The 72,089-nt window shown below is 42.5% G+C and overlaps 1 protein-coding gene across 5 annotated transcripts; it reads left to right on the top strand.

The window, feature by feature from the left end:
* Positions 1 to 16,895: 16,895 nt before the first annotated feature.
* Positions 16,896 to 66,125, top strand: Lsm14a (LSM14A mRNA processing body assembly factor). Of its 5 annotated transcripts, none has more exons than XM_041653518.1 (11): positions 16,896 to 17,163; positions 33,320 to 33,483; positions 36,772 to 36,901; positions 47,800 to 47,922; positions 52,150 to 52,326; positions 52,596 to 52,661; positions 58,088 to 58,270; positions 58,377 to 58,545; positions 60,262 to 60,493; positions 62,611 to 62,667; positions 64,820 to 66,125. In XM_041653518.1, exons 1-10 carry the CDS (start codon positions 17,043 to 17,045, stop codon positions 62,632 to 62,634), a joined length of 1,389 nt encoding a protein of 462 aa, XP_041509452.1. In that variant the 5' UTR covers positions 16,896 to 17,042; the 3' UTR covers positions 62,635 to 62,667; positions 64,820 to 66,125. The 5 variants fall into 5 exon arrangements, with proteins under 5 accessions (XP_041509452.1, XP_041509450.1, XP_041509453.1 ...); XM_041653516.1 differs by having other exon boundaries at positions 58,374 to 58,545; XM_041653519.1 differs by lacking the exon at positions 52,150 to 52,326 and having other exon boundaries at positions 58,374 to 58,545.
* The last annotated feature ends 5,964 nt before the right edge of the window (positions 66,126 to 72,089 follow it).

The following is a 72,089-nucleotide window of genomic DNA, read 5'->3' as shown; positions in this document are numbered from 1 at the left end:
TGTCTGGGGAGACAGCAGAAACTATGGGAGGCAAAGCCTTGCTGGGAGTAGCTGGTCGCTAGAGGTGTGCCTTTGACACACTTTGACAGTTCCATCAATTTCCTGTCTCTTCTCTTTCCCTGTGGTTCCTGTTTGCTGTGAAACAAGGCTTCTGCTGTTACCTCCGGCCCAGCACCAGCAGAGCCAAGAATTGTGAAGAACTCTCTGAAACCATGTGCCAAAATAAGTCGTTTCCCCTCTGTCTCCATCAGAGAGACAGGAAATATGGCTATAGTCAGACTCAGGTTTAGCCCTGTACTGAGCCTTCTCTGCACCGCAAGCCCTCTGGAGCCTGCCTGTCCCCATTTGACCTGTCAAATCAGAGCTCTGCAGACCTTCTCAAAGGTTTCTGTTGCAGCTGTTCCAGGTGCCACTGCAGCAGGAACGCAGAACAGGTACGATGAGGATGTGGTTTCCAGCACCCACATTGTTTGACTCCTCGTCACCTGTTACTCCAGTTCCAGAGGATCTAACAACCTCTTCTGCCCTTCAAGGGCCCTGCACACATGTGGTCCACATACAGAGAAGCAGGCACATGCACACACACAAAAACAAAAGTAAATACTTTTTAATGTAAAAATAGCGTTGTTGATACGGTTCATAGGATAAAGGCCCCTGGATTTGCACTGGGATTCACAGAGTGGAAGGAAGGAGAGAACCTACTCCCACCGCTTTGCCCTCCAGGAGCTCTCTGCAGCGTGAGCACACCCACACATGTGCCCAAACAATAATATAATTAAATTAAAATGTAAAAAAAAAATAAAAACGAAATGAAAACCTCATGCAGAGATTTAATCCCTACTGTGAATTAGTAAGAAGAGGTCATCCCTGAGGCCGAGCGTGGTGGAGCATGCCATGGTGGTGCACACCTTTGATCCTAGCATTCAAGTGACAGAGGGACCTGGTCTCCTGGAATTCAAGGCCCTACTGGCCTTGTCAAAACAAACCAAACAGCCGAGTCAGCGCCAGTGGGGCTTTTAAACAGTGGTTCGACGGGGAAGGCTCAGCTTCCCTGAGCACATTAGCGCATGTGTGGATTACAGGCTCAGGGGCCCCTGGCAGCAGTGGATCTGCTAGGAAAGCCACCCTGGCTCAGACTCAGGCCAGCTCCTGCTCTCCACGTGACACCCTCGGCCCTGCCCCTGCCCAGCAGGAAGGCCTTCCCCACGCGTAAGCGCAGGTCAATGCTGTGTTCTCAGACTTATCACACTCCAGGAACGGGAGGGCCTTTAGTCTCTTGGATCACCCAGAACCTGACTACGGCAACAGAACTAGACTGAGACCGCCTAGCATTTCCCAAGGATATGTCCGTTTTCTTCCTGTGGGGCTTTGCTGCTCTCTTCCCTCCTGGTCACAAACATACTTGGGTCTGAAAGCAGAAGGAGGACAGAGCCCCGCTTCCCGAGCTGGCTTCTCGGTGAGCTCAAACAGCTTGTGACAAATTACCAGTATAGTGTTCGTTAACACTGTATGGGTGCTGGAAATTGAACCCCAGTTCTCTGGAAAAATCGACCAGTTTTCAACCCCTAAGCCATCTCTCCAACCCCTATTTGTTTGATTTTTGTTTGTCTGGGTGGGCTTCTTTTTTTAAAAAGCAGGGTATCATTATATTGTTTAGAAGCGTCTCAAACCCACAATCCTCCCAAGTTCCATATCCAGCCTACAGAACTCTGCTCTGTCCCATACCCGACCACTAAAATCTTACAAACAGAATCCCATGCCTAAAGTATCCAATCATTTCTAGACTGTGTGGGCCTCCCCCTTGTCTTTTATCCTAAGAGACACAATGTTACCACTGGAAGACATCTATCTCCAGGATTGAATGTCACCAAGAGATGGCTGCTTTAAGGAGACAGTGTGGATCTGGACACAATAGCTGGAGTGTTCGTGACTGTGGGAAGAAGATAATACTCGGCTGTCTCTCTTGACTCACTGAGCTGAAGGATCTGGGAAGTCTACCTTGGAACCTGGCTTTCCAGGTCAGTCTGAAGTAGAGTTAACACAAGCGAAAGGGATATGACATTTTATTTATCAACTGATTGCTTGGGGTCTATTTTTATGTGTATGGGTACTCTGCTTACATGTATGCCTATACATCTTGTGTGTGCCTCGTGTCCTAGGAGACCAGAAGAGGGCACCGGAACTCCTGGAACTGGAGTTACAGACAGACAGTTGTGAGTTGCTAGGTGGGTGCTGGGAACCAAAACTGGATCCTCTGGAAGAGCAGCCCATGCTTTTAACTGCTGAACGGTCGCCTCTCTAGCCCTTGTATTATTTTCTTTAAACAGACAGACAGAGTGTGAGGTCTGTACCTCTGCGAGAGAACACGGGGACAGCCTGTATCAGACTGAACACTGAGAAGAGATGCCATCTTGCGGTACTTGTTCACACAGATGTTCAGTGACAAAAGGACCCACAAACTGCCTCCTACCTGCAATGCCCCAGAAGGGTCAGAAGTAATGCCTGGCGATATCTTCTCTTCCCTTCCCCTTGTTTGCAGCCACTCAGCTTGGGACCAAGCCCCAGCCTTAGTGCTGAGCCTCTGAGAACACAGAAAAGTCACCAGACTCTTAGTAGTCCCCCAGTCTTCTCACAGTCTCGCTCTAGGACATCCTTTCCTCATAAGCTGTCTGGACAGGGGTTTGGGGGCTAGAGAGACAGGTCAGGGTCATATTCATTCAGAGACCTCGAATTCAATGCCTTGCACCCATGGCAGGTGGTTCACACTGTCTGTAATTCCAACTCCAGGGGATCCCATGACCTCTTCTGGCTTCCTAGGGTATAGTGGTTCTTTCTCTAGACAGCCAGCTCCTGAATAATGACACAGAAATTTATTATTAATTTTGAAATCTTGACCTTAGCTTAGGCTTGTTCCCAGCTAGCTCTCCAACATAAATTACCCACTTCTTTTCATCTGCGCTCTGCCATATGGCTCATTACCTTTCCTTCATACTGGGTATTGTTGGCAATTTTCCCCCGCCTGATTCCTGTCTCTCCCAGGAAGTCCCACCTATTCTCTCCTGCCTAGCTATTGGCTATTCAGTTCTTTAGTAAACCAATCAGAAGGTGCCTTAGGTGGGTGAGGTTAAACAGAGACACACCTTCACTGTATACAAAAAGGTTATTCTAACACTAGGGAACTATACTCATATATACAATTCCCCAAAACACACACATGCATGCATGTACATATGAGAGAGGGAAGAAAGAGGGGGGATATTGTGTCTCTTGATATTTGAATAACAATTTCCCTTGCAAGAGAATTAAGATCTTCGGGGGTTTCTTGGTGTCTCTCATTCATAGCACACAGCCACCATCACTACCCAACCAACACAATTATCACTGTATATGTCATTCAACCCACACAGAACTTTAAAGTACGGTCCCAGAACATACCTGGAACGTAGCTGGAGGATGCTGTAGTGGGTTACCGTCACACCAGTATATGCTTCATTACTACCCGTTCTGAGATTCCAGCAAACCAAATAACATCACTAGGGTACCAGCATTTTTTTTTAACTTTTTAAAAAGATTTATTTTATGTTTAATTGTGTGTGTGTGTGTGTGTGTGTGTGTAGGTTTGTGTGGGACTAATGTTCACATGCATGCAGTTGCTCACAAAGGCCAAAAGAGGGCGCCAGACCTCCTGGAGCCACCAGGCGGTTCTGAGCCCTCACACCGTGCTGGTAGCTGAACTCCGCAAGAGAGCAGAAGGCTCTCAACTTCTGAGTCATCTCTCCAACCCAAAATTTGCCTTTTTCTTCTTTAATATCTATTTTTTTTCTGTGCATGCGTGTTTTGCCTGCATATATGCATGTGTGCCATGTGCGTGTCAGCTGCCTTTGGAAGTCAGAAGAGGGCATCAGATCCCCTGGGATTAGAGTTACAGATGGTGTGACTTGAACCTGGGTCCTCTGAAAGAGCTGCCAGTGCTCCTAACCACTTAAGCAGCTCTCCCACCCCCAAATCTGGCATTTCTGATACTTTGAATCACCTAAGATAAACTTGATGAAAGTGTTTTGCTAAAGTATATTGATCACTCCATCGTTCTATTTGGTAATAATTATGTCTATTAGTATAGTTTACTATTTGTAAATAACTCAAGTCACTATCAGAACACATAGTAAAGATGTTTTTTGAAACATGGCCTCAAAATAGAATAGCCCAAGCTGTGTTTAAATTTGCAATCCTCCTGCATCAGTCTCTGAGTGCTAAAATCTAGAATCACAAACACAGATTACCACATGCAGAAAATGCAGCTAATGATTGAGATATGACGTAGAGAAAAATGTGGGTTTTGGCACTCAAAAGGTGTACACCTTGGAATCAGTTAGTGATTGCTCTTCTAACTAGAGACCGTCACATAAAGAGTGGAGGGAGCTGGAGGGATGACTCAGCCTTGAAGAACACCTATGTCTTTGGCAGAAGACCCAGGTTTGGCTCTCAGCACCAACGTGACAACTCACAACCACTAGTAACTCCAGTTCCAGGAATTTGCAACCTAGGTAATGTGAAGACCACGAAGTAAAACGCTTGTAAAACATAGTAAAGGAATGTGGTCAACGAGACCTCGATCTTCCAGTGTGCAGGCTTTCCTTTAGGCCAGGATTTCTCCTGCTGGTTGACACTGATTTCCTCTGACAAGTCACGATGGCTAACTTTGGGTATGGCCCTGACTGTAAGAGGGATGCTCAGATGCTAACAAGACATTATTCTGGGCATTTTGGTAAGATGGGGCTGGAAGGAAATTAACACTGGACCAGTAGACTGAATAACAGGGGGGAGCAGAGGCAGGTGGATATCTGAGTTTGAGGCCAGCCTGGTCTATAGAGTGAGTTCCAGGACAGCCATAGCTATACTGAAAAACCCTGTTTTAAAACCAATAAGAACAAAAGTGTAAGCAACCGTTATCTAACCCACTGGAGGCCCACATAGACAATCAAGTGCTAGAGTGTGCAAGTCAGGCATCTCAGAGAGGTCTGTGTGGTGAAGGTCAGCTCCCCAAGGGGTCATTTCTTAGAATTAGTGGAGTCTGTAGGAGGTAAGGCCTAGTGGGGAGGATATTAGGTCATTGGGGGCATGTCTTTCAAGAGAATGGTGGTACTGGGCAGTGGTGGCACATGCTTTTAATCCCAGCACTTGGGAGGCAATGGCAGGTGGTTCTCTGAGTTCGAGGCCAGCCTGGTTGACAGAGCAAGTTCCAGGACAGCCAGGACTACACAAAGTAACTCTGTCTAGAAACAAATAAAACAAGAAGATGGTGGAACTCTGGCCCCATCTCCTTTCTCTCTTTCCCTTCTTGGCCATGAAGTAACTGGTACTGTTCCACCACCTTGTACTTGATAAGCTGCCTTGGCAGAGGCCCAAAGCAAAGGGCCAGTCACCGGTGAGATCTCTGAACTCATGAGCTAAATCAAATATTTTTATAAGTTGATTTTTTTCAGGTATTTTGTGACATTTGTGTTGTTTTGGAGTTTTTTTTAATCAATGAATAGTAATTGTATAAAAGAATGAATTTGGTTATGACATTTTCTTACATATTTACATGGAAGTACACATTTTGGTTTTGCTTTGATACAGGGTCTCATTCTCTACCTAGGCTAACCTTGAATTCAAGAGCCTTCTCCCTCAGCCTCCTCAAGGGATGCACTCAAGAGACTTAAGAGGTGTAAAAAAAAAGAAAGAAAGAAAAAAAGCACATCTGGGAAAGTCAAAACTTTGAAGAGTTTTGTTTGTTTGTTTTTTCAAGACAGGTTTCTCTGTAGTTTTGAAGCCTGTCCTGGAACTAGCTCTTGTAGACCAGGCTGGCCTCGAACTCACAGAGATCTGCCTGCCTCTGCCTCCTGAGTGCTGGGATTAAAGGCAAGTGCCACCACAGCCCGACTCTGGCTGAAGATTCTTAAAGGTCCCTGCCCAGCTTTAGAAAAGGAACAAGCCGCTGCTGAGGGCGGGACTGACAGCTGAGCCACAGAGAAGGGACACCATCGAACTGTGAGTTGTTGGTAGGCAACTCGTGCTGGGTGGGCTTTTCAGAGATGTGGTTGCTTTTCTGAGTCATCCATGCTCCTGTCGCTAACCCGAATAACAACTCATAGGTTCACCAACTTGGACTTTGGTGTAACCGTTAGTATGTTGTGACTTCCACTTTTTGGAAGTAAATAGGGGTGTGTGTGTGTATATGTGTGTGTGTGTGTGTGTGTGTTGTGTCTCCCTAGGAAAAAGTCCCTTTCACAAGCACATTATATTCTCTTTCCCTTCTCTCCCCCTCCTCCTGTTCTTCTTCTCCACTACCCCACCACACCCCCCTGCCAATCAGGGTAAGGCATCCATTTTCTCCAGTCTTCAGATACCAGAGCTCCTGGTTCTCCGAACAGACCTGTCCTAATTAGATTTGACTGAAAACTTGAGTAGGTTAGTCATCTCAAAGAAAAGGTTCTACAGAGGGGAACTGCCTAGATCGGAATTGGCATGTCTATAGGGGGCTGATGATCAACAGATACAGGGGGCCCAGCCCACTGTAGGCAACACCATCCCTAGGAAAGTGGTCCTGTGCAAAAAGGTGGCTAACCAAGCATGAGCCTGAGAACAAGTTAACAGGCAGCATCTCTCCCAGTTCTTTCCAGGTTCCTGCCCTGACTTCTCTCAGTGGCAGATTGTAATCTGAAATGCAAGCCAAATGTGGTGATTTGAAAGAAAGTGCCCCGCAAAGGGAGTGGCACTATTAGGAGGTAGAGCCTTGTCGGAGGAAGTGCGTCACTGTGGGGGTGGGCTTTGAGGTCTCTTTTACTCAAGCTTCCCTCAGTGTGACAGTCAGTCAACTTCCTGTTGCCTGCAAGATGCAGGACTCTCAGCTACTCTAGCCCATGTCTGCCTGCAGGCCGTCATGCTCCCCTTCATGATGATAATGGACTGAACCTCTGAAACTGCAAGCGCGTCACCTCAATTAAATGTCAAGTAAATGTTTTTTCTTTACAAGACTTGCTGTGGTCATGGTGTCTCTTCACAGCAATAGTAGCCCTCACTAAGACAGCAAATAAACTCTTCTCCTCCACATCACTTCCAGTCAGAGTGTCTTAGCACAGAAGCTAGAACCACTCCCACACTTCCCTGCCCCAGGCCTGCAGCTTCAGGATAAATTAGACCACATGCTTTGCTGGCTCCCCAGCTTTGCAGACAGCAGATGGCGGGAATCCTTGGGCTCTATAATCGCATGAGCCAATTCCTACCTTCTTATAAGTCTATATATATCCTACTGATGTGTTTCTCTGGGGCGCTATCACTAATGCACAAATGTGCTCTGGCCTTCCCTGTCTGGGTAGCAGTGGTGCATTAGAGCAGAACTCGCTCTGGGGATTGTGCCTTCGGAGCGAGGAGCTCCTTAAACTCTGAGTATTCTTGTTTTGTCCACACTCACCCCGCCCTCTTCCTGCCCTAGTCCCTTGCTAACAAAGCATGCAGACACAGAAGCAAATACAAATCCTTTCTTTCCAGAAATGTGCCTTGGTTTCTGACATTTCATAACAAAGGGGTTGGCCATCCACATTCCTCTGCATTGACTGATCTGTCCCTAGATGCAGAAATTGTTGTGTTCTAAAGCGCTGCCAGCCTGTAACCCCTGTTTCCCTTGCTATCACTCCCATACAACAGCCTTGTGGGAGCCTAACATGTCCCCCTTGAAATTTTTCAGGGGTTCTTTCTTTCCCCACCCTGCACCAAAAAAACCTGAATGATCAGATAAGGTGTACATGACTGTAATTCTAAAGCTTGGAGGGCTGAGGCAGGGGGATCTCAAGTTCCAAGACAACCTGAACTATATACTGAAATCTGCTCTTATAAAAAATAAGGATAGGAGGCTGGGCATGGTGGTGCATGCCTTTAGTTCCCCCACTCGGGAGACAGAGGCAGGTGGATTTCGCCCAGCCTGTTCTACAGAGTGAGCTCCAGGGAAGCCAGGACTACATAGATAAAATTTAGCTAAAATAAAAAAAATCAAACAAAAATAAAACAAAAAAAAAACCTCAAAACATAAAAACAAGAACAGAAGGCTGAAGAGATGAACTGACAATCAAGAACACTCTCCTCAGGTCAAGAGAACCTGAGGTTCAGTCCCTTGCACAACACTGGGGGGCTCAGAACCTCCTGTAACTGTGGATCCAGGGGACCCAGTGACCTCTTGGGCCCTCTGCAGACGTACACACAAGTGGCACCCATAAACACAGACACACACACACACACACATTAGAAAAAATGATGACTTTAAAGAGAAACCTAATGTCCCGACAAATTTGTCATTTAGAGTTTACTAGTGAAGCTCTCCGGTGAATAAAGCACACTGCAAATACAGAGCCCCCAAATGAGCTACTCAGGGTCTCGGAGAAAAGTTTTCAACATCAAAGACTTAGTCTATGAAAAGCAAACCAAAGATACGACCAGACGGCATCTTCTTGCTTACATAACTATCATTCCAGCCATGCCTCACTTAGGACAGGCACCACCTTCCCATGCATATAACCTAGACCTACTGTCAGTACCGCCAAGCCCTCTCTTAGGACAGGCACCACCTTCCCACACATACAGCCTGGACCTACTGTCGGTACAGCCAAGCCCTCTCTTAGGACAGGCACCACCTTCCCACACATACAGCCTGGACCTACTGTCAGTACCACCAAGACCTCACTCAGGACAGGCACCACCTTCCCATGCATACGGCCTGGACCTCTGGGTTGCACAAAGCAAATAAAAGCAACTGGAGAATGGCAAAGAATTTCACACTATGGCCTTGGAAACACATCTTCAATTACCAGTGGAAATTAATAGAAAGATTGTCCACGTGGCACATACTCTAATCCCAGCTACTCAGGTGTCTGGGGCAGAAGGTTCAAACTTGAGGCCAGCCTGGGTGACATAGTAAGTTGTAAAAAAAAAAAAAAAGACTGAAGAGATTACTCAGCAGCTACCAGCATTTGCTTTGCTTTGCTTTGGCTATCCTGGAACTCAGAGATCCACCTGCTTCTGCCTCCCAAGTGCTGGGATTAAAGGTGTGTCCACACCACCCAGCTTTGCCTTTCTTAAAGAGAACTGGGGTTTGGTTCCCAGCACCCACCTCAGGCAGTTCACCATGTCCTGTGATTCCAGCTCCAGAAGATCCAGTACCCTCTCTGTGCACATGTGCAGTTGCACACCCAAAACACACATGCACATGAATAAAACTGTCTTGGAAGCAAAGGAAGCATAGTATGTACGTTATCTAGACCATGATAAACGGAGGCAGCACAGAGTTAAGCACACTTTGCCTCCGTGGGAACGCAGCTGAGGAGAAGCTGGGAATGATTGCAGTGTGTGATGATTGCTTCTGCATGATGCGATGGCTTAATTTCATGTGTGTATTAGTGGGGGGAAATGGAAAAAAAATTTCAAAGAAAAAATGACCGTGAGTTTCTTTTTCCTCGTGTAGTATTGTTTCATTCTGGAATCTTCCAATTAAGCTTTTGGCTAAACACATAAATATAATAATGATAATTATTCAGGAATTGAGAGGTTTGTGAAAACACTGTGTGCCATTAGAGTAATCAAGCTAAGCTCTCACACATCTTGGCTTTTCAGGATAATTATACCACACTGGAGGCCCAGACGGGATGAATGAGAAAGCCATGGGTGTCTGCCACATAGGAACAAGAGAACACCACACAGAATTACTCAACTGGCAATTGAAATTTGCAGTTAATGTAGCACACAAGAAGAAAGGAATTGGAATGCTTGGAGTTGGGGGCAAAACATTTATTTTAAAAAAACCAAAGATAGAAGAAATATCCCATGCAACTTGCTTTCACCCCTTGAGTTAAGACACAGTCTTTAAAGTTGGAACTAGTTCCTTTTACACAGTCTGGTTTTTATTAAGATTTAAAAAGTTTTAGATGTATGTGCATGAGTGTTTCGCCTACATGCATGTCTGTTTGGCACATGCATGCCCAGTGGCTCTGAGGTCAGAAGAGGGCATCAGATCCCCGGAAACTGGAGTTACAGAATGTTGTTAGCCATGACATGGGTGCTGTGAACCGAGGCTGGATCCTCTGCAAAAGCCAGTGTGCTTAGCTGCTGAGCCGCCATTTCAGCTCCTGCTCACCCACATTTCAGTTTTCATTTTAGGTAGTCTCACTGTGGAACCCAGACTAGCAAAGGCCTCAAGTTTCCTGTCTCCAGAGGAGGATTACGGGCATGCATCACCATCTGCTGTCACCCCTGCTCAGTTCAACCCCCAACCCAACTGTTGTAGTACCTACTTCCTCTGGGAAGAGAGGGGGCTTAGAAGATTCCCAAAGCTAACCAAACATGAACTGAGGAAGATCAGAAAGTAAGATTCACGAGGCCTTTCCCAAGGTTCCACCAACAGCCAGTAATTGCTGAGGGGAGAGTGTTCTGAGGAGCGGCCTGCAGGTAGATGCATCCAGAGAGGCAGCTTTTGGGATTGGTTTGTTTCACTGACGTTGCTAACTGTGGTCCTGTGGGTAAGCCAAATGAACACGTGCTCCTCAGCTAGACTCGGGTGCAGCCATTTGCTCATCGGCTAGACTCGGGTGCAGCCATTTCCTCATCGGCTAGACTCGGATGTAGTCATTTGCTCATCGGCTAGACTCAGGTGCAGTCATTTCTTAATCGGCTAGACTTGGGTGCAGTCATTTCTTAATCGGCTAGACTCGGGTGCAGTCATTTCTTAATCGGCTAGACTCGGGTGCAGTCCCTTCTTCTGTCTGTGGATAACCCCTCCCTGATATGAACTGAGTTTGTTCATCTCCCCCAGGAAAAGTCACACAACTGCTTGCATCCTAGTTGACTAGAGAGAAAAAGCCTTGCCCTCTCTGGGAAAACTATTGACTCCAGTCACTTCAGTTCTGGCTCTAGCATAAGATGTAAAGGGAGGACTGGCAGTGGCAGGGCACGCTTTTATCCCAGCACTAGGGAGGCAGAGGCAGACAGATCTCTGTGAGTTCAAGGTCAGCCTGGTCTACAGAGTGAGTTCTAGGACAGCCAGGGCTACACAGAGAAACTCTGTCTCAAAAAACAAACAAACAAAAGATATAAAGAAAATGCAATCTATACGATCGCAATATGAGAATTAACAATGGCTTTATATGTATTTATTATGTGACAATAAATTATAGTATTAGACAACAAAGGAAAAAGAAGCAGGTTTTTAGGAGTTAAAAATTGACTTCTTTTTTGTTTGTTTGTTTGGTTTGGGTTGTTTTTGGTTTCTTGTTGTGTTTTATTGTTGATTTTTTTTTTTTATTTTCTTGAGACAGCAGTGTCTCACTTTGTAGCCCAGGCCTGGAACTCACAATTCTTCTGCCTCAGCCCTCCCAAGTGCTGGAACTACAGTTGTGTAATACCATGCCTAGTTAAATTTAAACAACCTAAGTGCACATTCTAAAACTGAAAAAGACTACTTATCAAGATGACTAGTTGGTTAAGAGCAGGACAAGAGGGGCTGGAGAGATGGCTCAGCAGTTAAGAGCACTGGTTGTTCTTCCAGAGAACCTGGGTTTGATTTCCACAACAGTCTGTAACTCCAGTGCCAGGGGATTTAACACTCTCTTCTGGCCTCTGTAATGATACACACTTGTTCTGCAGGCAAAACACCCATATTTTAAAAGTAACAAAAAACATTTTTTTTAAGAGATCACTACAAGAAAGAATAATTGAGGGGCTGGAGAGATGGCTCAGAGGTTAAGAGCATTGCCTCCTCTTCCAAAGGTCCTGAGTTCAATTCCCAGCAACCACATGGTGGCTCATCCGTAATGGGGTCTGGTGCCCTCTTCTGGCCTGCAGGCATACACACAGACAGAATATTGTATACATAATAAATAAATAAATAAGAATAATTGAAATCTGGGGTACTTACTTAGTATGCACATCTAAGGCTCCAGGTTCAACTCCTAGCACCACACACACACACACACACACACACACTTAAAGAGAGAAATATATGCTGTGTGGACACCCACACCTTTAATCCCAGTGCTCAGGAGGCACAGGCAGGTAGATATCTTTGAGTTCAAGACCAGCCTGGTCTACACAACAAATTCTAGGGCAGCCAGAACTACATAGACCTTGCATCAAGACAACAACAATAACAAAAGAATTTGTGAGCTTCCTAGTTAGGGTCACTATTGGTGTGATAAAACACCATGACCAAAACGACAACTTGGGAAGGAAAGAGTTTATTTCACTTATACTTCTAGGTAACAGGGAAGTCAGGGTAGGAACCTAGAGACAGGAATTGATGCAGAGACCATGGAGTCAGCACAGCACAGGGGAAGAGGAAGAGGAAGAAGAAGGAGGAGGAGGAGGAGGAGGAGGAAGGAGGAAGGAAGGAGGAGGAAGAAGAGGAAGAGGAAGAAGAAGGAGGAGGAGGTGGAGGAGGAGGAGGAAGGAAGGAAGGAGGAGGAAGAAGAAGAGGAAGAAGAAGGAGGAGGAGGTGGAGGAGGAGGAGGAAGGAAGGAAGGAGGAGGAAGAAGAAGAGGAAGAAGAAGGAGGAGGAGGAGGAAGGAGGAGGAGGAGGAGGAGGAGGAGGAGGAGGAGGAGGAGGAGGTGGTGGTGGAGCCAGAGCAGGTGTGAAGAGATTCCAAGTCAGGACCAGAACTAAATTTGAATAAAAACACAAAAGTAGGGTTGGGGAGATGACTTGGTAAACTGCTTGCCACAAAAGCAGGAGGACCTGAGTTAAATTTCCAGGACCCACACAAAAAAGAAAATAAGCCGGTTGGTAGTGATGCACACCTTTAATACCAGCACTTGGCACGCAGAGAACTCTGTGAGTTCAAGGCCAGCCTGGTCTACAGAGTGAGTTCCAGGACAGGCTCCAAATCTACACAGAAAAACCCTGTCTCGAAAAAAACCAAAAAAAGAAAAAAAAAAAAAAAAGAAAGTGGTGTAAATCCCTATAATTCCAGTACTAGAGAGGTGGATACAGAAACAGATATATGGAATTTGCTGGCTAGTAAGTTAAGTTAAACCAGGAAGTTCAAGGTTGTAGTGAAAGACCCTGTCTCAAAAAATAAGGTAGAAAAAAAAAAAGGTAGAGAGCAACTTCAAAAGTTTGACCCCTGATCAACTTTGGCCTCTGGTCTCCACATACATGCGCACGTGGTCACACCCAAGCATATGTAACTTCAAACACAAGTGTACACACACATGAAAAACACAAAGCTTAAGTATATGTGTCTTAGGGTTTCTATTGCTATGAAGAGACACCATGACAATGGCAACTCTTATAAGGAAACATTTAATTGGGGTGGCTCATCTACAGTTTCTGGGTTTCAGTCCATTATCATCATGACGGAGGATGGTGACACTCAGGCAGACATGGTGCTGGAGCAGCTGACAGTCCTATATCTTGCAAGCAACAGGAAGTCAACTGACTGTCACACTGAGTGAAGCTTGAGGAAAAGCCCTCAAAACCAACCCCCACATTGACATACTTCCTCCAAAAAGGCCACTTCCTAATAGTGCCACTTCCTTTGGGGACCATTTTCTTTCAAACCACCACAATATGTTATTACAACATAATAAATAAAGAGTACGGAGCACCTAACATTGCCATAGGAAAGCAGTTATATCCCTGTTCGTCATAAGCAAAGCTGACTTCACAAAATGATCAGAAAGACTATACATAATGATGAATTAATTATGAACTGTAAAACATAAAGTAGAATTAACAAGATTGATTGCTAAGTACCTAGATCTCTGTTCTCAAGACTGGGTATTATATTGGCCCATTTTTCCTCTTATGTTTTTGGTTTTGGTTTTAAGATGGGGTCACATGAGCTGGGCAGTGGTGGATCTCTGTGAGTTCGAAGTCAACCTGGTCTACAAGAGCTAGTTCCAGGACAGCCTCCAAAGCTAAAGAGAAACCTGTCCTGAAAAAAAAAAAAAAAAACAAACAAACAAGCAAAACAAAACAAAACAAAAAAATGATAGGGTCACATGTAGCACAGCTAGGGTTCAAACTCTATGCGTGGCTGAAGCTGGCCTTGAACTCTTGATCTGCCTGCCTTAGCCTCTAAACACTTGGGGTTACAGGCATGTGCCACCATAACCCATCATTTCTGTTGCTATAAACAAAATACCTGAATCCATTTACTTAAGTACCTTAAAGCAAATGGAGAGGCTGGTGGGGGAACACTGCAAACCTTTAATCCCAGCACTTGGGAGGCAGAGGCAGCTGGATCTCTGTGAGTTCGAGACCAGCCTGGTCTACAAGAGCTAGTTCCAGGACAGTTAGGACTATTACACATAGAAACCCCGTCTCAAGAAAAAAAAAAAAAAGCAAATGGAGATTTGTTAAGCTCACTTTTGAAGATTTGTTCATCTGATTGTGAGAGATGCCACCTCCACAAACGAGTCACACATGATGGCGTCATAGTTGAGAGCATATAGTACATTAAGGAGGAAGCAACAATATGGGGAGACAGGAAGCCAGACAGCAGGTAAAGAGAAGTCAGCTTTGCTCTTTCTGTAACATCTTCCTCTTCAAAGAACTTCTCAGGACCAGCACTCATCCATTCATCCAAGCCTACAATAACTCAATGACTTGCTACTAAGCCCCACCTCCCAGCTCTTGGGAGGCATAGGTGGGGAGACCTCTGTGAGTTCAAGGCCAGCCTAGTCTACACTTCTAGGATACCAGGTTAGAGAGTGAGAGCCAGTCTCAACAACAACTTCCGCTGTTTGTCAGCTGGCAAGAGGCTTCAGTGGGTAGGAGCTGTCTGCTTCCAAGCTTCATGGCCTCAGATTGATTTCCAGAATCCACACGGTGAACTGATTTCTTCCAGCAAATTGTCCTCTTGCCTTGGGTGCTATGACACGTGTGTATCCACATAAACACATGCATGCACACTACCATTTCTCAATATTGCCCCAGGGAGGACTAAATCTTACAGGAATTATTGGGAGATACATTCAAATCATAACAAACAGCATTAGGACATGATGACCTTAGGAACCATGGATAAAGGCAGTTTATTTTGGGAGGAAGCACCATGGAAGAAAAAAACCAATGGAGGTGGCAGAAGTCATGGGGTGGTGTGTGTGTGTGTGTGTGTGTGTGTGATGTATACTAGAAGCCAGGAGAATTGGAAGGGAGATTTGAGTACTGGATATTGTCAGTTTGTAAAACCTGACAATGGAAAGAATGTGCTCACTGTAGACGCATGAGAAGGCAGCTTCGGTCTGAGGCCTAGAATGGGAAGGAAAGTCAAACATGAGTTTTGCATACCCTGGCACTGACTTTGTAGTGAAGCAGGGACCTTGAAGCTATTGTGCACCAATCACATCACAGCTCATTAACCTCTCCTGCTACCCCCACTTGAACACCCAGATAATCACCATGCATTCACTCAGCTCACCAGACATCCTGCTTGCTGCCTGAGCTCTGTAGTCACCCCAGTTGTTCATTCTTGCAGCAAAAATCTACAGAGTAGATGTCCTTTGCCAGTTGCTACACTTGGCTCTGGTGATGCAAGCGGTGACCAAGAACATCCCTTCCTCAAAATATTTGCATTTTAGTGAAGGAGGTAGACACACACCTATGATTAGACGTAGTAGGAGGGGGGCGGGGACAAGCCAAGTAGAGGGGTGTAAAGTGAGGGCTGATTGTATTGTAAACAAATCATCTCAGGGAGGCTTTGAGCAGAGTGTAATGAACTGTGAAAACTCTGGGTAAAGAAGGTATGCTTGGAACAGTACTGAGTTGTGTAACAAGAAGCTAAATCCACGTCCTATACAGTCTGTTTTTCGTTTTGTGTAACATGTAATCTGTGGAGAGTATTGGAACGGAGAGATGTCATCTGACTTGATTTGAACGAGAGTCCATCATCTCTTGCTACCTGAACATGATGCCCCGGCTACTGTGCTAGAAAAACCTACTAGGAATAAGGGAAGTAGATTATTCTTAGGAGACTACTGCAAATAATTTTGGCCAGAGTAATGGAGGCTCTTGTAGAGTTGTATGGAGATGATCCAAACGGAACAGACAGGATTTACAGTTAGGATAGACGTGGCGGTGAAGGAGAAGTCAATCCAGGGTTAAGGTCTTCGTGGCTAAGTAAACCGTTCCAGTGCCTGGTTACCTCAGAGAACAACTCTAGAGGGACGAGTTTGGAGTAAAATCGAGCACAGCTACAGCTTTGGACACCGTCTTAAGATGTCAATTTGGCATCCGAACGGAGAGACAGACGATCGTAGTTCAGAAACTGGAGTTGACATAAGAAATCAAAGCTGTAGAGAGAACAACTGGACCTGATAGTGTCCAGTGGCATCTTGAAAACTAGGAACCCGGATCAAGCCATATGAAAAGAGTTGGACCCGGCAGGAAGGAGAAACAAGTTTTCGGGACACAGTCCCAGCGCTTCCTGGAGCAGCAGCGTTGGGGGTGTGACAATCGGTAGGCGATGCTGCTGCTCTGGCACGACAACGAGAGCTCCGTGACTCGCGGATGACAGGCAGCTGGCCATGAGCTAGCAGGCGACCGCTTACAAAGGCACCGGGCTCGTGACAAAGTACTGGCCGCCTAGAAATGGCGGAGGCCGCAGTCAGCGTCACCAGGCGGGATGAGAGCTCGCCACGCGGCGTCTGGGTGCCATGAAAAAAATTTCCGTCTCTCCGAAACTCCACCGGAGCGAAAGCCGGTGAGCAGCTTCCTCTACCGGACCCGCAGCCACCGCGGAGAAAGCCACGGACGGTCCGGTACTCGCCGAGTCTCGCGAGAGAGCACGCGGCCTCGCCCTCCCAGCGTGCCCCGCGCCGCCGCCGCTGCCGCCGCCGCCGCGCCTCGGTTTGAGGGCGGGAGGCTGGGGGAGGGTAGCGGAGCCGGCGCAGCCGCCATGTTGGCTCTGAGGCGGCTGCTGTGAAGTGCCGATTGAGTGAGCGGGCGGGCGTGCGGAGCGGCGGCGGCGAGCGCAGCGCGGGATCTCCTGAGTGCGAGCGGGAGCGACGGCGGCGACGCCATGAGCGGGGGCACTCCTTATATCGGCAGCAAGATCAGCCTCATCTCCAAGGCGGAGATCCGCTACGAGGGCATCCTCTACACCATCGACACCGAGAACTCCACGGTAGCCCTCGCCAAAGGTACGGCGGGGCAGGCCTCGGGCTTGGGGAGCGCGGGCCGGGCGCCCCGGCGGCCCTCGCGCTCTTCTTCCTCAGGGGAGGCCGCTCCCTCGCTCCCGGTCCCCCCAGCGACTAGGGCCCGGGGCGCGGCCTCTCTCGGTTCCCGGGCCGCTTCCTTCCCCGGAGCTCCGCGCCTTCCATCCGGGGAACTCCGGGAACGAGTGCGCGGCGCCCGGGGCGGGGCGGGGCGTTCCTGAAGTCCCGGGAACCCGCCGGAGAACACACCCAGGTTCGTGGCTTCCGAGACCGAAATTCGGTCGTTCCGTCTTCTGACCCGCGGAACAAAGCCGGAGGAGTCCAAGAATCTGTCCGCCTACCTTGAGTTGAATGCGGATGTGTGGGTTCCTCGGCACCCATGTTTCTCAGCGTTCTTCGTCTCGGTTGCTTGCGACGGTGCTCGAGTGAAGTCCCGAGCTGGGTGCTCAAAAGTTTGGGTTTGCGCCGCGGACGTGTGCTCGCGATGGGCCATTGGCACGGTCGAGCCGATCGCATCCGGTTTCTTTCCTCCGTGATTGTTACCTGTTAAATCAAAATTCTGGTGCAACCATCTCTTTAGGGTGCACGTTAAAACGCTGGCTTGCTGCCCCCCACGGCCCTCTTTTCTGGAACCCTGGTAGAAAGGCAAGTTCACGTTTGATGATCCAGGACTCTTTGCACGATTCAGATCGAGTATTTCGGGGCGCTGACCGGCTCCGCTGGACGTGTTCCACGGGTAAAGGGTGTTGAGTTAAAGAAGGGGGACCATCCCTACCCCATAGCCTTTAACGTCCGGACGGTCTGTGGGTTTTGTTTCCGTTCACACGTGCTGGGCCTTTGCCAGGAAAGCAAAAAGAAAATAAACTTGAGCTTCAGATCTTAGAGGAAGCCCTACAACGGCTTGTTAAATACTCGGGAGGAGTATTTTCCCCCACACCTGATGGAATTTTAAGACCCGCCTACTACGCTAGGAAAAGAGGTCTGGGGATAGGAATGGGAGAGTCGTTCCACAGTACCAAACAAGTTTTAATGACCCGTTTTTAGATGTTTTGGTGGACCCTTTTAACAGTATTTGTTTTGGGACAAATAGACGTAGGCAAGGAAATTTTTTATGTTGGTGAACCAAACCTGATAGGGATTAGGGGTTCCGGCTGATGGGCAGAGCTCTCGCCTAGAAAGTGGGAGGTCTGAATCTCATCTCCAATACCAGAAGAGCAACGCTTTAAAAAGGTACACTATAAAACAGTAGGGCGGTGTTTTCCACAGTTGCATCGTGGTGATACTTGTGTAATTTTTAGCAATTTACTTTTATAACACCCTTGAATCTGACACTTCAAAAGTTAAGAAGCCTGCTTTTTAAAAAAGCAGAAGGAAGCCCGGGACTGTGCCACTTGCCTATAGCCCCAGCTATTCCAAAGGCTTCTTGAACTAAGGAACTTGGGGCCTGCTTAAGCAATACAGGTGGGTCATCTTAGAAAGCAGATAAATACAGGTATCTCAGTTGATAAGCGTGCTTGCTTATTGTACTTGAGATCCTGGGTTCAATCCCCAGTGAGAAAACTGGGTGTGGGTGGTGCATGCCAGTAATTCCTCTAGGGAGTTGGAGGTAGGAGGTCAGGCATTCAAGATCTGCCTGGTATACATGAAAGCCTCTCAGAAAAGACAAAAACTGAAAGGAGTACCACATATCTTCCTCTCTGCCTTGTGGAGTACTGTACCACATCGCCTGCTTTCATCTTTGTAAACGCTCACTGTACTTCAGGATGTATGACTGTCTTTAGTAGTTATTAAAGACTTCACCAATGGTGTGAAACTGGGCATGGTGGCACAGGCCTTTGTCCCAGCATTCAAAGGGTAATGGCAGGTGGATTTGAATTCCAGGCCAACCAAACTACTTAGTGAGACCCTGCTTCAAAAACAGCAAGAAAGGCTTGCCCGTGATATTTCTTAATTTAGTTTTGCTTGCCTTTTTTAAAATCTGCTTCTTACTAGTGGAGCTTTTGATTCATAGGGTTAGTTTTACTGATTTTTATTAAAGTGTGGGAAAAGCTCTCTGAAGTTCTTGGTGCTCTCACCAAGTAATCTAGACACTGGTTGAGAACAGTATTTCTCATTAAAGTGGTTTTATAGAGGTTTGGGGGTTTATTTGATAGTCTCATGTAGCTTGGGCTGGCTTCAAACTGGATATACAGTCAAAGATGACTTTGAAGTATTGATGTGCCAGCTTCCACTTTGAACTCTAGTCCTCTAGCCACCACCTAGGTGCTGGAATTATAAGGCATAGTAACTTTCTGAAAACGCTTTTAGTTATATGTGTGTGGTCTGTGTAGTGATAAGCACATGCAAGTATAGGTACCAACAGAAACCACTGGGTGTCAGGTTTATTAACCCCACCCCCAGCTGGAATTATGGGCAGTTGTGGACCACTCGCCACTCGTCAGGTGCTGGGAATCAAACTCAGGCCCTCTGGTGTGCACTCTTTTTAACAGGTGAGCCAAAACATTTTCTAAGATTTCTTTCTCCTCTGTTTCCTCTGGATTGGTCCATTAGTCATTTGGTTTATTTGAGATAGTCTGTCAGTCTTGTAACGCAGGCAGTCTTAGACCTCTTTGTAGTATCTGTCAGGGATCCTTTGCCTCTGCCCTCCAAGTATTGGTACTGCAGGTGTAAGCCACCATGCCCAGCCCTTTTGTTTTTTTGAGGTAGGGTTCTCACTGTGTGGCCTACTCTGACCTTAAACATGAAATTCTGCTTCCAACTCAGTCTTTTTTTTTTTTTTTTTTTTTTTTTTTTTTGGTTTTTTGAGACAGCGTTCTCTGTAGCTTTTGGAGCCTGTCCTGGAACTAGCTCTTGTAGACCACCAGGTTAGCCTCAAATTCAGAGATCCACTTGCCTCTGCCTCCCGAGTGCTAGGATTAAAGGCGTACACCACCACCGCCTGGCTCCCCAAAATAATTTTTAAAAGTTATTAAAGAGCTGGAGAAATGGCTCAGCTGGTAGGAGCACAACGGTTAGAACTTTGTGTATATAGAATGTTTTACTTTTGGCTTTTATTCTTCTCACAGGTTTGGCTATTTGACAGTTAATACTTCGTTTATTTTCAGCTTAGAGCTATTCAGAACAATGCTTTTAGGGAAATTAGTATTTAAATGCACTGATGTGTTGAAATCATTTTCCGGGGACACACACACATACTTAGAATTTGAATTGCAGAAACACAGCGAGTGTATTCTTCACTAAGTGAACACTAAGCAGTTTTTCTAGTAGGTGCTTACTAGTTGTTATTTCAGTAGTAAGAATTCTGGTTCCGTGTTCCTCACCAACAACAGTACTGGTGCTATAACTATAATTCTTAGCAGCTATAATCTGATGGGTAGGTAGTTCAATGTGGTTTTTATTTATTTTTTTATTAATTAGATGTATGTGTAGGAACGTCTGTGCGTATGAGTGCAGGTGCCTACGGAGGCCAGAAGTGTGGCCCTCGTGGAGCTGGAGTTACAGGTGGTTTTGAGCCACTTAATGTGAGTGCTATTAACCACTGAGCCATCTTCAGCCCTTGAATGTGATTTTAGTCCCTATTTCTCTGGCTACTAATGAGTTTTGAAGGTCTTTCCATATCTAAGCCATTTGATATTTATCTTTCCTTAAGTGTCTTTGAAATTTGTCACTGGAGTTACTTTCTGGAATTTTGAGTTCTAAATATAAATCCTTTGATGAATGTATATATTACAAATATCTTTTGTGTAATGATTTTATTATAGATATTTCCTCATTTTATGTTTATCAGACTCTTAGGACTAGTTGGGTGGTGCTTCTTTTTTTATTTATCCATGCTAATAACGTGATTTTCTTTAATCCAGTGCTATGCTACTTCATCTTTTGTTGTTTTGTTTTTCACAATTAGGTCTATAATGCACCTGAAATTGGTTTTGTGTAGAGCATAAAATGTTTAGATCTTTAACTTTAGTAAAAGATGCACTTGGCTTTATGATCTGTACTATAATTGAGGTCTTTTACATGGCTGTAAATATATATATATATATATATATATATATATATCAGATATATATATCTGAAACTATAGTTCTTTTGAAACTTGACTAGTTAACATTAAGTTATGGTATAGAATTAGGGTGACCATATCTGTAGCTTTCCCTGGTAGAAACCATTACTTATGCCTATTTTAATACCGTTATTAAAAACATTTTTCTCTTAATGTTCCAGTTTGGGTAATAAGTTGTATCATCCCACAATAAGAAAGTGGAAGCCTGCTGCAGAGGCAATCTGAAATGACGTTGGCAGCTGGCTTTAAGTGTGTTTGTAGATAATCTGAGTCATGGTAGTTTTAGCAGCCCCTGTAGTTTGTAGTCCTGTGTTATTCCTTTAGAATTAAAACATCTGGGGTTGGAGAGATGGTTTGGTGGTTGGATGCAGTGACTGCTCTCCCAGAAGAGCTGGGTTCCCCTCTCAGCGCTCATATGGCAGTTCACAACCATCTGTAACTCCAGTCTCTGGAGATCTGACTCCCTCTTCTGGCCTCCAGGGGACTGACTGCATGTGTGTGGTACACATAACATTCATACATGCAGGCAAAGCTTCCATACACATAACATTTTTAATTAATTTAAAACCCCTAAATAGGAGTATTTAGGGAATTTGCATGAGTGGGTATGTAAAAGAGGAAGTTTTATAGCACATTAGGGAGGTAAACTTTTACTCTGTGATTTAAGTTTTCACTTAGAATAATCAAGTCAGGATGTTGAAGAGATATGACTGGCACAAATAATTTGTAAAATAATTCCAGTGTGTTTGCACATCACCTATGAATGAATATAGTTAATAAACCCAGTATGCTAAATGAGGGAAATTCTTACATAATAAACATAAATTCTTGTGTTTAGGTAGCTATCCCTGGGGAGCCTTTTAGGATGCCATCGCAGAGGGAAGAGATGGAAAAAGAGTGGCAAGTTAGTGAGTTGCCCTTAAACTTCAAGGAATTTGTGTTGTCCACAAAGTTGGTAAACTGTTAATCATCTTTCATCATCTGCTGAGTCTTGTTCCCTGACTTAGTTTATCCAATCAAAATCAAAACAATAAAGTTTTACTTTGATTGTTTATGGACCACATAGTCGTAAATGACTGTTCTAGCGGAGCAAGCAGGAGCATTGCAAGTTCCTATGACTTTTTTTTTGAGACAGGGTCTTTTTTATGTAGCTGGCTGACCTGACGCTCATTCCCTATATAGACGGCGTTGGCCTCAAATTCATGAGATCCACCCGCCTCTACCTCAACAGTACTGAGACTACAGCACTGGTCACATGTCTGGTCACAAATTGTGTGGTGGAAAAAAATCTAACAACTCACAAAATTGCTACCTCGAACAACAAAGATCTCATGAAATTTAAAGCTCAGATTTCTTTTGTTGCCCTGTTTAATGAGGTTGCCTCAACTAAGCTGAAAAGCATTGTTGCTGCTATAGAAGCCACAGAAATACAGACTTCTAAGAGTCTCTTTGGTTTTTTTTTTTTTTTCAAGACAAATTTTCTCTGAGTGACAGTCCTGGCTGTTGTAGATCTCGCTTTGTAGACCAGGCTGGCCTCGAACTCACTACCTCTGCCTACCAAGTGCTGGGATTAAAGACGTGCACCATCACCGCCCAGCAGCTAACTTCTAGGAGTCTTAACTCGGGTGTTGTTTTTCTTGCAAGATGGATAAGATGAGCCATGACTTTCTGTGTGATAATACTGAAAACAGTATACACCGGGGGGGGGGGGGGGATGAAATAAGAGTAAAGAAGCTTTATTGACATGGTATAACAGCAATTGCTGAATTTAACTCAGTGCTACAGTAAGTACAGGTAGTTGAACTTTTATTCTTCTCCAGGAACACTTTGCCTTTATTTTCTTTCATATTTGTGTAGGTAAAGTGTTGAGTTGGTCAGGCTTATTCTAGTTTTGTGTGTTTCTGGAAGAACATGTGACCCAACAGATTGATTGGAGTACAAAGTACTTGACCACGGCCAAGGGTTTTAGCATTTTTATCTTTTCCTTGGAGATGCAATGCCTCCTTTTACCCATCCTGATAATTACATAAAGTGTTGCAAAAAAGTAATCAGCCTAGAATTGGTACTTAATGAAGTAGCAAAGCATTTTTAAGTGCTTAGGAGCGAAAACCCCAAATTCTATCATCCATTCAGCTCTTCTGTCCTATAGTATCTTGATGTGACAGTCTTTCGATACCTACCTCATTCTCACTCATTTCACTGTCTTTATCCTGTTTAAATTCCCTGAGCAGTCATTACGATCAGAGTTTTGTACCTTCCTCACTCCACATCCCCTACGTCTCTCTTGTACATATGAGCTTGCAGAAATCACTGCCCTCGTTATATAACCAACTCACTCTGAATTTACTTAGATTCACTGACATCAGCAGTCTTAGCCACTTCCTAAGAGTCATGTTTCCATCCTCTACTCTTTCCTATGAGGCTCCTGTGTTCCTTCTCTTTTCTTCAAACCTTCAACACTTTCTACACCTTCCATTTGTTAACTTGCTTCCTTTTTGACTCAGCAAAGAATAGCAGGCGAAGCCGGGCGGTGGTGGTGCACGCCTTTAATCCCAGCACTCGGGAGGCAGAGGCAGGCGGATCTCAGTGAATTCGAGACCAGCCTGGTCTACAAGAGCTAGTTCCAGGACAGGCTCCAAAACCACAGAGAAACCCTGTCTCGAAAAAACCAAAAAAAAAAAAAAAGAATAGCAGGCGAGGGGGCTGGAGAGATTGCTCAGTGGTTAAGAGCACTGCATGCTCTTCCAGAGGTCCTGAGTTCAATTCCCAGCAACCACATGGTGGCTCACAACCATCTGTAATGAGATCTGGTGCCCTCTTCTGGCCTGCAGACAGAATACCAAGAATACTGTATATGTATACATAATAAATAAATAAATCTTAAAAAAAAAGAATAGCAGGCAAAGTGCAATAGATAACAGTAATGTGCTATAAATTTCAAATGACTAGAAGCAAGGATTTTGGAAGTTTGACAATAAAGAAATAAAGGTGAGGAGATAGGTATGTTTAACCTGACTTAAACCTGACTTAAACACACAGTGTGGATCCATGTAACAAAACATTACATGGTACCCCATTGATATGTACAATTTCTATGTTCTTATGTATCAGCTTGAAAATAAATAATAGAGCCAGCAATGTGAGTCTATTAAAGACACTTGCTGAAAAGCCTGATGTAATGACCTGAGTCAAATACCTGTAACCTGGGAGCACACATGGTAGAGGGAGAGAACCAGCTCCTACAGATTGTCCTCTAACTTCACACAGTGTGGCACATGTGTGTGGGCACATAACTTGCCTGCTAGTCAGTATAGACAAACTATCTTCACCTTCTGCTCGGTCACTTTGATCATTTCTGTTCTCCTTATTGTTTTCTTCTCTAATTGCTCTTCAATTTTCCTTGATTGTATCATTTCGGAAATTAAAATATTGTACCGAGCACAAGAAAGAATGCCCAACAGAAAGCAGTTTACAGAGTCAGTATCAGGCTAGGTGTGGAGGCTAGTGCCTTTAATCCCAGCACTCAGGAGGCAGAGGCTGGTGAATCTCTGAGTTCAGGGCTAGTCTGGTCTACTTAGCAAGTTCTAGGACTGTGCAGAGAAGACTCTTAAACAACAAAAAGTTAAGGTTAAGTGTTGACTGCTGGACAAAGATAGCAGATTAGACTTTTTTTTTACTTCCTGTTGATAATTCCTATCAAGAATGCACAAAATAAACTCATTTTAAAGGCATAAATCCACAAAAGAGCAAGTAGATTTGGGGAAAAGGTAGATAATATTAACAAAGTTTTGGAGGCCAAACAGGAAGTAAATGAGTTTAAAGAACAAATTCTTAATAGAATTTTGTACCTGTAAGGTGGTAGGTAAAGCCAAGAAGTAATCCGATCTGTACCTTAAGCCCCTGAAAGGCTCAGGATTGGCAAAGGAAACTAGAATACTACAAAGTAATTGAGAATGTAGATAGAGTTAAAAACTAGAGGGTTAGCTCAGAGTTTGTTCACATTGTGTTCAGACCAAAGTTCCTTCTTCATTTATATGACTAGTTACTTTCTTGTTCACTGGAGATGGTAAAGTAATAATAAAACTGGTTCCAGAGAAACCAAGCACACTGAATGCTGAGACAACTGTGCTCAGTGTGTTCTTCTACTAAGCAGTGCATTTTGGCTGTAGGAATTAGTTCTTTGTGTTTGTTTTTTGTCTTGGGGGTTTTTGGTTGTTTGTTTTTTGGTTGTTTGTTTTTGTTTTGTTTTTGGAGGTAAATGTCTCACTATATAACCCCAGTTGGTTGGGAACTCTGAAGACCAGGCAGTGAGAGTCACACAACCATCTATCTCCTCTTTCTTTCTTTAGAAGGGTTTTTATTGGTTTACAGATCAGGGAAAGGTGAGGTGGCAGGTGTCTCCATGGTGGCAGAAGTGTACAGCTGGGACTCCTCCCTTGGTAAAATAGAAACCAGAACTGGAATCTGGCTTTGCAACAGTTCCATCATCCTAGTTTCTTTGTGTCTGGTTAGCCTTATCCCATTATCTTTTGTATTTGATTTGGTTTTGTATTCCCTTACAGAGCCCAAAATCAAGTCCACGGCCTTGAACTCTACCACTGAGCAGCCATCCCTAGTCCCTGAGTTCCTAATTCATAATTGTATTTTAGAAAGTTACATTTCAAACAATTATACTGAAATTCCCAGCTTATTGTCAATTTTACCTGTATGTATATATGTACATCACATGTGTCTGATGCCCAAGTTAGAAGAAGGTGTTGGATCCTCTAGAACTGGAGTTACAGATGACTGTGAGTCACCATGTGCTAGGAACCCAGGTCCTCTCTCCAGCCCTACCTAATGAATTCTTTTTTTTTTAATCTATTTATTTATTATGTATACAGTATTCTTGGTATTCTGCCTGCATTTATGCCTGCAGGCCAGAAGAGGGCACCAGATTTCATTACAGATGGTTGTGAGCCACCGTGTGGTTGCTGGGAACTGAACTCAGGACCTTCAGAAGGTCAGGCAGTGCTCTTAACCACTGAGCCATCTCTCCAGCCCACCTAATAAATTCTTAACATGCAGTTCACAAGTAGATTTCAAAGTATCAATTCTTGGTGTCCTGAAGTTACATATAAATGAATCTTGTCATGTGTGTTACTTCAGGAAGAGTTCGTAGATTCTAGTAGTTTTCTAAGACACAGATGCATAAAACTTATCTTCTCTATGCCTAAGATAAAAATACTAACGTGTGTTTACTTTCCTTGCCTCCTTTCTCAGGTTTATTAGTTTGAAATTGTAGTTACAGGTTTTTATTACATTGCATAATTATGTTTTTAGAATCCCTTTAAATGGTTTTATTAAGTAATATTAATTCATAGGAAATATTTATCTCATGAGTCAACACCAATTTGTTTAGCTGAATTTTCTTTCTTTTTTTTTATTTGGAGGGAGAGAGGTGGTTTTTTTTTTGTGGACTCTGAGGTGTATGTCTATGTCTTAACTATTCCTACTTGTGTGATAGGTTGCATAATCAGCTATCTTGTCTCCTTGTTTCACCTCCTTCCCCTGGTGCTGGGAATAGGATTTAGGGCCTCACACAAGTTAGGCAGGCATCATATCATCAGGGCATCTCTCTAGGTCCATTTGTTGCCCCCCTCCCCACTCGGTACACTTTTTAAACATTATTCTATAGTTACTCTGGCTACTTTTTCACGGAAGAAGTATGGTGCCGATCTGATTTTCATTTCTGTGTAGAGCACATCTTATTATTAAATATTTTTCCTCTGTGTAGTTCTGACTGTTTGGGAACTCACTGCATGATACAGTCTGTTCTTGAACTCAGAGAAATCTGTCTGCCCCTACTGAGTGCTGGGATTAAAGGTATAAGCAAGGCTTTGTACATAAATTCTGAATAAATTATTTGAAGTCAGGAGACGTCACATTTAAGCTAAGAAGAGTTGGCCTTCCTGCCTTTGAGTAAACAATGAATGTAATAAAACAGCACCTAAAATTTGCCCTTCTCGGAGTGTGGGAGCCAGAAGATTCAAGGACGCTATAGGAAGGCTCACACAGTCAACTGACATGGGCTTATAGGTGCTCACAGAGATTGAGTGGGCAACCAGGGAGCCTGCATGAGACTGACCTAGGCACTCTGCATATATGTTACAGTTGTGTGGCTTGGTCCTCTTGTGGAACTCATAACAGTGGCAACTGGGACGATCTCAACTCCTTTCTTGGCTTTTGGGACCCTACTTCTCATTCTGGGTGACCTTGCCCAGCCTTAATACATGGGGAGGTGCTTGGTCTTATTGCAACTTGATATGCCATGTTTTGTTGATACTCTTGGGAGACCTGCCCTTTCCTGAATGGAGCTGGAAGAGGAGATTTGGGGGTGGGAGGAAAGGAATGGGCTAGGGGGGTGCAGCCAGGATATAAAATAAACAAATGAGTTAAAAAATTTTGCCCCTTCTCCTTAAATGTTGCATATTAGTCAAACCTTTGTATTTAAAAGAAGGGTTTAGAGGTAGAGGTCTCAGTCTATGATCAGCTTGCCCTTTGCTTGGGGCCCTGATGGTACAAATGCCCAGTACCAGGAACCTGTGGCAGACAGAAAGCAGATAGAGAAGAGCTGGGTGACAGGATAGGTTTTCACAGGACATGTTCTTACAGACTTCTCTGCTAGGACCTGTTTGCTGCTGTTCGGATTTCATAATAGTGCTGTCACAATGTGACTCCATGGAGGGATTTGTCCATTGTTTAAGTTACAGCCCTCAGGATCCAGTCGCTCCCCCAAAGCCCATCAGCTGGCAGTCAACTACCCACTACATTTCATATCAAGCCATAACCTATTAGATGCTTTTTGATTCACTGCATCCCCAGTAGCCATCCTATCCAAAACTGTCATCGGTCACCTCTTTCCTGGCCCACCATGGTTCCTGTCATGTCTCTCTGAAGAAACAGACTCTTTTTGTGATATTTACTCTTTTTACTCACTGTTTCTCACTGCTTTGTTTATCCATTTTTTATTTCTTAATACGCATGCATCTCTGCCCTGGGGAATTCACCCTATCCCAGTATGCCAGAATCATCTTGGACTCTCAGTTCCAGTGTTGCACAGTGAAAACAGCTCTTTGGTCTTCATATGATTTCCTTTAATCCTCATTTTTCTCATTCTTATCATTCTTTTCGGTTTTTCGAGGCAGAGTTTCTCTGTGTAGCAGCCCTAGCTGTCCTAGAACTAGCTCTGTAGACCAGACACGGCTTCAAACTCATAAAGATCTGCCTGCCTTTGCCTCCTGAGTTCTGGGATTAAAAGCATTCACCACCACTGCCTGACTGATCTTGTCATTCTTTATGAGAGGAATAACCACTTGGCAGTACAGTCTGTGTATAGAATAGCTGACTTAGCACTTGTTGTAGTTCCTGGTTTGTTCCCAAATTGGGGAAGGAAAGGATTAAGTCCCTGGCAGTTAGTGCTCCCTGTCAAGTTATTGTACACCCATGGCTTTCCTGGGTTTCCTTCTGATACATTGTCAAGCTCTGTTAATACTGATTTGTCTTCATATATAAGAGGAGTCCAAAGGCTCAAGTTCCAGCTTACCCATTGCTCTTGGTTTCCATGGCCACATCTGCTTTATTTGAATGGCAGGTTAAGGCTTTCCTGGAGTGTTGGATAGGGAGCCATAAAAAGTATTCATCAATAAAGTGACTTATCAGGGTCTAACTTGGGAAGTTCATACTGACAGCATTGCATAAGGCCTGATTATCTGAAGGGGAAGCTGTGTTGGTGAGGTCAGTGTACTGTTTAAAGAGGTTAGGGAAGAGGAAATGTAGGCTTAAACCTAGTTTCGTGTTTATCAAGCTTCATCTTTCTGTTTTACTACCAGACCTCAGTTTCTTTGTACAAAGCATGTTAGCTATTTGTTGATCACATGAAAGGTACTTTTTTTTTTTTGGTTTTTCAAGACAGGGTTTCTCTGTAGCTTTGGTGCCTGTCCCGGAACTAGCTCTTGTAGACCAGGCTGGCCTCGAACTCACAGAGATCCGCCTGCCTCTGCCTCCCGAGTGCTGGGATTAAAGGCGTGCACCACCACCGCCCAGTGAAAGGTACTTTTTTCAGAAAAATTTTGCCTAGTTGGAAAATGTATGGTTCAAATTTTGATAAGTATTTATTTAGAAGACAATGAAAGGACAATGGGAGATGCTTTTTTTGTTTTGTTTGCTTGCTTGTTTGTTTTTCCAAAGCAGGGTTTCTCTGTAGCTTTGGAGCCTGTCCTGGAACTAGCTCTTTTTTTTTTTTTTTTTTTTTTAAATTGCCAGAACCTTACATGATCTGAAGTTAACAGTCTTTTATTATTATGTATACAGCATTCTGCCTGCATGTATGCCTGCACACCAGAAGAGGGCACCAGATTCAATCATAGATGGCTGTGAGCCACCATGTGGTTGCTGGGAATTGAACTCAGGACCTCTCGAAGAGTAGGCATCTCCAGCCCCTGAAACTAGCTCTTGTAGACCAGGTTGGCCTCAAACTCATGAGATCTGCCTGCCTCTACCTCCCAAGTGCTGAGATTAAAGGTGTGCGCCACCACCAACTCCCAACAGGGGATGCTTTTTGAGGCATGGTCTTGCTGTGTAACTCCCACAGGCCTCAAATTTAGAGTCTTCTTTCCTCAGCCTTCCAAGTGCAGGGATAACCACCATACACCCCTGAAGACAGTATTAGGGATTTTTTACTTTCTCAGGTGTAGTAATAGGAGTGGCAGGCTGCAGCCCGGCCTCTGCACGGCTAGCTTAGCCGTAGAATAATTACACGGAAACTGTATTCTTTTAAATACTGCCTGGCCCATTAGTTCCAGTCTCTTACTGGCTAACTCTCACATCTTGATTAACCCATATCTAATAATCTGTGTAGCACCACGAGGTGGTGGCTTACTGGTAAGATCTTAACCTGCATCCATTTTGGAGAGGAGAGCTATGGCGACTGCCCTCACTGCCTTCTTCCCAGAATCCTGTTCTGTTTACTCCGCCTACCTAATTTTCTGTCCTATTAAAGGGCCAAGGCAGTTTCTTTATTTAACCAATGAAATCAACACAAAACAGAAGACTCTCCCATATCACTCAGGTGTGTTTTTATCAGTTTTCTTTGGCCGTCCTGTATTCTGTGGAAATGTGTTGGTCTCTCTCTTAACTGACAGGTCCTTAGAATTTACCTTGTAATAAACAGATCTGGGGTCATTATTGTTAGTGTGTCACCATGTAAAACCTTAAGAATGGCCGGGGGTGGTGGTGGCGCACTCGGGAGGAAGAGGCAGGCGTATCTCTGAGTTCAAGACCAGCCTGGTCTACAAGAGCTAGTTCCAGGACAGGCTCCAAAGCTACAGAGAAACCCTGTCTTGAAACAAAACAAAACAAAAAGAACTTAAGAATGTTTTGGATTTTAACATTTCTGGATTGTTACTCTGATGAGAGGACCTAGTGATGAATGGATGCCTGAAAGAAATCCCACAATAGCTCAGAATTGAGAAATAGATATTTATTTAGGGGTAAACTCACAAATCAGAATTCTCTGCTTGAATGGTGGACAGCGATCAAATTCCGCAGTCCAACAATCCGAACGAGCAGCCGGCAAAAAGGAAGAGGAAAGAAAAGGGGCAGATGCAGGCTCTTATATAGTATAAGAGGCCATGCCCCAGTAGGCGGGCAACCACCAGCTACAAGCCCTCCTATAGCATTACTCTAGGAATTTTTATCTTTGACAGAATCTATTTGGTAGTCTGTCCTGCTACATTTTTTTTCCTCTCACATACCATTAGTGTGTGTTGTCTTTAATAAACAAGAAGAAAGTTTGGGGTTTTGTTGTTGCTTGTTTTTTGTAATTCACTGGATTCACCTGGATACAGGTGAGCTGTTTCATTAGGCCTTGGGAAGCCTTATTGAGCCCTCGATTTTGCAGGAGGGCCTTGACTTACCCAGTCTATTTCAAAACAAGGCAGCTTTGAGGGCTGGGATATTATTGTGGTGATGATGAAGATGGATTAAGATTTATTTTTATCTGTAATTTTCTTAGTTCTGTGTTCTATTCTTCGTCATTCTGTATGGAAAAGGTCGAAGTGGGGACTGGAGAGAGAGCCCACTGGTAAAGAGCAAGTACTTCTTCTGCATAGGACCCAAGTTTGGTGTCTGTATTCCGTCCATATAAGGTAGCTTACAACCACCTGGAACTCCATCTCCAGGGCATCTGATGCCCTCTGCTCTCTTCCATGGGCATTTGTACTCACAGGCACATACTAAAACACACACAAGTACACATTTAAAATAAAGCAGATCTTTTTATCAAAAGGTTACAGTGTGAACCTTTTTTATTTCTTTTGTAGGGGAGGGCATGCACCATGGTTCCTGCCTGCTGACATACCATTTGGCTGTGAAGAGAAGGCTGGGAGAGTGCTGCTCACCTAAAGCTTTCTGTATCAGTTTCTCTTAGTGTACCTGTGTCCTGGCCTCCATCCACCCATTTGGGTTTGGGAGTGAGATTGTCTGTGGAGAAGGAGTGGGCAGGGGGTGCTACTTGTTCTGCCCTGTTCTTTCAGTTTGTACTAAGTCTACATGATTGTCCTTTTTGAGACCAGATCTCACGTACTGTGTATCTAAAGTTGCCCCTCAATATAGATTACAGGAATATAGTATACTTCCATGCCTGGTTGTTTAGGTGTTCAGTTTTCTGAGACAGGGTCTCACTGTCATGCTGGCCAACCTTGAACTTGTGTGCAATTTAGAAGAAGAAAATAGGACATTATAAAACCTAAACTTAAGCCGGGCGGTGGTGGCGCACGCCTTTAATCCCAGCACTCGGGAGGCAGACGCAGGCGGATCTCTGTGAGTTCGAGGCCAGCCTGGTCTACAAGAGTTAGTGCCAGGACAGGCTCCAAAGCTACAGAGAAACCCTGTCTCGAAAAACTAAAAAAATAAATAAATAAATAAATAAAAAATAAAACCTAAACTTAAATAGCATTGATTTTCTTTTTTGTTTGTTTGCTTTGGTTTTTCAAGACAGGGTTTCCCTGTATAGCTTTGAAGCCTATCCTGGAACTCGCTCCATAAACCAGGCTGGCCTCGAACTCATAGAGATCAGCCTGCCTCTGCCTCCCAAGCACTGGGATTAAAGGTGTTCACCACTACCGTCTGGCAGCATTGGTTTTCAATCTAACTATGGATCAGTTTTATGAAAAATTAACTGCTAGTCTCTCTCTGTCCTTCACTCATTTACTCTTGCCATGAGCAGTTTGTGATATTTGATGTTTTCTTATTTGGAACATCACATGGATGCTGGTATTTTCAGTAGTCTCCTAAGTCAGGAATCCTGAAACTAATGTACGAGACTCAGGAGAGTGTCTTAAAATGCAGATTCCCAACACTGCTCACAGAAAGTAAATTAATGGAGTTCATTTATAGCCTGCTTACATTGCATGGGATCCACAATTTAACTTTGACTAATTCCATCTTCGGTGTTAAATGCTGAGAGTTACTATATAGCAGCTGTTTTAGGTCATGAGCATTTTAATCTTGCCCATGGAAACTCAACTTAACTGTTCACCAAGGGAAATATTGCCTCTGTTTGCTTCTCCTTGCCTCAAAACTTAAACTTTGGATTTTGTGGACTGCAAAAATGTTTTCATTCCTTCCCCTATCAAGAACTATGGTGTAAGTTGTCAAATCTTTATTTTGCTGAATGAAAACACTAAAAATAAAATAGCAATGGGGGGGAAAAAAGACGTTTTCATACCTAAAATGAAGAACTCCTTTGAATTATTTTCTGAGAACAGTGTTCAGAATCTGCACCACCAAGCAGCCACCAAAGGTAAAAGTAAAATTGTGAGAACACAGCCTCATAACACTGGACTCTTAAATGAGTACGTTCTACTTTGAGCACAATGTCTTCTATTTTCCTCTTCCAAAAATTTTTGTCTATATATTAATTAATACTTTCTTATGAATGGTATTTGAGAAAGATACTTGGTATTTGAAACAGAATCTTTAGACCCTGCCTAAATATGAGTAACAAATAATATATCTCATGTCCTGTTTTCTCACCAGTTCGATCCTTCGGTACAGAAGACAGACCAACAGACCGTCCAATACCACCTCGAGATGAAGTCTTTGAGTACATTATATTCCGGGGGAGTGATATCAAAGACCTCACTGTTTGTGAGCCTCCAAAACCACAGTGTTCTTTGCCTCAGGACCCAGCTATTGTTCAGGTAACTGATAGTAAATTGCCTTTGAGTGGTGTAGTTATACCTGGTTAGCCTTGGCTTTTGCCTGTTCTGTTAAACGTTCATGTAGTTTACTAGTTAGAAGTTACTTGGATGTGTAAAATTACTTGGATACTTTCTTCTATAGGTTTCTTTGGGGATTGTAAGTTGAAGCTGATAAATAAATAGCTGAAGAATTTAAATAAATTTTACAGTAGTTTCTAGTTTCAACATTGCTACATTGTTATGCTGGCTAACATTTTTCATAGTTAACTGCGTAAGACTTAATACAAAGCACAGACACTGCACATAAAATAGGTCCTTTTTCACATAAAATGGTGCTTTTTGAGCTTGATACCCATACTTTTTTGCTTTTTTTAAGTGAAAAAATTGAAAAGCAAGAAACCACAGTTTGAATGGATCCAGGTAGTAAGACTCCATAATCTAGGACCTGTACCTCTACACTATGTGGATAGTGGTTCAAATTTCAAACTCTGGTGATAATGGCTACTCTGGGATAAAATAACTAGGTTAAGTAGAGGGGGTGCTAAATCATAGTGTGTATTATACTATATGCAATGGTATATAATGAGATACCACAAGCAAGAAGGGTTTTAACATAAATTCTTTAAGGTCCCAAGTTAAAAATTAGACTTAAGTATTCTTAGAATTGAATCTTTACATATTTCATTAAAGATGGATACACCACTGGGCAATATTGCCCACACTTGCAGTCCCAGCACTTCAGAGGTGGCCATGACCGTGGTGCGCACATCAGGAGATGGAGGACTTTTTCCACTACATGCGAGCTTGAGGTCAGACTAGGCTACAGATCTTACCTAGAAACAAAAAATAAGCAAATGCGGGGGGCGGGGGGGGGGGGCTGGACAGGGAAGGAGGGCTATAGTCTTCTCATGGTTTGTTTCTTGACTTTGTTTTATTTGTAATCTTTTTTCCTCTCATAAGTCTATCATTTTCCAATGTATCTGTTGGTTTTTCAACAAGTCACATATGGGAAAGTTTTAGTTTTCCAGAAATTAATTATTCTTAGACTTACCTTTCCAAAGATTTTTTCTTCTGACTATTAAAGGAAAATATCTACTTAACCCATCTAAGTGAAAATGAGGCAAATAGCATAGCTCAGTAGAGTTCTTGCCTGGCATATTGAAAAGTCCTGCTTCCTATTCCCAGTGCCAGAGCTGGAAAAAGAGACAGAAAATATGAAAGTTATTAATAGCTATTAAGGAAAGTACTTTGATAATATTTTTTTCTAAATATAAAACAGGCTTTTTGATAAGGAACTAGAACTTTCAGCCTTGCAGCAAAAACTATATATATGTCTCCCTTCTTAATTTTTATTTTGGGGCAACAAAGTCTGAAGTAACCCTAAGAGAACATGAGTCTTTTAGGTTGAGAAAGAAGAGACACGCTGTAATAGAGGTGGCTCCCACACCGGCACTGCTGTTACTTTACTTAGTGGCACCATTCAGTCACCTGGAGTAATCAGCTTCATGGAAATAGAAAAGCGTAGGTCAGAATGGTATTGAATGACTTCTTCCAACCATAAGTACACTTTGCTTGTTTTCATTCACTTGTGCAACCATGTGTGTTGAATACTCAGCATGAGCATATGTGATAGTAGCAGAGAACAAAAGGTAAGGTCCAAACTAGCAAGATAATAAGTTAAGGTCCCATGGTGCCAAGCCTGATGACCTGAGTTCTGTCCTCAGATGAACAAGGTAGAAGAGAACACTATCTTCTGGTCCTCTATATACATGCCGAAACACCCTCCCCTACACACGTTCAAAGTAAATGTTATTTAAAAAAATTTAAGGCCTTACCATAAATTAGCTTATAACCCTGTAGTCTTTAATGCAATTCATATTTGAATTGTAGAATAATTTATAAGACAAATTAACTATATGTGTATTACAGTATATATTTTTATTTAGTAAGTTGTTACTAAATTTTATTACCCATAAAAATATCTTAGAAGGGAGAAAGGTTTTATCTTGGCTTACAATTTCAGAACATTTAGTCTACTTGTTATATCTATTATTTGGAGTCTGAGGGGAAACACACTGTCATGGCAACAGGAATATATGGCAAAGGCTGTTTACCTCATGGTGGCCAAGAAACAAGGAAAGCATGTCAATGATAGAGGGTATCCCTTCATTCTCTTTCATTCCATCTGGATTTGAAACCTATTGGTGGCATCCCCATTCAGGACAGATTTCTTAAAAGATTAGCTCTGAAGAAAGCTTTCACAGACATACCAAGGTCTGATTTACTGACCTCCTAAGTACATCTCAGTACAATCAAGTTGACTAGATAAATCATCACATTATAGTTTATTATAAAATCTTCCTTTACTTAATCTAGTGATGTTAAAATATAAGCAACTTTATGTAGGATGTTTGTCTGTATCCCCTTCTATGAATTCAGCAGTGAACCTCAGATGATTGAAAATAAGACAGGTCTGGAGAGATGGCCCACTTGGTAAAGGCACTTGGAACCAGGTCTAATGGCCTGAGTTCAGTCCTCAACTCACAGAGTGGAGAGAGAACAACAGCCTCTGCAAGTTGTCCTCTGACCTGTGCATGAATGCATAAACAATACATATTAAACGAATGAATGGATGTAAAAATAAAGGAAAATGATGAGAGTTCTTTTTATGACAGTACCAGACTACAACCCTTTATTCTGTTTATTTATTTATTTTGAGGGAGTAAGGAACTCAGGTCTCTCGTATCACTATGTAGACCAGGCTGGCATCAAACTCACAGATCTACCTGTCTCTGCCTCCCAAGTGCTGGGATTAAAGGCTACACCACCACTCCTAGCAAGAGCTTTTTCTATAAGCAATTGCTTTGTAACTATTTATTCCCTGTTACAATTAACAGTCAACTGAAGTCACTGTTCATGTATTTCCTAAATCTATTATAAAACTAAACTCAGGAAGAATTTATCATAGAGAAAGTATTTCTAAATAGCATTAAATGTGACTGGTTCGAGAAGACATATTGGGCAGAGAGATAGCTTAGCAGTTAAGAGCACTGACTGCTCTTACAGCAGTCCCAAGATCATTCCCAGAACCCACATGGAGGCTCACAAATAGACAAATATTGAAATAAGGTTGACTGTTGTAATATTAAGTGTATACTTTAAGTCACTGTGATTGCTTTTTTTGTCTAACAGTTAAACTTAGCATGTTTTTTTAAAGGCTAGAAAAATGTGAGTCTTCATTATATGCATGTTGCTTAGAACTTAGAATAACCTATGGTTTTCTTTCAGTCCTCACTAGGTTCATCATCATCTTCATTCCAGTCAGTGGGTTCCTATGGACCTTTTGGCAGGATGCCAGCATACAGTCAGTTCAGTCCAAGCACATTGGTTGGACAGCAGTTTGGCGCTGTTGGTGTTGGTATGTGATGACATTTTTTTCCTTTTTTTGTCTCAATTTTTTGACCATAAAGGTATAAAAAAATCTTGCCAAAATGTTGTTTGATCTTCGTTATGTTTGTAAGTTGGGCATGGTGGTGCATTTTATAATCCTAGCACTTGGAAAAGGGAGGCAGGAGGATCAGAAATTCAAGGTTATTCTCAGAAACAGCAAGTGTAATGCTAGCCTAGAACACATGTGACATTGACTCAAAAAAAAAAAAAAAACGGGGCTGGAGAGATGGCTCAGAGGTTAAGAGCACTGACTGCTCTTCCAGAGGTCCCGAGTTCAATTCCCAGCAACCACATGGTGGCTCACAACCATCTATAATGAGATCTGGTGCCCTCTTCTGGCCTACTGGCATACATGGAAGGAATGTTGTATACATAATAAATAAATAAATCTAAAAAAATTTAAAAAAAAGAAAAACAACAACAACAACAAAAAAAAAACAGGGCTGGAGAGAGGGAGAGACCAGAGGTTAAGAGCACTGACTGTTCTTCCAGAGGTCCTGAGTTCAATTCCCAGCAACCACATGGTGGCTCACAGCCATCTATAATGAGATCTTGTGCCCTCTTCTGGCATGCAAGCATCCATGGAAGAAATGTTGTATACATAATAAATAAATAAATCTTAAAAAAAAAAACCCTTATACTCTTTAATGTATGAAGTAGTAAATGTATTAAAATGCATTTAAGGAGCTGGAAAGATGGCTTAGTAGTTAAGACTACTTAACTGCCCTTCATGTAAGACCCTGGTTCAATATCCAGCACTCACACTATCTCTAGCTCCAGTTCCGGGTGACTCGGTGCTTTCTTCTGGCCTCCTAGAGTCTTGCACATACACATGCACATACTCTCGGGCACATACACATTTAATAAATAAGCATTTAACCCGCCAAACATTAGCTCAGAGCAACACAGTCCACAGTTTAAAACATTTAATCTAGCACAAAACATACTTCTCATGAAATGAAGAATCTCATGTGTGAATACAGATGACATTTGCAAACATGGTGGGGTGTGAAAACCTGAAGAATTTTCTTAAAAACAAATTGCTGGCCTGATTGCACAGCACATGGGGGCTGTTTGCTCCTCTGATCACATAACTGACCGAGAGCTGCAGCTTGCTGCTGTCCAGCCTCATAGAAGAATATCTTATTTCATATGGCTAGCCTAGGAAACAATTTAAAGAATAATTTCAACTGAATAAACATAGTTTTCTATAACTATAGAGTTATTGTAGTCAGCCCGTTCTGAATTTGGTGCTATCTTTACTATTACTATTCCTTCATATTAGCTTTATTTGCCTTTCAATCCGCTACTTTACATTATTGAATTTCATTTTATAATGAGAACTTCTAAAAATAGTGGAGAAGATCAGCAGTTCAATACAATTGAGTAAGGGTTTGGAACCTACCTGCAAGGGTTCCAGCTGGCAGCTCCCGTCTTTCCCCTCTGGTAGTTTGATTACATGGCATCTCACTGACTCCGCCTTCTTTCTCCCAGCATTCAGTTTAGCTTTCCCCTCCTAGTTCTATTCTGCTAAGCCACTGGCCGAAACAGCTTCTGATATGGGAGTCCCCTATGTGTGCTGTGATTACCATTAATAAATAAACTGCTTTGGACCTATAGCAAGGCAGAATTTAGGTAGGCAAGGAAAGCTAGGCTGAATGCTGGGAGGAATAACGGCAGAGTCAGAGAGAAGCCATGAAGCCTGCAGGAGACAGTCGCTAGGAATGTTAGCCAGTATGTCACGTGGCCATACACAGATTAATAAAAACGGGTTAAATTAAGATGTAAGAGTTTAGCCAATAAGAAGTTAGAGCTAATGGGCAAAACAGTGATTTAATTGATACAGTTTCTGTGTGATTATTTTGGGGCTAAGGTAGCCGAGCAGCAGGGAACCAACAAGCGGCTCTCTTCTCCCACAAGGTTCTTTATTTATTAACCAATAAAAACAACACATATACAGGGGAATTTCCCACACCATTTCCCCTTTTCTGTTTAAATAAAAAGGAAGGCTTTAACTTTAACATAGTAAAATTACATATAAAAAACAGGTGTAACTAAGGAAAACAATAATTATAACTACCTATTGTTCAACTGCATCAAAAACAATCATAAGGATTCCTGCTTAAGTAAACAGGAAGTGTATCATAAGCAACTCCCAAAACTCTAAAATTGACAGAGACATCTCCCTGCCTGGATAGTCACCCAAAGTTCTTTTGTAACATTCAGGCGTTCATCTTCAGCCTACAGGCTCACAATATCTGGCAGACTTCCATGAAGCAGAAAATTATTTTTATTATTATTATTATTATTGATTTTATTGAGTTATTATTTTATTGAGTTGTTGTTAATAATTATTGATTTTATTGAGCTATACAGTTTTGTCGGCTCCGCTCCTTCCTCTCCCCTCCCCTTCAACCCTCTGCCATGGTCCCCATGCTCCCAGTTTATTCAGGAGATCTTGTCTTTTTCTGCTTCCCATGCAGATTAGATCCATGTATTTCTCTCTTAAGGTCCTCATTGTTGTCTAGATTCTCTGGGATTGTGATTTGTAGGCTGGTTTTTTGCTATTGTTGTTGTTTTGTTTGTTTTTTCTTTATGTTTAAAAACTGCTTATGAGTTCGAGGCCAGCCTGGTCTGCAAGAGCTAGTTCCAGGACAGGCACCAAAGCTAGAGAAACCCTGTCTCGGAAAAAAAAAACTGCTTATGAGGGGCTGGAGAGATGGCTCAGAAGGTAAGAGCTGAGTGCTCTTCCTGAGGTCCTGAGTTCGATTCCCAGCAACCACATGGTGGCTCACAACCATCTGTAATGAGATCTAGTACCCTCTTCTTGCCTGCAGGCATACATGGAGGCTGAACACTGTGTACATAACAAATAAATAAATCTTTTTTAAAAAATGCTTATGAGTGAGTACATATGATAATTGTCTTTCTGGGTCTGGATTACCTCACTCAATATGATGTTTTCTAGCTCCATCCATTTGCCCCCAAATTTCAAGAAGTCATTTTTTTTTTCTGTTGTGTAGTGCTCCATTGTGTAAATATACCACATTTTCCTTATCCATTCTTTGGTCGAGGGGCATTGAGGTTGTTTCTAGGTACTGGCTATGACAAACAATGCTGCTGTGAACATAGTTGAGCACATGTCCTTGTGGTATGATTGAGCATCCTTTATATATATATATACCCAAAAGTGGTATTACTGGGTCTTGAGGAAGGTTGTTTCCTAATTTTCTAAGAAACCGCCACATTGATATCCAAAGGGGCTATACCAGCTTGCGTTCCCACCAGCAATGGAGGAGTGTTTCTTTACCCCACAACCTCTCCAGCATAAGTTGTCATCAGTGTTTTTGATCTTGGCTATTCTTACAAGTATGAGATGGAATCTCAGAGTTTTGATTTGCATTTCTCTGATGACTAAGGATATTGAGCATTTCCTTATGTGTCTTTCAGCCATTTTAGATTCCTCTGTTGAGAGTTCTCTGGTTAGGTCTGTACTCTTAATTTTTTTTATTGGATTATTTGTTCTTTTGATGGCAAATTTCTTGAATTATTAGTATATTTTGGATATCAGACCTTTGTCTGATGTGGGGTGGTGAAAATCTTTTCCCATTCTGTAGGCTGTCATTATGTCTTGTTGACCGTGTCCTTTGCTTAACAGAAGCTTTTCAGTTTCAGGAGGTCCCATTTATTAATTGTTTCTCTCAGTGTCTGTGCTACCAGGATTATATTTAGGAAGTGGTCTCCTGTGCCAGTGTGTTCAAGTGTTCTTCCCACTTTCTTTTCTGTGAGGTTCAGTGTGGCTGGCTTTATGTTGAGATCTTGATCCATTTGGACTTAAGATATGCATGGTGATAGATATGGATCTGTTTTCATTCTTCTACACGTTGATATCCAGTTATGCCAGCACCTTTTGTTAAATATGCTTTTTTTTTTCATTTGATATTTTTTGCTTCTTTGTCAAAAATCTTTGTGTTTGAGGGTTTGTGGATTAATATCCGGGTCTTTGGTTCGGTTCCATTAGTCCTCCTGTCTGTTTTTATGCCAATACCAGGCTGTTTTCAGTAATATAGCTCTGTAGCAGAGTTTGAAGTCAGGGATTGTGATGCCTCCAGAAGTTCTTTTATTGCCCAGGATTGTTTTGGCTATCCTGTGGTTTTTGCTTTTCTATGTGAAGTTGAGTACCATTCTTTTGAGGACTGTGAAGAATTTTGCTAGGATTTTTGATGGGCGGTGCATTGAATCTGTAGATTACTTTTGGTAAGATTGCCATTTTTACTATGTTAACTCTACCTACCCAAGAGCATGGGAGATCTTTCCACTTTCTGGTGTCATCTTCAATTTCTTTCCTCAAAGATTTAAAGTTCTTGCCATACAAGTCTTCCACTTGTTTGGTTAGAGTTACTCTGAGGTATTTTATGCTATTTGTGGTTATTATAAAGGGTGATGTTTCTCTGATTTCTTTCTCAGTCCATTTATCATCTGTGTAAAGGAGGGCTACTGATTTTTTTTTTTTTTTGAGTTAATCTTGTATCCAAAGCAGGAAATTTCAAAGACAGTTCCACCTATATTGGCAGTTTGTCAGTCACTTTCTTCTTTGTCCTGCAGAATGTCTGGCAGACTTTTTCGTGAAGCAGGAACCCCGAGTGATTGTTTAACCTTTAGGCAAGTTCAGCGTCATTTCTCTGTGGGTCCTGCATGTCCATTTCATACAGCATAACATCAGGCAGTCCAGGCAAGAATAGTTTCTTGCCCAAATGGCTAACAAACTCTATAAGGAGCTACTTTGATGCCCATCATCCTCTTGAAGTAATTGGTTCTGCCAGGAGCATATGTGTCTCATTGTCATGAAAAGTCCTAAGTTCTTAAGACATTTTAAATGCCATATTCTGTAATCTTTGATAGGTTTGAAGAATAGCTATCCATCTGAAATATACCTCTGTACATCTAGAAAATCTAACTCACAAGACTACAAGCTTGACTATTATAGATTACTATCTATTAACCTGTACTTCTTAATTGTACATTACATTTTTAAATGAGCTGCACAAACACAATACCTTAATCAAGAGCAGAAATATACATTGATCTTAAATTTGTATCAACAAACCAAGATCCATATCAATGCAGATCTCTATAGCATATCTCCCTTTAAATGGTAACAAACATTTATAAACAATATTTGGGTGTAGTGCGGAGCAGCAGGCCGCTTCCTGCCACCCGGCTCCTGCACCTGCTAGCTTTACCTGAAATAATTACATGGAAACTGTATTCTTTGAAACACGAATGGCCCATTAGTTTCAGCATTTTGCTGGTTAACTCTCACATCTTGATTAATCCATTTCTATTAATCTGTGTAGCACCACGAGGTGGTGTCTTACTGGAAAGGATCTTAACCTGCATCTATCTTGGAGAGGAGAGCTATAGCGTCTGCGACTCACTTCCCTTCTTCCCAGCATTCTGTTTGGTCTACTCCACCTATCTAAATTCTGCCCTATCAGGCCAAGCAGTTTTGTTTATTAATTAACCAATGAAAGCAACAGATAGAAAGAAAACGCTACCACATCAATTTGGGAATTTGGGCATAGTTTTCTCCAAACTGCTTCCTGCTTTTTGTTGGGCGAAGTAATTTTTTAGGGGTGTTCGTGGTGACGTGCTTTTGGGGGGGAGGTCTTGGTCCATCAAACCACATTAGTCTAGAATTAATCCACAAGTTCTCATCTTTGGAAACAAAAGCAGAACCACTTTTCCAAAGCAGCATATCCTTAGACTCAAATTCTGAAGTCCATAAGGATCTGAGTTCAGATCCTCATTACTTACATAAAAGTTGAGCACAGCTATTGAGATGGGTAGAGAGGCCAGGGCCAGAGATGAATGAATCTCTGAAGCACAGTGGCCAGCCAATCTAGATGAATGGTGAACTCCAGGATCAGGGAGAGACCCTGTCTCAAAAAAGATGAGGCACAACTAAGGAATACACCCATTGTTGACCTTTGGCCTCAATGCACACTTGTATACACATGTACAAGTGTCTTATACACACACATACATACTAAAAACAAAAGCAAAACAAAGCAAGCTAGGAGTGGTAAGCACCCACCTTTGATCCCAGCAGGCCGATTTCTGAATTCAAAGTCAGTCTAGTCTACAAAGCCAGTTCCCAGACAGCCAGAGCAACATAGAGGAACCTTGTTCCCAAAAAAATAAATACAAATATCCCAAAAACATGTGAAAGGGTGCTTTGCTCTTGCTTACGATAAAGTAATGATACCAAGCAAGAGTTTTGGGATGCAGCTCAGTTGATAGAGTGCTTACATAGCATGCAAGAGTCCCTTAGTTTGATGCTAACACCACAGTTAACTGGATGTGGAGGCCATACTTCTGTTCCCAGCACTGAGGTGGAGGCAGATGGTCTAAATACATGTGATTGATTTATTTTTAAATTTATTTATTTATATATTGTGTTTGTATGTGTGCGCGCGTGCCTGCCTGACTGCCTACATGGGCACATTTATGCAGGAGCCCGTGGCATCATGACAAGTATATGCTCTGGGACTGTTGGTGCAGGGAACCTAGGACCTCTGCATGAGCCATATGTGCTCTTAACTGCGCTGCTCAACTATATCTCTAACCCGGAGGCAGATGTGAAATGTTTGAGGCTAGCTTTGAATAAATGAGACCCTGCCTCCAAAAATAAATAAATCACACTGAGATACCCTCTTACACTGAAAATATAATATACTAGGTAAGCACTGTCTTGTAAGCTGATGCTGAAATCATCTTTGCAAGATTGTTTATACAGAAATGAAAATTATTGCCCCTAATTTGTAGATCCTTTAAAAAAAATTAAGATATTGCAGATAAGTAAAGTATCAAAACAGTATGTCTATATTGTTATTAAAGAGTGGACAATAGGCATGTATTGCTAGGGCAGAAAAGGGAGTTCTAGAAGTGTGAGTATTAAAAACTAACCAGCAGCCCTACAGCCTCATACTTTTAGGACAAGCACTATATAATTAAGCTACATTCCCAGTCTCTAACTGCCCATTTTAATTAATTGTACAGCAGAGGTTAAAATAAAGAACATGGGCATAATTAGATCCCCTCCTCCCATTGTTTACCCCAGGTGATGATTTCAACAGGAATAATTTAAGATAGGTTTGCTGGTATGTCGTGGTGTGCTGAAGTTCAATACTCTTAGAATGGCAGAATATTGACTCAATGGACAGATGCTTGCATGTTAACCACCTGACATGGGTGCTGGGAACTGAATTCAGGTCCTCTACAAGAATACTGTGTACTTCTAACTGCTGAGCCATCTCTCCAGTCCCCTGTATAGATTAATTTTTAATTACTAAGAATAGAACAAAAGGCACCAAAACAATGAAAAAGAACTATCATACATACTAATAACACGTAAAGGTCATATCTTCATAATGATACAGGGGTCAGTTAATTCAAATGTGAATGAACATGGTGGCACACACCTTTGATCCCAGTGCCTGGAAGGCAAAGGCAGACGAATACCTGTCTATTGTGTGATATTTTACTCTTTTGGCTTTTGCGGGGTACCAGCCACGCTGCTCCCAAGTAAATCACACACACGGAGGCTTATTGTTATTTATGAAAGCCCGGCCTTAGCTTGGCTTGTTTCTTGCCAGCTTTTTTTTTTTTAATATTTTATTTATTTATTTATTTATTATGTATACAATATTCTGTCTGTGTGTATGCCTGCAGGCCAGAAGAGGGCACCAGACCTCTTTACAGATGGTTGTGAGCCACCATGTGGTTGCCGTGAATTGAACTCAGGACCTCTGGAAGAGCAGGCAATGCTCTTAACCACTGAGCCATCTCTCTAGCCCTTGCCAGCTTTTCTTAAATTATCCCAACTACCTTTTTGCCTCTGGGCTTTTATCTTTCTCTATTTCTGTATACCTTTCCTTCCCTCTTACTCCTTACTCTTACTTCTAGGCGATTGGCCCCTGATGTCCTCCTCTCCTTGTTCTCTTGCTCCTTTTCCTCATTTCTCCTATTTATACTCTGTCTGCCAGCCCCGCCTATCCTTGCTCCTGCCTTGCTATTGCTCTTTATTAGAATCGTCAGGTGTTTTAGACAGGCACAGTAACACAGCTTCACAGAGTTAAACAAATGCAACGTAAACGAAAGTCACACACACCTGAAAATAATATTCCCCAACACCTGTCTGTGAAAGAGTCTAGCTTGGTCTACATAGTGATTTCTAGGACAGCCTGTGCTACACAGTGAGACCCTGTCTCGAATGAATGAATGAATAAGTGAGTAAATAAGTAAGTAAATGCACACACTCGTGTGCGCACATACACACACACAAAATCCTAACACTTCCAGAATGTTGATTATCTGCAAGTAGAAATTGATTCTTCAGTAATCCTAATCAGGGGCCACAGACAAATCATATTTGGTATCTTCTCAAGCCACAAAAAGTGGATTTGGAATTAATAAAGATAATTTGAAAAAATACAAAATTTGAAATGGTGCAAACTGATTGATTTGTAACAGTTCAAAGATAAATCACAAAGACCGCCTGCAGAACACATTTGCTGACACCTTATATGAACAGAGTATTAAAGTATGTAACACTGCTTTAATAGTGCCAATAACACCACATACTTAGGGCTGAAAAGATGGCTCAGTGGTTAAGAGCACTAGCTGTTCATCCAGTGTTACCAAGTTCGATTTCCAGGACCACATGGCAGCTCACAATTGTCTGTAACTCCAGTTCCAGAGGACCCAATACCCTCACACAGATACACTTGTAGGCAAAACACCAATGTGCATGAAATAAAATAATTTCAACACCACATACTCGGAAGCAAAGGCTCCCTTAAAACTTCTGTGGTAGCTTTTTTCAAGGGAGAAGGGCCAAATTGCCCACATTCTCCGAGGGGTATTTGGCAATGAAGAGCTTTTAAAAGGGCTGTATTGGCATGTGGTGGGTGGAGTCGGGGTGTTGGGACAACTCCTGATAACAAAGTATTGTCTGGCCCAGAAGGTGACAACTTCTGAAGCTGAGGCAGCCTTGCTCTGCAGAGAGAACCACGAGCTGCTGAGACACTAAAGCTCCACAGGAGCGCCTATGGGTGGAGTCAGAACCTTATAGAAGCAGCTCTTCTGCTTTGAGTCACAGGTTAAACATTCACGTCAAAGTCCCATCGGTCTTTTTAAAACAGAAGTTTGAGGTTTATATCACCCAACTTCAAGACTTACAAAGATACCATAATTAGAGCTATGAATTATTGGCATAAGGCGAGACAAATATGGGCAAGTGAAAGACAGAAGTAGATCCACCCAAATACTGATTTTTTTTTTCCCATAAAGATTCTTGTATAGCTCAGTGGAAAGAAAACCACCATTTTAAAAGACACCATTTTAAAAAATAGTGTTGCAACAGCTGAAAATCTCCATAAATAATGCAAACCTTGATTGGCCCTTTTTTAGGCCTTGAATAAAAAGTGGTTTGGAGGCCGTCATGGTTCATGCCTATTAATTACCCTGTGTACTGGGTGGTTTTATGTGTCAAATTGACACCAGCTAGAGTAATCAGAGGAAGGAGCTTCAGCTGAGGAAATAAATGCCTTTTCAAGATCCAGCTCTAAGGCATTTTCTGAATTAGTGAGCAATGGGGGAGGGTCCAGCCCATGGTGGGTGGTGCCATCCCTGGGCTTCTGGTCCAGCTCACAACTATCCATAACTGCAAGATATACATTAGATAGATAGATGGAGGGATGGATGGATACATACAGATGTGAATCAGTAGCAGAACTGGGTCACGATGAGAAGAGTAGAAGGTACAGAGTTTGCTACAATTGAATTGACACTCCAGCAGGCAGCAAGCAAGGGGATAAGAGTACACACCCTCGGGGTAGCTTATGTTTGTCTGGCCTCAGAACAAGAGCAGGATCTTTAAAAATGCTTGCTGTGTTCCCAGAGTGTGTGGGGGTGATGTTCCATCTCTTCCAGAGCTGGCCAGAGTGGAAGCCTCCCTGGAATGTGCCTTGGAGGGAGGGTGAGAGACACTACTGCATTCTGGTGGCCCATTTTAAGGGTTTGGAAGAGTAGAACTCATCAGATCAGGAGGAGTCTGGGGAGCAGCAAAGTGTCTTAAACACCATGGCTGAAGTAGTTAGAAATAGTTGAAAGAACTGGAGTGCCCCCTCGAAATGAGCAGATTGCATTTTAAGAGCGATTTACAGATTACACAGGTTCAAATATGCAAAGTGATGTGAGAAGAGGGACAGGTAATGAGGGCTTTATAAACTGAGGTAATAGTTGGGGGACATTGGGAACCATTAAAAGGTTCTCAAATACTATAGCAGTGTAAATATATTAAGAGCTTATTCTGACTACCATCATAGAGGTATACAAATGAGAGGTGAGGTAGGGATTGTTGAAATACAGGGACAACCTTCCTGGATAGAATATTAAAAGAGTGCCATATATAAAGCCTCAACCACTCATCTTAGAGAAGATTCGTGGAACAAGTATGGCAGAGAACTGGGTCCTTTCTAGTCATTTTGTTACTCATAATTCTCACTCTTTTGTAGCTGCTTTGGGCAAAAGGCAACACCATAGTTCTTCAGAGTAGAAAGCGTTACAGACCAAGTCTGTTGTCTACTGCCATTAATGGTGGAAAGCTCTAGCAGAAGAATCTGTGATTTATCTTACAGAAATAATTGAAATTAATGTCAGTGTCTACGGTATTGTTTCTGCTGTTCACTATCTAATTGTGTCTCTATTTTTGCAACATGTTTTTTTATAAGTATGGGTTGGATACCCAGACAATCGGTAAAATGATGATTTCTTTTGTTTGCTTGTTTTAATCTTTTCAAGCTGGAAACTCCTTGACATCCTTTGGAACAGAAACATCAAATAGCAGTACCTTATCCCAGAGCAGCACAGTTGGTTCTGCCTTCACACAAGATACAAGATCTGTAAAACCACAGCTAGCCCAAGGTAAGCTGTTCTGCCTATCAAGTACTTGGATTCTAAACTTCCCTAGCAGTTTTTGCTTTGTTCTGATGGTTTATGAGCAGTATGTATCATTGGTGCTTGGCTCTTTAAATTCTGTTTTCAAGACAGAACTTTTGCTCCTTTATCTTAGGCTAATTCAGTATATTCTTGCCTTCACCTTCTGAGTGCTGGGGTTACAGGTGTGTGCCAATATAACTTCACTAGTTTGGAAGTTTTTTTTCCTGGTTACTCTATTGTAATAAAGTTTTGCTTAATGGCTTCTACTATTTATTTGTACTTTTTAAACTTTCTACACATTGGAATTGAAATAACAAGCATTCTGTGTTTAATTAACATTTGTTTTCAAAGTTTATCAGATTCGTCCTAGACTCACAACTGAATGTTGAACTATGCTAGGTGAATTTGAAAACCCATCCAGAGAAATGTACTGCGGATGTGCATGCTATTGAGTCTCTCCTAAGACCATACAGATACGGGACCTTCGGTCTCTGGATCACCACAAAGACCCATTTTGTAGTGCTTCTGAAAATATAGGCCATAAGCGAGATCTGGAATATTAGAAGCCCTGGAACCTGGAGATTAACTTTTTAGTAAGCTGAAGGGATCCTGTTGTCATTTTTGAAAAAATTCTGTTCTTCGAGATAGTCTTGTAATCTTTAATCACACAGTCCTGTGTCTGCTGTGTCCACTGCTGCAGTCAGTGTGATGGGTTGTTGCTTTACTTTTTCAGTAGTGCAGTGTAGATTTCACTTCACAAAGGTTGAACAGTCACAGGGCAAAGCTGGTAAAGATCAAATCGTGCCAGTACTAATAAGCATAATCCTGTATGTTTTGTTCTTCAAGGCACAAGCCTTAAAGTAATTGTAGCCAGCATTGCTTGTGCTGGCTAACATAGTGAGTATGAAGTTGGCTCCAGTGAAGAGGACTTAATTAAAATTAGTCTTGCTAAGGACCTGAGATGAGTTCCCAGTACCCTCATGGGACAGCTTAGACTTGACCATGACTCCAGCGGGATCTAAGCTGATAACCTCTAGCTTCCTTGGGAACTGAAAGATACCCCACACTCAAGCATTATTAAACACAAAATTTTAAATATATAGATGTGTATTAAATTTTAAAGATTTTTCTGTAAATGACTTGGAAATAGAAGCATAAAGAATAAAACAAAACTATAATCTTGCTACCCACAAGTGGCGATATTTACATTTTGTTATGTTTTTTCAGACTTTTTAAAACTAATATAAATGTATTTTTATCTTTGTTTTGCTATATTTTATGTTAGAGCTCTTACTGAAAAATAATAAGCCTTAATTTCCTTGATTATAAAATGAGACTTTGGGGCTGAACAGATGGCTCAGAGGTTAAGAGCACTGGTTGCTCTTCCAGAGGTTTTGAGTTCAGTTCCCAGCAATCACATGATGACTCACAACTGTCAGTAATAAGATCTGGTGCTCTCTTCTGGTATGCCTGTATACATATAAAATAAATAAATTTTTTATTTAAAAAAAAAGTAAGAAAGAAAGAATGATAAATAAATAGGATTGGAGAGGTGGCTCAGGGTTTAAGAGCACTACTGCTTTTTCCAGAGGACCCAGGTTTGTTTCTCAACATCCATGTGAAGGCTCATAATCATGTGTAACGCCAATCTCAGAAGATCCAACTTCCTCTTCATTGTGGAGGCTGCGCATGCATGGTACACGTGCAGGCAAAGCATCATATACATTAAAAAAAAACAAATTGTAAAAAATAGATGTTGCCGGGCGGTGGTGGCGCACGCCTTTAATCCCGGCACTCGGGAGGCAGAGGCAGGCGGATCTCTGTGAGTTCGAGGCCAGCCTGGTCTACAAGAGCTAGTTCCAGGACAGGAACCAAAAGCTACAGAGAAACCCTGTCTCTAAAAATCAAAAAAAAAAAAATAGATGTTAAAATACACCTGGACATATAGCAGAACATACTTGAAAAATAACAAATTTACCTACTTGGTATAATAAAACTATAAGAGTAAATTTTTAGAGATGAATAAAACAGTATACAATGTTGGAAACAGCCCCACCATTAATACAAAATGTAATTTCTGGTGGTATAGTTTAGTAGTAGAACACTCCCTAGCTGTGTGTTATGATCTGGGTTCGATCCTCTGCACAACAGGTATAGGGAAAGGAGTGGGATTACGTAGATGATTAAGATTTCTAGATTAAATTATAGTAGAAAAGGGCTGATTATTCCCATAAGGGTTGTTGGTGTCTGGTAGTTTAAGAAAAGTAAGATTGGATTCCTTACCTCATACTGAAGACTTGAAAACAGAAGTATTTTTATTAAATTTTGATGTGAATATTTGTATAAATCCACGGCACAGAAAGCCTAAGAATTCACTTAAATTTTACCAACTAAAATGTTTGGATTTCAGGGGCTGGACAGGTGACTCAGCAAGAGCTTGTGCTGCTCTTGCAAAGGATGTGTATCAGACAACTCAGCCCCACGGGAAACTCCTGCCCCAGGAGTTTCTTCTTAAGCAACCATATTCAGGTGCACAGACAAACACATACACAGAACAAAAATAAAATCTTTTTAAAAGAAAATAATAAAGCTGGTCGTGGTAATAAACACCTTTAATCCCAGCACTTTGGAGGCAGAGGCTTATGGATCTCTGTTCCAGGCCAGCCAAGGCTACACAGTGAAACACTGTCTCAAAAAAAAAAAAAAAAAAAAAAAAAAAAACTAAATAGTAGGAGGCTGGAGAGATGGCTCAGAGGTTAAGAACACTGCCGCCTGATGTTCCAGAGGTCCTGAGTTCAATTCCCAGCAACCACATGGTGGCTCACAACCATCTGTAATGAGATCTGGTGCCCTCTTCTGGCCTGCAAGTATACATGCAAGCAGAACACTGTATATGTAATAAATAAACATATTTTTTAAAAAAACTAAATTTCTGAATTTTGCATAAATACATGGAATTTTCTTTTAACTCTATGATAACAATGTAATGGTCACTCAAACACTCAAAAATGTTGTTTTGATTTTGCTGAAATCATTTCTGGTTTTATTCCTAATCATATACTCTACATTTCCTATTTGTAGCAAAATCAACACCGTGATTAATAAGTTGTTAGTAAAAAGGAAATTTAATATACAGCCAGTGAGCCAGTGACTCACTCTGTGTGTCTCCCTTTGTTTTTATTTCTGTACTGATGATTTCTGAGTTGTAGGCTTTCTTCTCAGAAAAGCAATGATAGGGGCTAGAGAGATGACTCAGAGGTTTAGAGCACTGGCTGCTCTTCGAGAGGTCCTGAGTTCAATTCCCAGCAACCACATTGTGGTTCACAACTGTCTCTAATGAGATCTGGTGCCCTCTTCTGGTGTGCAGGCATACATGCAGGTAGAACACTATATACATAATTAATAAGTCAAACCCCTGACAAATAGAGACAAGGCAGGAGAGTTTCTGTATGACTTTGGGAATGATTGTGACTGTTCTGGAGTTCTCAGAAGAGTTTGTTTTTGCTGTCTTTTAAATTCTGACATTTAATTACCCAAACAGGTAAGGCTTGTAAGAACCATCTGCCTGCCGTGCTTTATTGTTCTGTATATTCTTAGAGCAGAACTCCATGCTTTAGTCATTTACATAGGTATTCATACCTGGAATCCTACCACTTGGGTGATGGAGGCAGGAGGATCAGGAGCTGAAGGCCAGCCTGAACTATATGAAATTGTCTCAAAAAAAAAATCTGAATGTGTCAATATAATCCTGTGATTAGGAAAGCCTCCATTTGACATGCCTACAGCGTGATATTTGCATCCCAGCACCCAGGAGGCAGAGCCAGGTGGATGTGAGTCTCTGAGTTTGAGACCACTCTGGTCTATGGAGTGAGTACCAGGACGGCTAGGACTGTTACAAAGAGAAACCCTGTCTTAAAAAAACAAAGAAAGAAGAAGAACAAAGAAAGAAACACGGATAAATTCATGGCAGTGATGTTGTTACTGTATTTTTTGTGGATTTTTTTTGTTTGTTTGTTTTTGTTTTTTTTTCGTTGGCTGAATAATCAGCCCACTAAAGATAAGTAGATTTAAGCACTGGTCTAATAAAATTAATTCAGTTTTATGCTGAGGATTTGAGTTAGCAGAATAAAATTCTAGACTTATTTTTAAAGGGTCTAGATGGTTTTGAAATTCTAGGTTAGGGTAGTTTATTATCTTTTGGTTACATTTTAGGTCGATCAAGCCCTCAGTTAGACCCTTTGAGAAAAAGTCCAACCATGGAACAAGCAGTACAGACCGCCTCGGCCCACTTACCTGCTCCAGCACCTGTTGGGAGAAGGAGCCCTGTACCAACCAGGCCTTTGCCATCTACCAGCCAGAAAGCAATAGACAACCAAGAGCACAGGCGAGGTAGAGCTGAGCTGTTTACTGTTCCTGCACTGATGATCACTCTCCATCTCCTCATTTCATTAAGAGGGTTACTTTATGTGAACGACCCTAGCAGGTTTAAGCTGAACTTTATTTTAATAGTGTTCGATCTTTGAAATTTCATTCAAAGTGGTGGGAGTGTGTGGGGTTTTTTGTTTGTTTGGGGTGTCGTCATCTCCACTATAACTTTGTGGAAATTTTTGGGTATATATGCTGAATTGATTTGTCACTGTGCATGTCTCTTTCTATAGCTGAAGTACACAAAGTCCCAAGGCCAGAAAATGAGCAGCTCAGGAATGATAGCAAGAGGCAAATAGGTAAGTTACCTGGCTCTAGCTGGTTTGGGTTTATTTGATTGGAGGGGTTTTGTGCTTGCTTGCTTGCTTGCTTGCTTGGCTGGTTGTAACAGGTCCTCGCTGTATATCCCTGACTGTCTTGGAACTCTACATCCCAAGTGCTGGGATTAAAGGCATGTGCCACCACACCTAGCAGCTACCTGGATCTGAAGGCCGTGTGCTGTGGATCTCAATGGGGGAAAGCATTTCAAAGAAATGCATAGTTGCTATAAGAAAAAAGGTGGGAATTGTTGACTACAGAGGACTGACCCCAAGGCAGTGGCTTGTTGTGAGTCTGCACATGGGGCAGACTGTTGCTGACCTCCATAAAAAGACAGACCAGAAGGTGAATATCAGAAGTAGGTGACATCTTAGGAAGATGTAGTTTGGTTAATTGCATTCTGCCGATATCTGTTTCCTAGTTTTGCTAGTACACAGTTGGGAAGGAAGCTGGAAAATGGACTTTTAATACCACATTGCACTTTTTTTATTTTCTTATGTCTATATTTAATTTTTCTGAAGTACTATTTTTCTGGAAAAGACTCTTACTTAATGATACACAGTTGCCTTTGGATTTGGGGGATTATGTACATGTTCTTGTGGATGTATATGCATGCAGGTACATAATGCATGTATATGCATATGGGGGTAGAGTTTAGAGGGTAATATTTGGTGTCTATTTGATTACTCTCCACATTATTTTGAGGGAAGCATCTCTCACTGAACCTGGAGTTCATTAAATCGACTGCTGGCTGATCGTTGAGCTCCAGGGATCCACTTATCTTCAAAACTTGAGTCTTTGTGCTTGTGTGTCAGTGGACATATGTACGGAGGTCAGAGGTTGACATCAGATCTCTTCCTCATCACTCTTCATCTTATATACTGAGGAAGGCTTTCTTACTTGAACCCTAAGCTTGCTAATTGGGCTAATTTAGCTAGTTGGCTTGCTCCAGGGATCCCCTGTGTCTGCCTTCTGAGAGCTGGGATCATAGGTGTGGGCTACCATGACCGCCCAGCATTTATGTAGGTGGCAGGCATCTGGACTGCAGCCCTCACGGTTGTATAGCAGGGGAATGTTACCCTCAGCAATCCTCAGCCCATTGAATTGTTTTTTAAGTGTATATTGAGTGTTTGCCTGCATGTATGTATATGTGTATGATTGCCAAGTGTGTACCTGGGTGCCCACAGAGGTCAGAAGAGGGCATCAGATCACTTGAAGCTGGAGTTACAGACAGCTGTGGACTGCCATGTGGGTGATGGGAATCCTAGGTCCTCTGGAAGATTAGCCAGTGCTCTTTACCTCTGAGCAATTTCCAGTCCCCAAAACAAAATTTTCTTTTTAAGGTTTATTTATTATGTATACAGTGTTCTGCCTGCATTGTATGCCCGCAGGCCAGAAGAGAGCACCAGATCTGTGGAATTGAACACAGGTCTTGGGAAGTGCAGCCAATTCTCTTAACCTCTGAACCGTTTCTCCAGCCCCCTTCTTCCTTTTTTGTATTTAAGGCACCAGCAAGATGGCTGACTCTTTAGATAAAGGTGCTTGCTGCTAAATCTGATTAAATTAATGCTTTTTAAAAAGTATTTAAATATCCAGAGTTTGTGTGTTTGTTTTGTTGTTGTTGTTTAAGACAGTGTCATGCAGCCCAAGCTAGTCTGGAAATTACTGAATAATCAGGGATGGTCTCCAACTCCTGATTCTGCCTCCCAAGTGCTGGCATTGTAGGCATGTGCCAACAGATTTAGCCCAAAGATTTTTGCTTTTTTTTTTTTTTTAAATTTGTTTTGTGTGAATGAGTATTTTGCCTGTAAGTATATCTCACATGCTTGTCGGATCCCCTGAAACTGGAGTTACATATAGTTGTGAGTCACCTAATCTGGGTCCTGGGAACCAAACCTGGGTTACCTCCTAAAAGCAATGAGTGCTCTAAACCCCTGAGCTAGTTCCAGGACAGACCAAAGCTACAGAGAAACCCTGTCTTGAAAAACAAAAACAAACAAAACCAGGATAAACATGGAACTAGCTCTTGTAGACCAGGCTGGCCTCACAGAGATCCGCCGGCCTCTGCCTCCCGCATCCTGGGATTAAAGGCGTGCACCCAAAAAGAGGAACATGGGATGTACTCACTCATATTTGGTTTCTAGCCATAAATAAAGGACATTGAGCTTATAATTCATGTTCCTAGAGAAGGTGAATCCAAAAGCAAAACACATAGGCATCCTCATGAATATTAACCTTCATCAGGCGATGAAAGGAGACAGAGACAGAGACCCACATGGGAGCACCTGACAGAAATCTCAAGGTCCAAATCAGGAGCAGAAGGAGACGGAGCACGAGCAAGGAACTCAGGACCACGAGGGGTGCACCCACACACTGAGACAATGGGGATGTTCTATCGGGAACTCACCAAGGCCAGCTGGCCTAGGTCTGAAAAAGCATGGGATAAATCCGGACTAGCTGAACATAGCGGACAATGAGGAATACTGAGAACTCAAGAACAATGGCAATGGGTTTTTGATCCTACTGCACATACTGGCTTTGTGGGAACTAGGCAGTTTGGATGCTCACCTTACTAGACCTGGATAGAGGTGGGCGGTCCTTGGGCTTCCCACAGGTCAGGGAACCCTGATTGCTCTTCGAGCAGATGAGGGAGGGGGACTTGATCGGGGGAGGAGGAGGGAAATGGGAAGCGGTTGCGGGGAGGAGGCAGAAATCCTTAATAAATAAATAAATTTAAAAAAAAAAGAAGCACATACATATGAAACAACAAAAAAAAATAAAAAAATAAAGGCGTGCACCACCACCGCCTGGCTTCTGAGCTGTCTTTTTAAATGAAGCACTGTATAAGAACTTTTCATTTTCTTTTGTGGTTATTGATTTAATGAGGTTTTACATTTTTTTGGCAATATTTAATATTTAAAAAGCATGTTTTTGTTCATTTCCAGTTTATTAATGGAAAATAAAAGCTAAAACTGTTTCAAGTTAAAGCATAGTAGTAGCATATAATCACCTTAATTTAGATGGCGATTAGGAAGTAATCTTTGTATTTATTGTTAGGCATCTCAGTGTGCTGTTTTTAAGTGTATGAGCACACATTTCACTTCTACTTGTTTGGGGTGCTCTCTCTGTGGCCTGGGCTGGCCTAGACCCCCTGGACTGAAGAGATCCTCCTCCTTCATCTCCTGGGTAGTGGCTTACTGCTTTTTGTGTGGATTTTTATGTTTTGTTTGTTGTGGAGTAGTTACTATATTTTAAACAGGTGAATAATCTCTTAGAATAATTACCATATTTTATCATGCAAAGTTATGTAAGAAGCTGTAGAAATGCCTCAGCGGTCAAGAGTGCTTGCTGCTCTTGCAGGGAAATGTCTGTTTCCTAGCACTAAAGCTGGCATCTCCTGCACCCCTTTCTGACTCTGCAGGCATGTGCATACACACATATATATATACACGTAGTCTTTTCATAAATCTTTTAATAATACTTTGTTAATAATAAGTAAATTTATCTTAAACTCACCATCTGTGTTGGAGATAACTCTCAATGGTAGAATGCTTGCCTAGTGTCCAGAATGCCTTAGAGCCAGTCTCTATTATCACAAAAATAAACAGAAGATAACTAAAAAGCTTCACTACCCTCATCCACCACTAAGGGTCACTAACAGAACAGTATTCTTACAGGTTCTCCTTGGATTTTACATTCTTTATGCGGAATTTTAAGGTGAATCATGCTGTTTCCTGGAGTGGAACTGAGTTGCTTTTAATAATAAAATTGAATGTGTTAAAAGACCTGCTTATCTATACTTAATGGTCTGGATCTGTTGCTTATGGTTGTTTTTTCTCAAACTCGGTTTGCTATTCCTTAGCAAACAGTGAGCACAGCCCTGTTACCTTGTAGTCACTTCTGATTCTTGTCAGTATGTTACGCAGTTCATAGAACTATTCAGTTTGTACTTCATTGACTTCATCGTACTCTGGGTTGTATTTTTTTTTTTAAGTTAAACTCACACTAAGTACTATTCCATATTCTATTTTTAACTTAGTCACACATGTACTGGTTGTTTGGGTTCCCAAGTTTTCACTATGAATTATTCTACTTTGTATTACTTTATCACATCTCAGTGACTGACTGAGATCCTGTGGTGGTGTTGTAGAAAGAGAATACATAGATCTGGAAGACTTGAATAAATGGAGCTGCTTAGAGGAAACAGTGAAAGCAGGAAGTGCTTGGAACCAGTAAGGACTGGTGCTTCTCTTGTCTGTTGTTTATCTGAATTGTGAGAAAAGCATCTTTTCCTGCAGTTTGTGCTAATTAGTGTTCACTTATGCTCTTATGTACTTCTTATTTCCTGTTTTCCTTTTCACAAAGGACCTGACACTTTGGGTATGGGGTACATGGCAGAAGGAACAGAATTCCTAGAGACTATGTTTATATAGTGAAGAAGGCTCCAGATCTGTTAATTATACATCTCTTTGTTATGGTCTTCATAGACATAACTGTATAAAAATTACATTAAAAACTTTTATTTCTATTTTTTAATATACATACTAACTTAGCAACTTTCTCTCTTTGGGGGGAGGGATTTGAAACGGGGGGTTCTCTATAGCTTTGTAGCCTTTCTGGAACTAGCTCTGTAGACCAAGCTGGCCTCAAACTCACAGAGATCCACCTCTCTCTGCCTCCCGAATGCTGGGATTAAAGGTGTGTGCCACTAGCAACTTAATTCTTTTTGGTATCTTTTTGACATTAGTTTGTTTGTTTGTTTTTCTCTGTGTATATGGGCATGTGTATGCTGCAGTGCACCCATAGAGATCAAAGGACGACTTGCAGGAGTTGTTTTTGTTTGTTTGTTGTATTTGTTTATTTCTGTATATGTGCCATTGTTCAGGTGTGTCACAGTACAGATGTGGAGGTCAGGATAACTTGTGGAATTCAGTTCTCTCTTAGCATCATATGGGTCCCAGGGATTGTACACAGGTCATCAGTCAGGCTTGACAGCAAGCTCCTTTACTCATTGAGTCGTCTCTCCAGCCCCAATTTCAGGGGGGATTGTTGTTATTTTAAGATTTTTTTTAATATGGGTATGCATGCTTTAATTGCATGTATGTCTGTGTACATGTGTGCCTAGTACCTGCTGAGATCAGAAGAAGGCATAAGTCACTCCCTGGAACTAGAGTTTTGAATGGTTGTAAACCACCATGTGAATGCTGAGAACTAAACACTGATTCTCTGCAAGAGGAGCCAGTGTTTTTAATCATTAAACCATCTCTCCACTCCACCCCCCATTTCTCATTTATATAAAAACACATACAGAGACCTTTATATTGTAGATCGTTTCATACAAAGACTGCAGTACTGTCCTAAAGCAGCTGCTACATGCTGAATATTTGTTATATTCTTTCTTGCGTAGTTCCAGGTGTTCCTTCTGTTCCAAGGAGAGGACGTGGGGGCCATCGAGGTGGCAGGGGAAGATTTGGTATTCGTCGAGATGGTCCAATGAAATTTGAGAAAGACTTTGACTTTGAAAGTGCAAATGCACAATTTAACAAGGAGGAAATCGACAGAGAGTTTCATAATAAACTTAAATTAAAAGGTAAGTTTTTATTTTTTTTAATCAGAAAATAATTATTATCTTTGAGGTGAAGATGTTTTGCAGCTTGGATGTTGAGAATCTTAACTTACATGTTTTTCATTAGAAGATAAACTTGAGAAACAAGAGAAACCTGTAAATGGTGAAGATAAAGGAGACTCTGGAGTTGACACACAGAACAGTGAAGGAAATGCTGATGAAGAAGATCCTCTTGGTCCCAACTGCTACTACGACAAAACTAAGTCCTTCTTTGACAACATTTCCTGTGATGATAATAGGTACAGTCTTTTCATGTGCTCTCGGGGCATTGACATGTAAAATATTTATGACTTCTATGAATTTATAAGATTTACTATTTTTATTTTATGCGTTATAGTGGTATTTTGCCTGCATGTGTGTCTTGTCTGTATCATCATGTGCATGCAGTGCCCACAGGCCAGAAGAGGGCAACAGATTCCTTGGAATTGGAGTTGGAGAAGGTTGTGAGACGCTATGGGAGCTTAGGGTTGAACCTAGGTCTTCTAGAAGAGTAACCAGTGCTCTTAACTATTGAACCAACTTTCTAGCCCCCCACAATTGATTTTTGTAATGATTTTTTTCTTTTCCTAAAAGAAATTTCTGTTGATAAGGTTTTTTTTGGGGGGGGGGGTGTTGTTTGATTGTTTGTTTGCGTGCATACATTCTATAGAGTAGATGTGGTAGCCAGAGGACAATTTAAGGGAAATCAGTTCTTTCCTCTTAGCATGTTTTTTTCCAGGAATGGAACCCAAATGTCAAACTTGCTGGCAAGCACCTTTATCAGCTGAGCCATCTCACCAGCCCAAAAGTTTTAAAATGATATTTTTTCTAAAACAGTAAAGGTTGAGGATGTAGCTCAGTAGAGGAATACTTTCCTAGCATATGCGAGGCCCTAGGCTTTATCCTAGTAACACAAAAGGAAAAAGAGGCACACGCACAAAACTGCAAATAATTTTAAATAGTAAAAATAAATAAACACATAAAGGGACCAGGAATAGTGACACACACTTTTAATTGGGAGGCAGAGTAGGTGGATCTCTGTGAGTTCGAGGCCAGCCTGGTCTACAGAGTGAGTTCTGGACAGGCCTTACAGCACTACAGAAAAACCCCTCCTCAAAAAACCAAGAAGAAAGAAAAATAATCATGGACTTTAACCTATAATCCCAGCACTTGGGTAGGAGGTGGAGTCAGGAGGATGAGGGTTCAGAGCCAGTTTATGGGAGATCTGTCTTGAAAAGAACAGCTTGTACTTTTGTAAGGATTTAGTTACATTTAGATACTAGTTAAAACAGAAGCATTAGTATAGCATATAAACCTTTCCTTTGTGTTACCCTGTCTGCATTGTAATTCAAATGAAACCAAACCCAGATGGAAAATGTTTCTTCAGAATTGACTCATACAATACAGTCTGTCATATTAGAGGTCCAGAGCCCAGCACAGTGAGTGAAGGGCTACAGAAGCCATACTGTCCACATCACATCACCTTTGTCCTGACTGCAGCTTGGTGCAGTTTAAGCATGGATAGGGAGTCTGATAGGCCCAACGTCTACTGTAACCACACAAGCTCTTGCTGGATTAATTGCATCAGGTCCAATTAGGAGCTAGGATACCGAGGGCCTCCATCTCCTAGCTTCTCTAAGACAAGACTTTCCTGCCGACTCTGTCTTCCTTTCTATGGGTCAAGTGGAATCTGCAAATTCTCTCAGTCTTAATTATCTTCATGTTAAAGGTTTTATCAGTTGTATTTATAAGAAACTAGACTCTGTATCATGTGAAAACATACTACAGAAATGTATCAGGCTTGCATGCCAAGAAGGCTTGGAAGAATTTACATTAACTGCTTGTTTTGTTGTTGTTGTTGCTAATTAATTTTGAGAAATCGATTAAATTTATCCAGAATTGGGGCTACATAGACTTGCTGAGGGATCCACTTTTTGAGCTAACACACTAATGTCCATCTGCTCTTAATATGACAGAGATAGGAGACCAACGTGGGCTGAGGAGAGAAGGTTAAATGCTGAGACGTTTGGGATCCCGCTTCGTCCTCATCGTGGCCGTGGGGGCTACCGAGGCCGAGGGGGCCTTGGCTTCCGTGGTGGCAGGGGACGTGGCAGTGGCCGAGGAGGGACCTTCACTGCCCCTCGAGGTTTTCGTGGTGGATTCAGAGGTGGTCGTGGGGGCAGGGAGTTTGCAGATTTTGAATATAGGGTAAGTATAGCAACATGCTGTGGGATTGGCCTTCAGAACATTTTACTTGTATCTGTTTGGGCAGAATTATTTTTAAAACATCAGAATAACTTTCAATTTAACTTCTTAGAGAATATACATGATTAGAATATCTATTTTAACAAAAAAGACCATAGTTTCTTGACGAATGAATGAAAAAGAGCTCGGTTTGGTGGTACAGGCCTTTAATCCCAGCACTAGGGAAGCAAAGGCAGATGGGTCTCTGAGTTCAAGGTCAGCCTAAGAAAAAGAAAGTGCTCTTGAGTACTTCAAGGTGGCATCAGGCTAAGCAGCAGTTAGAGTGCTGCCTGTAGCCTGACTGCTCTTTCAGCCCAAGGGAGTTTAGAAGGCTGGTGATTTTTGCCTTTTTACTAGAGCTAGGAGTTCAGATTTCATGAACCAGTAAAATCTCTTAGACCCGCCCCCCCCACCCCCCCAAAAAAAAGAAAAGAAAAAGAAATACTCTGGTAGCTGCTGTGTTATGTTAGTGTTACCTTTTTTCTGTCTTTTAAAAGAAAAATTTTTAAGGGAAACACTAAGGAATACTAAAACTATACAGTTTTAAAAAATGACTATTACCTTTATTTCATATTACTAGATTTTTGCACTTTAACACTTTGCTTTAAATCTGCACATCTGAAAACGTTGGTGTTCACATAGTAGTGAGTGAGTGACAAGCACGGTGCTGCATGGTTCTCACATGCTGACTCAAACCTCGCGGCAGCTCTATTATTATCTACGTCTTACAAAGAAGACAGATAGAGAGATATTAAATAACCTGCCCAAGGTCACAGAACCAGAGAGGGATGACACTGAGTGTTGGGCCTAGCAGGTTGGCTCTTGAGTCACTGCTCTTAATATAGGTTTGTAGAGAACTCACTCGGCTCTTGTTTTCTTATTATGGCATGCTCTTGAGAGCCCTCTGGTATACTGGCATTCACCAACAGCTGGAGAAAAATTCCGTTACTCTATTGGTGTGCTTTTGTGTATAATTTATCAAGTGAAAGACGCCAGTCATTTAAGGAACTATCTTAGATTTTTGACAAGAAAAGAAAATAATAAAAGAGGAAAATTCTGTTATACAGAGATCTACTGGTAAAAGCAAAAGAGTTGCAAAGGTTTGCTGGCTTGAGTTTTGTTGTCTGATTTTTATAACTAGCTATTATTGAGGGTCTCTGTGGAAGATCAGTATTGATGGATTTGGGGCCAGGTATGTTGATTTTAATGTCTTGGATATTGTGCTGAGACTGCTCAGAATTGGCTTTAAGTCATTAGCTCCTGTTACCCAGCCGTGCAATTGCAAGACCCTTTCAGCTCAGGTTCTCACTCTATAGACTGCTCTTGCTTATCTGACTTCTTAGAGTTGCCAGCTCCCCCATACACAACTCAGTTCTTTGAGCACTGGAATAGGTATTAGTTTGGGAATGAATGTAAGCAAACTTGGTTTAACAGACAGAAGTGAAGATAGGACCATGGAGAATCAGCCAAATCTGATCCTCTCTTCCACCTCACCTTGTGAGGTAGGTGATTGACCTCTGAGGGGTATAAACTTAGTGTTAGACTGGGTTCTAGCTCCTAGCAGGACACACAGTGATTATAATTCTACCCCAGTTTTTACTAAGAATAATGGTTTACACATAAACTTTGTGTCCTGTACTGTTTTTCTTTTTGGAGAAGGGGGATATATGGAGTGGGGTATGGATGTAGTCGACTTTGAGCTCATGCTCCTGTGAAGTAGCTTCAGTCACCATGGTGGGTCACTGAGTCTTCCATTTCTTCAGAGAGGGTCCTGAGACAATGAAGAATCCGAAATGGGGGCTGGAGGTGACCCAGTGGTTAAAAGTGCTTGCTAACTTCCAGAGGACCCAAGTTTGATTGTCAGTACCCATGTCAGGCAACTCAGACCTGCCTGTAACTGCAGCCCCAGGCGGTCTTCTGATTTCCACAGCCACACACACACACACACACACTTTTTTAATTGGGGTGGGGGAGGAAGAATCTGAAATGACTCTATCTCTTTCCTCCCCTTTTATTTCTCCTCCCTCCCCTTACTCCTTCTCTCCCTCTCTTTCGCCTGTCTTTTTTTTTTACCCTTTCAGAAAACCACGGCTTTTGGACCCTAAAAGGTCTGGATTGGTCATACTGCTTTCTGAAAGGTAAAAAAAGAAAAGAAAGAAATTGGGAGGTGTGAAGGTTGGTTTGGTGGGGGACAGAAGGTTCATTTTTAGTTCATTTGTTTCCGTGCCAACTTGTACTTTGTCGTGCGTGCTTCAGCTTTTTAGTAACACTGTACAAATAATTTGGTATTGTACACTCAGGTGAAGTTAACTCTTTCAGCTAGGAATTTCTTGTCCTACTGTTGGGATGTGTATCACTAAAGATTAGGCGTTGTGCAGGGTATGGTGGTGCATGCCTTTAATCCCAGTTCTTGGGAGGCAGAGGCTGGAGGATCTCTGTGAGTTCTAGGGCAGCCTCAGCTGTTACACAGAGAAACCTTGTCTCAAACCCTCACCATCACCACCACCACAAAAAAAAAAAAAAAAAATGTGTGGCTATAAGGGGGATTAACTCCCAAGAGCCACATGGAACCCAAAACCCATGGGTGCATACGTCTCTTATCAAACAATGTTGCATTTACATAGACCCCCATCATCCTCTTACCTGTTTGTGGGGTCTAAAAATTGAACACAGGAGTTCACCCGTGTTGCTTGGGTGCTTTATGCTGGGCTTCACTGCTGGCTCCTGTTTTTCCTGCCCTGGATTACCCTAACACGGTCGAGTGATGCGACTAGTACGCAGACAGTTGTTACCCCTGCTGTGCAGGCCCTAAAGGGGAGAGGCGAGATTGCTACATGCTTTGTACCAATGCAGACACTCCTAAAACCCGAGGATGCAGAACCCAAGGACTGAGGGCGCAGACTGTGGTAGCTGCTTGTCTGAGGGTAGCAGAGGTCCTGACTGTACTATATGTAAGCTTGAGTTTAGGGTCAGTTTACTGGTTATAGTTTCTCATTTTTCCAGTCAAGTTTCGTTTTCAAGTTTATTTAAAATTTAAGAGTTGTTTGGTGTTTTTAATTTTTTTTAAATATTTATTTATTTAGTATACAAGGCTAGAAGAGGGCACCAGATCTCATTACAGATGGTTGTGAGCCACCATGTGGTTGCTGGGAATTGAACTCAGGACCTTTGGAAGAGCAGGCAATGCTCTTAACCGCTGAGCCATCTTGCCAGCCCCCATGGTGTTTTTAATTTTTAAGCTTACAAAGTTTGTTTTTTTTGTTGTTGTTGTTTTTTTTTTTTTAAGGCCTGGTCTCATGTGGCTTAAACTGGCCTTGAGCCTACTGTATAGTAGGGCTAAATGTTTCTCTTGCCTCCATCTCCATTGTGCTGTGATTAGAGGCATGTGCCAACACCACAGTTAGTTTGCATAGTGGTGGGGATAAAGCCAAGGGCTTCATGTATGGTGGGCCAGGACTCTAGGTCTAGAGAGACAGCTAACAGTTAAAGAGTGCTTGCTGCGTTTTCAGAGCTCAGGTGTGGGTCCCCTGTAGCTGCAGCCCCAGGGACCCCGTGCCCTCTCCTGAGCTCTCACGTGTGCATGCATACACAGATGATCAAAGGAAAAAGAAATATATTTGAAAGTTATTTTTAAAAAGTAGATTCCTGCTTTCTCCTAGCATGCAGGTTTAGAAAGAAATGTTATGTTACCTTCTGGATTATTATATTGCTTGGTAAAAGATGTCGAAATTTAGGAATTTAAGAAGCTTATTTCAGAAGAGTTTTATGAGTAAATAAATGAAAGTTAAACTGTTGTGTTAAATTGTTAGGGTAATCGAAGGCAGTGAGGTACCCCCATATTGCAGAGTGGCCTACCTGTCAGTCCAGCCACTGCTACAATCTCTGCTGACTGGAAAACCCACTCACTGTCAAGGGTGGGACTTAAAGCAGTGTTTCCAGAAACCAGGGAGACAGAGCTTTTTTCTGTGAAAATAAGAGAAGGGTATTTAAAGTAACCTAAATAAACTTAGGCAAACTAAGAAAAAAGTCTTATTGGTTTTTTTTTGTTGTTGTTGTTGTTGTTGTTGTTGTTGTTGTTTTTGGTTTTTCAAGACAGGGTTTCTCTAGCTTTGGAGCCTGTCTTGGCACTAGCTCTTGTAGACCAGGCTGGCCTCAAACTCACAGAGATCCACCTGCCTCTGCCTCCCGAGTGCTGGGATTAAAGGCGTGCGCCACCACCGCCCTGCGAAAAAAGTCTTACTAATGAGCCTTGGCTTAGAACATGAACTAATATTTCTTTTTCCTTTTTAGAAAGACAACAAAGTTGCTGCATAGTCTACAAACAAGTCTTTGAAAATAGGTGACTCCTAGCTCTTCCTGGTCCTGGAAAGTGGTTTCAGTCTTTGTGAAGATGAAGAAGTGAAGTTGCTGTCTGTCTGTCACCAGCACTGGGTTTATCTGTTTGTTTTTCTGCTTCATTTCAAAGCTACACTGCAGTTGCTTTGAGGCAGAAAGGCTTGACAAGAGCGTAAGTGTGTGTGGAGTAGCAGGAGGTCATGGTCCTTGCTTAGAGTCGAACTCCAGCGAGCTGAGTGGAACTGCTAAGTATTTTCTCATCACTGAAAGGATTTTCTTATCACTAATTAATTGTATTCGGTGATTACTTCGAGTTGCCTGCAGATAGGCCGTGATACTGTGTTTTGAGCCACAGAAGGTTGTGTGTGCGTGTGTGCGCGTGTGTGTATGTGTGCGTGTCTGTATCTTTTTCTTTCTTTTTGGAGATCCTATAATATGAGGTAGCTTATTTCGACACTTAATTAGGGTGCTGGATGGTAGAATTTTGTCAGTCAACTATGTACACACAGGTAAATACTGTTTCTTAGGCAAAGGTAACTTTTTTATATAGTTGTAAAATTCCATTATATTCCATTGCCAAAGAAACATTAAGAACTTTGTATAGCTGTATAAAAAGCAACTAATTTTTTAAAAAATAAACATTTAAAGTCAGCAAACATACGTGTCCTTGCAGAAGTCGGTGTGCTTAGGAGTAGGACTGTGGGTGGGTCCTTTCCCCTTGCTTTCCAGACTTAAAAGGTTTTGATTTTTTTTTTAATGTTTGGAACATAAATAAAGATTTGATAATTTTATTCCATTATCTAAAAAGGATAAATTATTCGTGCATAGTGTATGGACTTCATTTTGTAGCAAATCATTGAATTTGTCCAAATAACAGATATTTTCAGTGTATGAATGTAAATAATCATAAATGAGAATGTACCTCGCTGTATTTTCAAATAAGTAACTTTCCCCCTTTGTAAGACATTAAAACTAGGCATCAATTGACCTGTTCCTCCTGCTATGCCTGGAATTCTGTTGCAATGACACTGACTCCTGTTTTACTTCAAGAAGATGGAATTTTCAGAACCGTCTTGCACCTGTAAAACGTCACTAACACGGTCTGTGGGCCTGTGACCCACTGATGACTCCATGTACACGTTTGTTGCTAACTGTAAATTACTAATAAATCTTTTTTGATATTTAAGCTATAGTGGAAAAGATCTGGCCACTTTGTGTTTTTGATGAAGGCCATGTGGAATAAAGGGATCCAAAGATTTGACTACTTTTATCTACTTTGATTCTTGTTACTTCTCTCATTCAGTAGTGATAAAGGTATGGGAAATTGTACTGTAGGAGAGTCAGACTAAGTGTTGTTGGAGGAGCTAGCTAACCCCCAAAATAATCACACAGAGATTGTATTAATTAAATTACTGCTTGGCCCATAAGCTCTAGCCTCTTATTGGCTAACTCTCACATCTTGGTTCAACCCATGTCTAATAATCTGTATGTCACCACGAGGTCATGGCTTGGCTTACCAGAAAAAATTCAGCATGTCTGACCTGGCAGCTCCATGGGGGTTCAACTCGATCTGCTGCTTTCTTCCTCCCAGAATACAGTTCAGTCTTCTCCGCCTATCTAAGTTCTGCCCTATCACGCCAAGCAGTTTCTTTATTGTTTAACCGGTGAAAGCAACACAAATACTGAAAGACCTACACCATTTAAGGATGGTTGATTATTTTTTAATTTTATATCTTTTGTATAGCTTAACAAGGAGACGTTTTGTAATTTGGTTTCATTGTTGAGATCTGGTACTTGGCAGCCATAGTTTACTGTGTGCCTGCATGTGAAGAACTAGCTCTTTTGGAGAACCCACAAATCATGGTATTGAACACATTTTTAGGCACCCTGAAAGCATCAAAGCACATACTGTGGCAATACCTCTAGGCTGAGATGTTCCCGGCCAGTTCTGGAACTGTAAGTGCCCATGCAGCATGAGCACTGGGTCATTGACTGGGGTGTTCACTGTCCCAATAATAACTGGCAGCAAACGTGTCCACAGTGCACCTTCCAGTAGCAAGACTTTTATCCTAAAACAGAATAAAACTGTTCAATGAACATGTTCTCAAAGTTCTTTCTCATAAGTAATGACATTCTTTCCATAGAAGATTAATGGAAAGGATCTTGAGTGCAGGAGACAGTGATGGTAATGTTTGCCCAGGAGTAACTAAGTCATGTCTAACCACTTCCAACATTGATTTGTCATCGTAGCTGATCAAGAAAAGCTAGAAATCCCTTTATCCATTGAGATCTGTGACATGAGAATAGACTAACCACATCTAGGCCACTCTGGAACACTCTGTCCAGAGTGCACCTCTGTAGGCAGATAAGTGTAACAGATAACCAAACTTGAGAGCCCACCCAGCAGTGGAAGGCCTGGGTTCAATCCTCAGTAACACAAAGAGTAATGAAGATGAAAAACTTCTCTGTTTCTCCCTCCAAGAGTAGGGCTTGATGTGAGGTGAGTGAGGACTGAGAGTGTTAATCCAGCCCAGTGGTTCTGAGGCAGAGTTGAGGTGACCCCCAAAGAGTGTGCTAAGCAGTGTGAGAATGGTGTTTGGCTCTGGATAACCAGGATACATCACATCCATCGTTAGACTATGGGGCCGAGCAATGGTGGTGCACATTATTAATTGCATGCTTGGGAGGCAGAGGCAGGTGATTCTCTGAGTTTGAGACCAACCTGGGCTACAGAGCAAGTTTCAGGACAACCAGAACTACACAAAAACCCTGGTGAGGAGCGGGCACAGGATAAAGAGCCGTAGCCTGGCATGGTGTGCATACCTTTAATCCTAACACTCAAGAGACAGAGGCAAGCAAAAGAAAGGAAAAGAGTATATGACTGGGTAAATGTCAGTTACACAGCTCAAAGTACAATGTGGTTCCTTCTACCTCAAAAAATACCATTGGAGCTGGAGAGATGACCCAGTGAGTAAGGACACTTGCTATGCTGCCTGAAGACCTGACTTCAAGTCCCCGGCACCATATGAAAAAGTCCCTGGCTATGTGTGCATGTGACCCCACCATTGGGTCAGAGAGCCTGTGTTTTTTTTTTTTTTTAATACTTATTATGTATACAATATTCTGTCTGTATGCCTGAAGGCCAGAAGAGGGCGCCAGACCTCTTTACAGATGGTTGTGAGCCACCATGTGGTTGCTGGGAATTGAACTCAGGACCTTTGGAAGAGCAGGCAATGCTCTTAACCTCTGAGCCATCTCTCCCGCCCCCAGAGAGCCCGTTTAAAACGAGCTTCTAGTCCATAGAGGTGCCTATCTCAAGTGAATGAAGTATCAAGCCATAAAGAAAGAAACACACCTGATTTCCTCTGAGCAGTTACATGTATGCCCTCAAATGTGCGTACGTATGTGTGCATGCACACACACACACGAAGAAATACTATGAAGACAATTGGCTGGTCGGTGGTGACACACACCTTTAATCCCAGCACTTGGGGGGCAGAGGCAGGTGAATCTCTGAGTTTGAAGCCAGCCTGATCCACAGAGCGAGTTCCAGGACAGGCTCCAAAGTTACAGAGACACTTTGTCTAGAAAAGCCAGGAAAAAGAAGACAATTGAGTGAGAGATACTTTTCCTTATGTCTAGAATGTATTTCCTACTTGAGTCTCTGTGGACCATAGCAGCACAAGGCCTACAAGGACACCCCTGGTAGCACTGTCAGCCATAGATGGACAAGCTACCATCTTATCCTATGCTGTCTGTGATCCACAAGTCTCAGATGAGAGTCTGCTAGTGAGCATTTTTTCCTCTTTGTACTTGCCTAACTGTCTAATCCACAAAGTTGTGGATTTGATCCCAACACCTAGAAAAGGTTGGAATCAAAGTCAGGAAAATAGCGCTGTTTACCCCTGAATCAGGGTGGTAAGTGGAAACTTCCCACATAGCCGTATGGTGACTGCTTCCTGGAGGAGGTATCTGAAGGTAACTTCCCACATAGCCATATGGTGACCGCTTCCTGGAGGAGGTATCTGAAGGTAACTTCCCACGTAGCTGTATGGTGACCGCTTCCCGGAAGAGGTATCTGAAGGAAGTCACAGTTCTGAGTGTCCGTTTGGCCAGCGACTAACATGCTCACCTGACAAGAGACACGCTCCCATGAGAGTGGCCCTCTGAGGAGGGGCTAGCAGAGGTAGGAAGAGGCTCATGGTTTCGAGGCTCCGCCACACAGGGCCAGACCAAGTCCAAAGTAGCTCCTGTTTTCTGCTGCAGACCTGTGAGCATGTCCTAAACCCCAGCTCAGTTCATATTTAATAAGCTTGGCTTACTGATAAAAAATACTTGCAGACTTAAGCTAGAAACCTATCAAAACAGACCCAAATCTAACTCCAGGGCATACTGCGGTTGGTTTTTAAGGAAATGCCTTGAGATGTGCTGATGGCCGTGTTACGACTCCTAAGTCCCTGAAACAGAACAGCTATGTGAGGGGAGGGCCTGTCTCAAGAATGAGGCTTTCTCAGAGTGACTCATAGTCACCAGGGCTTTAGGAGTGTAAAGACTGCTGAGAGCCACTCGGCCAAAAAGGTACCTCTCCAGACGCCGGCAGTCTGAGCAAAGAATGCCAAGCCTGAAGGGTTGTGTGGAGCCTGGGCCCAAGCAGAATATAATGAATTCCAGCTGGTAGCTTTTGCAGCCATCTAGAACCAAGCACGGAAGCATGTTTACTGGGTGTCTGGAGGGCACCTGTATAATCCTGGTGCTCCTCTAGTCCAGATAATCCCGGGCTGCTGGCCTCCTGGGTCTGCTGGTGAACGTGCAGATCCCAGCCAGGTGCCGAGTCTGCTTAAGATATTCTGCAAACTTCGTATTAGCAAATTTGGCTCCTCTTCTCCCCGCCCCCCCCCCCCATAATCCTTGACCCCTGGTAAGTGCAAGGAGCACTGCAGGCTGTAGGTTATAAAGTGGAATTCTCTCCATGAAGGCACCCCATGGAAAAAGGATGTGTATGCTATGGAGAATATGGAGAGGGTGGAGATTTGCTTTGGAGATAAGATCTCCCTATGCATCCAGGCTGCACTTCATGCCATCCTCCTGCCTTAGAGCGTTTACTGTGGAGCTAAAGCTGACCTTCAACTCTTAAAATCCTCCTTGCCTTGGTGGTTGCACAAGCCTTTAGTCATAGTACTCAGGAGGCAGAAGCAGGCAGATCTCTGAGTTCGAGGCCAACCTGGTCTATAGAGTGACTTTCAGGACAGCTAGGGCTACACAGAGAAACCTGACCTCAACGATAAAAATAAAATCCTCCTACCTCTACATCCTGAAACCTGAAATTACAAGCATGCACTAACCATACTGACCTGATTTTGGTTTTTGACACAGGGTCTCACTGGGTGGACTTGACTGGCCTGGAACTCGTGTGGGCTGACCTTGAACTGGCAGCAGTTACCCTGTTCTGCTTCTCACGTTGCTGGGATTGTAAGCATTTGCCATTATACCTAGCTGGAAGATGAGTTTATAGAAAGGAGAGGAAGGGATGGCATGCAGCACCACCATCAGAAGCCATGCTACCTGAAAACTGTGAAGCTAATGTGTTGGGGTTTTTTTTATCGGGGGCGGAGGTGGGATTTTTGTTTTTTGATGCAGCTATTGAAAGCATGTGTGTCCTAATTACCTATGGAATCCAGGTCACAAGTCAGCACTGGCAGAATCCCAGGCTACCCCACTCCCAGGAGCCCTACCCTTCAAGGCTCCCTTCTTACTCTTCTCAATGAACATTGCTTCTTGCTTGTTTCTATCCATATAAGTGGGGGTATACCGTAGATTTTTTTCCTGTCCATGGATAATGGAGGTAGACACATGTGGACCCAGAAGACAACTTAGGTCACATTTCTCCTTCCACCATGTCAGTCCTGGAGGTCAGACTCAGGTCATCAGGCTCGGAGGCAAGTGCCTTTACCCACTGAGCTATTTTCTCACCCTCCCAGAGGGTGTGTATGTGTCTGTCCCCTCTCACTGTTTAGCCCTGGCTGACCTAGAACTCACAATGTAGACAGGCAATAGTGACCTCAAATCTCAAACTCGCAAAGCTCCATCTGCCTCCCCAGTGCCGAGGCTAAAAAAAAGTGTGGGGCTCACCTGTAGTGTCACCGTCTGGCTTGATTTTCACTATAGTGTATTAGATGTGTGAACAGACCAGTTCAGCTACTCTGCCGATAATGCCACACTGGGTAATTTCTAGCTTCTAGTAATTAACATATTCTTGGCACTGTTCCTAAACTAGAGAAGGCTAGATGGAACGAAAAACCCTGACGGAGAGCCCCTGAGGACTTGAGAAGTCTAGCTGTGTCCAGTCCACCTTAGTTAATGGCTTCCAGTCATTTGATTCTAACCCTGAGGATGCAAGTCTAGGAGTAACTGTGTCTATTCTTATCCCATAAGAGCATCCCTGCACCCGTCACTTGTCCCATCTGCAGCAGTGAGCTACTACATCTTGCCCTGTGTGTTCTTGTGCCCTCCACTCCTGCTTCAAAAAACAAACAAAGCAAAAGCCTGTGGGCTGGGCATGGTGACACACATCTTTCATCCCAGAGCTCAGGAGGCAGAGGCAGGTGGATCTTTGTGAGTTTGAGGCCAGCCTGGTCTACAGGGCAAGTTCCAAGACGGCCAGGGGTACACAGTAAGACACTGTCTGGAAGAGAAACTACTCTGTGGAATGACATGTAGTCTTTTCTGTCTTGGTCATGACTGCCCATCCAGTTACCACCCTCATCATCTGAAATCCAGTGCTCTCCACTCCCCTTCTTTGGGATGTCTGGCTTCTGTTTGGGGTGCGGGGGTCCACAGGATGAGCATCCTTGTGGCCGTGGTGAGTTCCTGTGAAAGAATTTAAAGTAACCAAGCAGAGCACAAGAAACCAGGCCCAAGTCTTAAAGGAGACCTAGGAAGCAGAGCCTCGCAGGGTGTGCTCAGTTCTCAGGCATGAAGAGTAATAATAAGGGTGGAAGGAATGCTGTCTACCGACTGAAGACTCAGGGCCCACGGCCTTGGGGGTGGGGTGGGGAGGACTGGCTGTGGAGGCAGCCTCTGCCTGACTTACACCCAAATGCCACACTTCCAGAAGTAACCACAAGCAAACCACACTGTTTGTGCAGACAGTTTAGAGACAGTGAGCCATTCTTAGCAGTTCTGGAACTGGGTGGGAACGGCGGCCGTCTTGCAGTTACACATTTCC

This window comes from Microtus oregoni, unplaced genomic scaffold (assembly GCF_018167655.1).
Source record: "Microtus oregoni isolate MIOR12 unplaced genomic scaffold, Mior012 000006F_ref0000085, whole genome shotgun sequence".
Lineage (NCBI taxonomy): Eukaryota > Metazoa > Chordata > Mammalia > Rodentia > Cricetidae > Microtus > Microtus oregoni.
This window is presented reverse-complemented; position numbering and strand designations above follow the sequence as displayed.

Bases quoted from the DNA above. Each gene is read 5' to 3' on its own strand.
- Lsm14a (XM_041653517.1), top strand. From the start codon at position 17,043: ATGAGCGGGGGCACTCCTTATATCGGCAGCAAGATCAGCCTCATCTCC. The intron at 52,662-58,087 runs GTAAGTTACCTG...TTTCTTGCGTAG, and splicing joins TGATAGCAAGAGGCAAATAG to TTCCAGGTGTTCCTTCTGTT. The intron at 60,494-64,819 runs GTAAGTATAGCA...TTTCCTTTTTAG, and splicing joins TTGCAGATTTTGAATATAGG to AAAGACAACAAAGTTGCTGC.